Source organism: Callithrix jacchus, chromosome 1, assembly GCF_049354715.1.
Source record: "Callithrix jacchus isolate 240 chromosome 1, calJac240_pri, whole genome shotgun sequence".
NCBI classification, from domain to species: Eukaryota; Metazoa; Chordata; class Mammalia; order Primates; family Cebidae; genus Callithrix; species Callithrix jacchus.
In genome coordinates, this window is record NC_133502.1 from 26297959 (window position 1) to 26370047 (window position 72089).

At 42.8% G+C, this 72089-nt stretch overlaps 1 long non-coding RNA gene across 2 annotated transcripts; it reads left to right on the forward strand.

Annotated features, from left to right (window-relative positions):
• The first annotated feature begins 2350 nt into the window (after positions 1-2350).
• On the forward strand, positions 2351-36635 carry LOC128930533 (uncharacterized). 2 transcript variants are annotated; one of them, XR_013520013.1, is made up of 3 exons: positions 2351-14197; positions 18747-20460; positions 28885-36635. It is a non-coding gene; the product is annotated as an uncharacterized LOC128930533 (long non-coding RNA). The 2 variants fall into 2 exon arrangements; XR_013520029.1 differs by having other exon boundaries at positions 18747-18864.
• Positions 36636-72089: the final 35454 nt, after the last annotated feature.

The following is a 72089-nucleotide window of genomic DNA, read 5'->3' on the forward strand; positions in this document are numbered from 1 at the left end:
GACCTGAGATTTGGGCAGAGACACAGGTCTAAACCATATCACTCCCATTAACTGTTTCATATTAACTTGGAGAACACCTATACATTTGGAATATGTACCTTCTCATGCGAGATATGAGGATTTTCATTTATTCATGCTGTTCATGATCACCTTCAGTTATATTTTACAGTTTTCTTCACGTTTCTTTCTGGTGTGTTGTGTTTTGGCTGCTACCACACATGGATCAATTTTTCCATGACTTTGTTCTATTGGTTCCTATTTACATGTAATAACAAGTTAATGTTTGTATGTTGTTCAGATCTAGCCACCTTGCTGATATTTCTCATTTGTTCTAGAGGTTTGTCGTGGACTCTCATAGACTTTCTAGGAAGACGACTGTCACTACAAAATGGCCAGTGTGCCATGCCCATGACTGATAGTGGGCAGTCCTGCTTCCTTTCCTTTCCTCCTTTAATTTCCTCTTACTGAATGAGCTGGGACTTCAATGAAAGGTTAAATACAATTCGCAATAGCAGGCATCAGAGTCTTGTTCTGATTCAAATGGAAATGCTTTGAATATGTCACCATTATTCGGATCTGCCAGGTATTTCCAATAAATATTGTTTTGTCAGGTACAGGCAAGTTTCTGCCATGAGTTTTGGTATTTTTAGAGTATTACCAGAAGTTAATGCTGAATTCTGTCAAATACTTTTTTGGGGTTGGGGCTAGGGAGAGCTATGTGAGCTATGTGTGGATCTTCTCCATTTATTTAGTTATTTTACAGACAGGGTTTCATTGTGTCACCCAGGCTAGAGTGCAGTGCTGCACTCAAAGCCCATGGCAGCCTTGAACTCCTGGACTTAAGTAATCCTCCTGCCTCAGCCTCCTGAGTAGCTGGGACTACAAACGTGAGACAGCATCTTGGCTTTTTTTTTTTTCCAACTCAATAAATTTTGATCCCATTCTAGCAGGTGTAGCTTAAAAAATAAATAAAAGTAATAAATGAATTTTGAAAAACCTTGGCATTATTGGAATGGACTCAAAATAGCTGTGATAGATTATTCTTTTAGTCACTACTGTATTTGACTTGTTAATTTTTTTTTTTTTTTTTTTGAGACAGAGTCTTGCTCTGTCACCCAGGCTGGAGGGCAGTGGCATGATCTTGGCTCACTGCAACCTCCACCTCTCGGGTTCAAGAGATTCTCCTGCCTCAGCCTCCCAAGTAGCTGGGATTATAGGCCCCACCACCGTGCCCAGTTAATTTTTATATTTTTAGTAGAGACAGCATTTCATCATCTTGGCTAGTCTTGAACTCCTGACCTCAAGTGATCTGCCCACCTTAGCCTCCCAAAGTGCTGGTATTACAGGTGTGAGCTATTGTGCCTAGCATGATTTGATAATATTTTATTAGTAAGTTTGTGTTTCTGAGACAGGGCTTTTAAAAAAGCTATTCTCATAGGTTTGTTTGGGGGAGGTGTCAGGACTATATTAACCTTATGAATTTAGGAGGTTTACCTCTTTTTTCATATGCCCTGGAAGCATTTGTTTGGTTTTGAAGGGCAAACTCCTCTTCAAGGGATTATTTCTTCCTTGACTATTTGTTAGAAATCACAGGCAAACAATAATTTTAGCAGTAAGTCTTTGACTACCTTTTCAATTTCTTTTATTCAGGGTCTCTCTCTGAGACAGAGTCTTGCTCTGTCACTCAGGCTGGAGTGCAGTGGCACAATCTCAGCATTCACCTGCCGGGTTCAAATGATTCTCCTGCCTCAGCCTCCTCTGTAGCTGGGATTACAGGTGTGTGCCACTGCACCCAGCTAATGTTTGTATTTTTAGTAGAGACAAGGTTTCACCATGTTGACCAGGCTGGTCTCCAACTCCTGGCCTCAGGTGATCCACCTGCCTCAGCCTCCCAACGTGCTGGGATTACAGGCAGGAGCCACTGGGCCCAGCTCATTTTTTTATTTTTAGTAGAGACGGGGTTTCACCATGTTGACCAGGATGGTCTCGATCTCTTGACCTCGTGATCCACCTGCCTCGGCCTCCCAAAGTGCTGGGATTACAGGCAGGAGCCACTGTGCCCAGCCTCTATCTTTTCTTGACTCAGTCCTGTCACTTTCTGTTTTCTTTATTCCATATTATATTTTCCATGAAAATGCTGTATTTCATCTAGATCTTAAAATGCATTGGCATACCCTTGAAGACATCACTTACTTTTTAATAGCCTTGATGACTCTGGTTGTATTAACTTTCTCATTTCTATTATTATTCATCATAGCTTCTATTTCTTTTTTTAATATATATTTTATTGCATTTTAGGTTTTGGGGTACATGTGCAGAACATGCAGGATTGTTGCATAGGTATGTACATGGCAATGTAGTTTGCTGTCTCCATTCCCATCACCTATATCTGGCATTTCTCCCAATGTTACCCCTCTCCAACTCCCTACCCCCCACTGTCCCTTCCCTAGTCCCCCACAACAGACCCCAGTGTGTGATGCTCCCCTCCCTGTGTCCATGTGTTCTCATACTTCAACACCTGCCTATGAGTGAGAACATGTGGTGTTTGATGTTCTGTTCTTGTGTCAGTTTTCTGAGAATGATGGTTTCCAGGCTCATCCATGTCCCTACAAAGGACACAAACTCATCATTTTTTATGACTGCGTAGTATTCCATGGTGTATACGTGCCACATTTTTCCTGTCCAGTCTATCATCGATGGTCATTTGGGTTGGTTTCAAGTCTTTGCTATTGTAAACAGTGCTGCAATGAACATACATGAGCATGTGTCCTTATAGTAGAACAATTTATAATCCTTTGCACATTGATTTTGTATCCTGAGACTTTGCTTTTCAGTTTAAGGAGATTTTGGGCTGAGACGAAGGGGTCCTCTAGATATACAATCATGCCGTCTGCAAATAGACAATTCGACTTCCTCCTTTCCTATTTGAATACCCTTTATTTCTTTTTCTTGCCTGATTGCTCTGGCTAGAACTTCCAGTACTATATTGAATAGGAGTGGTGAGAGAGGGCATTCTTGTCTAGTGCCAGATTTCAATGGGAGTGCTTCCAGTTTTTGCCCATTCAGTATGATATTGGCTGTGGGTTTCTCGTAAATAGCTTTTATTATTTTGAGATATGTTCTGTTGATACCTAGTTTATTGAGAGTTTTTAGCATAAAGCACTGTTGAATTTTGTCAATTGCCTTCTCTGCATCTATTGAGATAATCATGTGGTTTTTGTCTTTGGTTCTGGTTATGTGGTGAATTACATTTATAGACTTGCGTATGTTGAACCAGCCTTGCATCCCCAGGATGAATCCTGCTTGATCATGATGGATAAGCTTTTTGATGTGCTGTTGCAATTGGTTTGCCAGTATTTTATTGAAGATTATTGTATCTATGTTCATCATTGATATTGGACTGAAATTTTCTTTCCTTGTTGAGTCTCTGCTGGGTTTTGGTATCAGGATGATGTTGGTTTCATAAAAAGATTTGGGAAAGAGTCCCTCTTTTTGGATTGTTAGGAATAGTTTCAGAAGGAATGGTACCAGCTTCTCTTTGTATGTCTGGTAGAATTTGGCTGTGAACCCATCTGGACCTGGACTTTTTTTGGTTGGTAGGCTATTAATTGCTGCCTCAACTTCAGCCCATGTTATTGGTCTATTCAGGGTTTCAGCTTCTTCCTGGTTTAGGCTTGGGAGTGTGCAAGTGTCCAGGAATTTATCAATTTCTTCCAGGTTTACTGGTTTATGTGAATAGAGTTGTTTGTAGTAATAATCTCTGATGGTGCTTTTATTTCTGTGGAATCTGTGGTGATATCCCCTTTATCATTTTTTATTGAATCTACTTGATTATTCTCTCTTTTCTTTTTTATTAATCTGGCTAGCAGTCTGTCTATTTTGTTGATCTTTAAAAAAAACAGCTCCTAGATTTATTGATTTTTTGAAGTGTTTTTTGTGTCTCTATCTCCTTCAGTTCTGCTCTGATCTTAATTATTTCTTGTCTTGTGCTGGGTTTTGAGTTTTTTTTTAATCTTTCTCCTCTAGCTCTTTCAATTTTGATGATAGGGTGTCAATTTTGGATCTCTCCACTCTTCTCATGTGGGCACTTATTGCTATATATTTTCCTCTAGAGACTGCTTTAAATGTGTCCCAGAGATTCTGGTACGTTGTGTCTTCATTCTTGTTGGTTTCGAAGAACATCTTTATTTCTGCCTTCATTTCATTGTTTATCCAGTCAACATTCAAGAGCCAGTTGTTCAGTTTTCATGAAGCTGTGCAGTTCTGAGTTAGTTTCTGAATTCTGAGTTCTAATTTGATTACACTGTGGTCTGAGAGACTGTTTGTTATGACTTCAGTTGTTTTGCATTTGCTGAGTAGTGATTTACTTCCAATTATGTGGTCAATTTTAGAGTAGGTGTGATGTGGTGCTAAGAAGAACGTATATTCTGTGGATTTGGGGTGGAGAGTTCTGTAAATGTCTATTAGGTTTGCTTGGTCCAGTTATGAGTTCAAGTCCTGGATATCCTTGTTAATTTTCTGTCTCATTGATCTGTCTAATATTGACAGTGGAGTGTTAAAGTCTCCCACTATTATTATGTGGGAATCTAAATCTCTTTGTAGGTCATTAAGAACTTGCCTTATGTATCTGGGTGCTCCTATATTGGGCATGTATATATTTAGGATCATTAGCTCTTCTTGATGCATTGATCATTTTACCATTATGTAATACCCTTCTTTGTCTCTTTTGATCTTTGTTGGTTTAAAGTCCATTTTATCAGAGACTAGGATTGCAACTCCTGCTTTTTGTTGCTCTCCATTTGCTTGGTAGATCTTTCTCCACCCCTTTATTTTGAGCCTATGTGTATCCTTGCATGTGAGATTGGTTTCCTGGATACAGCACACCGATGGATTTTGACTTTTTATCCAATTTGCTAGTCTGTGTCTTTTGATTGGAGCATTTAACCCATTTATATTTAAGGTTAATTTTGTCATGTGTGAATTTGATCCTGCTATTTTGATGCTGCTGGTTGTTTTGCCCATTAGTTGACACAGTTTCTTCATTATCTTGATGCTCTTTACCATTTGGTATGTTTTTGGAGTGGCTGGTACTGGTTGTTCCTTTCTATGTTTAGTGCTTCTTTCAGGAGCTCATGTAAGGCAGGCCTGGTGGTGATGAAATCTCTGCACAATTGCTTGTTCATAAAGGATTTTATTTCTCCTTTGCTTATGAAGCTTAGTTTGGCTGGATATGAAGTTCTAGGTTGAAAGTTCTTTTCTTTAAGGATGTTGAAAATTGGTCCCCACTCTCTTCTAGCTTGTAGGGTTTCTGCTGAGAGATCCACTGTGAGTCTGATGGGCTTCTCTTTATGGGTAACCCAATCTTTCTCTCTGGCTGTACTTAGCATTTTTTCCTTCATTTCAACCTTGGTGAATCTGATGATTATGTGCCTTGGGGTTGCTCTTCTTGAGGAATATCTTTGTGGTGTTCTCTGTATTTCCTGGGCTTAAATGTTGGCCTGCCTTGCTAGGTTGGGGAAGTTCTCCTGGTTAATATCCTGAAGAGTGTTTTCCAGCTTGGATTCATTGTCTTTATCACATTCAGGTGCACCTATCAAATGTAGATTAGGTCTTTTCACATAAGCTCATATTTCTTGGAGGCTTTGTTCATTTCTTTTTACTCCTTTTTCTCTAATCTTGCCTTCTCGTTTTATTTCATTGAGTTGATCTTCAATCTCTGATATCCTTTCTTCTGCTTAGTCGATTCAGGTACTGAAACATGTATATGCTTTGTGAAGTTCTTGTGTTGTGTTTTTCAGCTCCATCAATTCATTTATATTCCTCTCTAAGCTGTTTATTCTTGTTAGCATTTCATCAAACCTTTTTTCAAGGTTCTTAGTTATTTTACATTGGGTTAGAACATGATCTTTTAGCTCAGAGAAGTTTGTTATTATCCACCTTCTGAAGCCTGTTTCTGTCAATTCATCAGACTCATTCTCCGTCCAGCCTTGTTCCCTTGCTGGTGAGGAGTTGTGATCCCTTGGAGGAGGAGAGGCGTTCTGGTTTTGGGTATTTTCATCCTTTTTGCCCTGGTTTCTTCCCATCTTTGTGGCTTTATCTACTTGTGGTCTTTGTGGTTGGTGACTTTCAGATGGGGTCTCTGAGTGGACATCCTTTTTGTTGATCATGAAGTTATTTCTTTCGGTTTCTTAGTTTTCCTTCTAACAGTCAGGCCCCCCACTGCTTGTAAGACTGCTGGAGGTCCACTCCAGATGCTGCTTGCTTGGGGATCACCTGCAGCAGCTGCAGAAAAGTAAGGGTTGCTGCCAGTTTCTTCTTCTGTTATCTTTGTCCCAGAAGGACACCTGCCAGATGTCAGCCTTAGCTCTCCTTTATGAGGTGTCTCTTTGGTTATATGTGGGTCAGGGAGCTGTTTGGGGAGACAGTCTGTCCCTTCTAGGAACTCAAGTGCTGAGCTGTGAGCTCTGTTGCTTGTTCAGAGCTGCACAGCAGGTACATTTAAGTTGGAACTCATAACTGCTTTTTTTTTCTGGTCCAGTTAAGGTGGGGCTTTATTTATAAGTTCCTGTCATTCTGCTGCCTTTTTTCAGAGATACCCTGTCCATTGAGGAGGTAGCCTAGTGTGGGGAACCCAACTGTGTGAATATTTGCAAAGAGAATTCCACAATACAGATGGTTTTGAGCCCAGACACAGGGACACCTGAAAGAGGGAAGTTGAGATAACATTGAATCAGGGACAGACAAAGGAGAATCTCTTTAAAAGATAATCAGATGGTTGAAACCAGAAACACCTGCAGTCATGAGGAACAATGTCTGGATAAGTTTTGTGATCACAAGGGATTTCCATTACCTTTTATGACCATTGATTATGTACCTGTCATCTTTATTGTGTAGGGCATGTGATGTATAGATCTGCTTTTCCCCTTGCAATACGTAAACCAGAGCCTGGAAAAATGTATATAATTGAAGACTTTGAGAAATAAAGCTGTTGTTGGAGCACTAACTCCTCAACCCTCCTGACCCCACTTCACTGTCTCCTTTTCTTCCTGTGCACCCTCCACTCTGGTTGGAATCCTCTTGCTGGACAAGAATTCCCTCCAGAGCTTAGTCACAGTCTGCCAGCAGAGGCATTGCTGAGCTGCCATGGGCTCTGCCCAGCTACTGTGAACTTCCTTGCAGTTTTGTTTATCAGGGTATGGTTAGAACTGCCTCAGTAATGGCAGTCTGCCTCAGTAATGGTGGACTCTCTCTGCAATGGCAGACTGCCTCGGTAATGGTGAACTACCTCGGTAATGGTGAACTACCTCGGTAATGGTGGACTGCCTCAATAATGGCAGACTGCCTCAGTAGTGGTGGATTGCCTCTGTAATGGTGGACCCCCATTCTCCCACAGAGCTGAACTGTCCTGTATCCAGCTGTGCTTGCTGTGAAACTCTCAATCCAGAGTATGTCAGATTGCTGGTCTTTGTGGGGGTGAGACCAGCTGAACTAGATCACCTGGCTCCCGGTTTTAGCCCCCTTTTTTTCAGTTGAACGGGCAACTCTGTCTCCCAGGCATTCTAGTCGCCAGTCGAAATGGTGCCCAGATTTGTGTGAGTTTTTGTGCAGAGACTCGCTGCACCAGCTGAAACAGCCATGCTGGAGACTTGTGGTGCTTTTCTGCCCAGGAATCTCCTGGTCTCTGGGCAGTAAAAATTTGTTTGGAAATGCGGTGATCATTTACCCTCTGCATTTTCACTGGGAACTGCAATCCAGAGCTATTCCTATTTGGCCATCTTGGATCCTCTTATTTCTTAAATTGACTTGTCACATACTAGTTCATTTAATTGATCTTTACAATAAACCAGTATCTGGTTTTATTGATTAAATCTATTATTTTTCTTTTCTTTTCTTTTTTTCTTTTGAGGCAGCGTTTCACTCTGTTGCCCAGGCTAGAGTGCAATGGCAAGATCTTGGTTCACTGCAGCCTGAACCTCCCAGGCTCAAGCAATTCTCCTGCCTCAGCCTCCCAAGTAGCTGGGATTACAGGTGCATGCTACCACACCTGGCTAATTTTTGTATTTTTAGTAGAGATGGGGTTTCACCATGTTGGCCAGGCTGGTCTTAAACGCCTAAACTCAAATGATCCACCTGTCTTGGCCTCCAAAGTGCTGGGGTTACAGGCATGAGCCACCATGCCCGGCCTGTTTTTATTTTTCTTTTATTGATTTCCTGTTATTACTAGCCTGATTTTTATCTTTGAGGTTTTTTTTTCCATAGCTTCTTGAGTTAAAAGCCTCTTGTATTTTCAGTCTTTCTGGTTTTCCAATAAATGAATTTAACATCATAAAATTTCATCCAAATTCTCCTTTGTTTGCATCCCACATATTTATAATGTCATCCATTTCTAATAGCCTGTATTTTTAATTTTATGTTTTCTGTCATTGAATAGTTACTTAGAAGCATGTTTTAAATTTTTCATAGGTATAATACCCTCCTCCCACTATCCTGTTAATTTTTTCACTGATTTTATGATGCTGTGGCCAGACATTCTCTGGTCCACATGATTTCTGCTTTTCAGGAATCCTTTTGTTCCTCTGAAATTCTTGCACATGGTTAATCTACTTTTATTTAGATGTTGTGTAGTCACACTTATTTAATCTCTCAATTTCTGAGAAAAGTGTATTCATGTAATTACTAAGGTTGTGGATTTGTTTCTTTTCTTTTTTTTTTTTTTTTGAGATGGAGTCTTGCTCTGTTGCCTAGGCTGGAGTGCAGTGGTGTGATCTCTGCTCACTGCAACCTCCACCTCCTGGGTTCAAGTGATTCTCCTACCTCAGCCTCCCTAGTAGCTGGGATTACAGGTGTGTGCCACCACACCTGGTTAATTTTGTATTTTTAGTAGAGACAGGGTTTTGCCATGTTGGCCAGGCTGGCCAACTCCTGACCTCCAGTGATCTACCCACCTCGGCCTCCCAAAGTGCTGGGATTAGAGGTGTGAGCCACCATGCCCAGCTCCTGTTAGTTTCTTTTATTTCTACAAGTTTTCACTTATTGCATGTGTCATATGTATATACCTATATGTACATATATATTACTCTGTATATATGTACTATATGTATACACACACATATGTATATATTCATATATATCCACATTTTATACATATATATATATGTATATGGTATATATGTATATATGGTGGATGTAGTTTGCCTCTGTGTCCCCACCCAAATCTCATTTCCAATTGTAATGCCCACGTGTTTGGGAATGGGCCTGGTGAGAGGTGATTGAATCATGCGGGCAGATTTCCCCTTGCCCTTCTCATGATAGTGAGTGAGTTCTCACAGGCTGTTTGAAAATGTGTGGCACTTCCCCCATTGCTCAAGCTCTCTCCTGCTCCATGGTAAGACATGCTTGCTTTCCTTTCACCTTCTACCACGATTGTAAGTTTCCTGACACCTCCTTAGCCATGCTGAACTGTGAGTCAATTAAACCTCTTTTCTTCACGAATTACCCACTCTCAGGTAGTTCTTTATAACCCTGTGAAAACAGACTAATACGAATTATGGTACCCAGAGTGGAGTACTGCTATAAAGATATTTGAAATTGTGGAGGTAACTTTGGAACTGGGTAATGGGCAAAGGTTGCAATAATTTGGAGGGCTCAGAAAAAGATAAAAAGATATAGGAAAGTTTGGTATTTCCTAGAGGCTCATTGAATGGTTTTGACCAAAATGCTGACAGTGATATGGATAATGAAGTTCAGGCTGAGGTGGTGTCAGATGGTGATAAGGAACTTATTCAGAACTGGAGATCAGGTTACTTTTGTTATGCTTTAGTAAAGAGCCTGGTGGCATTATGCCTCTGCCCTAGAGATCTGTAGAACTTTGAACTTGAGAGAGATGATTTAGGGTATCTGGCAGAAGAAAATTCCTAGACAGCAAAGCATTCAAGAAGTAACCTGGCTGCTCCTAATAGCATACAGTCATATAGGTTCACAAAGAGATGGTTTGAAATTGGAACTTTTGTTTAAAAGGGAAGCAAAGCATAATACATTTGGAAAATTTGCAGCCTATGCAATGTGGTAGAAAAGAAAAATCCATTTTCTGGGGGGAAATTTGAGTCAGCTGTAGAAATTTGCATAAGAGAAGCCAAATGTTAATAGCCAGGACAATGGGGAAAATGTCTCCAGGGCATTTCAGAGAGCTTCATGGCAGCCCCTCCTGTCATGGGTCCAGAGGCCTAGAAGGAAAAAATGATTTCATGGCCTGGGCCCAGGATCCCAATGCTCTGTGTAGCCTTGGGGCATGGCACCCTGTATCCCAGCTGTTCCAGCTCCATCTGTGGCTAAAAGAGGCCAAGGTGCAGCTTGGGCTCTAGCTTCAGGGGGTATAGGCCCCAAGCCTTGGTGGTTTCTTTCTTTCCCTCCTTCCTTATTTCTTTCTTATTGAGATGGAGTCTTGCTCTGTCACCCAGGTTGGAGTGCAGTGATGTGATCTTTGCTCACTGCAACCTCTGCCTCCTGGGTTCAAATGATTCACCTGCCTCAGCCTCCCAAGTAGCTGGGATTACATGTGCCTGCCACCATGGATGGCTAACTTTTGTATTTTTAGTAGAGACTGGGTTTCACCATCATGGCCAGGCTGGTCTTGAACTCCTGACCTTGTGATCCACCCACCTCGGCCTCCCAAAGTCCTGGGATTACAGGTGTGAGCCACTGTGCCTGGCCAGCATTGATGGTTTCTATGTGATGTTGGGCCTGCAGGTGAGCAGAAGGTAAGGATTGAGGCTTGGAAATCTCTGTGTAGATTTTAGAGGATGTATGGAAATGTCTGGATGCCCAGGAAGAAGTCTGCTGCAGGGACAGAGCCCTCATAGATAACCTTGAGGGGAAATGTGGGACTGGAACCCCTACACAAAGTTCCCACTGGGGCAATGTCTGGTGGAGCTGTGAGAAGAATGACACTGTCCTCCAGACCACAGAATGGTAGATCCACCAAACAGCTTGTACCATGTGCCTAGAAAAGCCACAGGCACTCAATACCAGCCTGCGAAGGCAGCCAAGGGGGCTGTACCCTGCAGAGCCACAAGGGTGGAGCTGCATAGTGTCTTGGGAGTCCACCCCTTGCATCAGCATGTCCTGGATGTGATACATGGAGTCAAAGGAGATGAATTTGGAGCTTTAAGATTTAATGACTACCCTGCTGGATTTCAGACTTATATGGGGCACATAGCCTGTTTGTTTTGGTCAATTTCTCCCTTTTGGAATAGGTGCATTTAGCCAATGCCTGCACCCAAGTCTATCTTGGAAGTAACTAACTTGCTTTTGATTTACAGGCTCATAGGCAGAGGGGACTTGCCTTGTCTCAGATGAGACTTTGTACTTGAACTTTTAAATTAATGTTGGAATGAGACTTTTTAGAGGACTGATGGGAAGGCATAATTCATTTTGAATGTGACAAGGACATGAGATTTGGGAGGGGCAAGGGGCAGAATGATATGGTTTGGCTCTGTGTCACCACCCAAATCTCATCTTGATTGTAATCTCCATGTGTCAGGGGAGGGGCCTTGTAGGAGGAGATTGCGTCATGGGGGTGAATTTCCTCCTTGCTGTTCTCACGATAGTGACTGAGTTCTCACAAGATTTAATCATTTGAAAGTGTGTGGCACTTCCCCCTTTGTTCTCTCTCTCTCTCTCTCTCTCTCTCTCTCGTTCTGCCATGGTAAGATGTGCCTGCTTCCCATTTGTCTTCTGCCATGATTGCAAGTTGCCTGAGGGCTCCTTGCCATGCTTTCTGTTAAGCCTGGGGAACTGTGACTCAATTAAACCTCTTTTATTCAGTCTCAGGTAGTTCTTTATAGCAGTATGAAAATGGACTAACACAGTGGTATATATATGTATATGATATAAACACATATATGTATAAAATGTAAAAATTTATATGTGTGTGTGTGTGTGTGTGTGTGTGTGTGTGTGTGTATGCTAGGTGCTTAACTGCTCATTATTGTTTTATCTTTTTGGGAGATTGTAACTTTTTCTCCATAGGTAAATATCCATTAAGAATTATTTAGACTTCATTCTAAATGGCTGTTCTGTTTTGGGTTCTGCTGAAGTTAAATAAAACGTGTAGTGACAAATCTCTAAATTTAATGTTTTACTTGGGATACAAGCATTGCAACTTGGGGCATACACACAGGTGGGTGTCTGCCCATTCAGCATGTCTGAGGAATAAAAAGGAGGTTGCAGTTTTTATAAAAAGGAGAAATATTGTGTGTTGCTCTTTGAGAAAGCTCATCGGCACTAGCAAAGTTAGGGGCAGCTGGAAAGCTCTGATTGGTGAGTGACAGTGGCAGTCATTAGTCTTAGAGTTGTAGCAGGTTGTGTCAGTAGCAGTTAGATAGAACTATCTCAGGCTATAGCAGGCAACCTCAGCAGCCAAGCATTCAGAAAAGTATGTTCTTGGAGCAATGTCATGTGCCCTGAGTGCATTTTCCTCTGGCTTATCGATTTATTTTAATTGGTTATGACAAGAGTGACCTAATTCATATGACCAACTTTCACAACTCCCCCTTTTGATCAAGATCTTTCTCTGAAGCAGCACTGATCAACCCTTTTGAAGTTAGGCTTAATGTTCCTTCAGTGCCAGGGTGGATCTGTCACAGTTGTCTCTGTCCCATGTCAGTGTTAAGATAGGGATGCTATATAAAGGTCCGAGACCACATTTGAGTAACAAAAAGGCCAGAAGGAAAAATCTTCTCAGGACAGGTTTGTTTGGAATCCAACATCAAGTTCCATATGGTCAGTTCCAAAGGCATCAGCAATCATCTTGAAGCCCTGGGCCAATATCCTACTAAGAAAGTTGGCTTTACAAGGGTTAGACAGGCTATAAGAACAAAGCTTTAAAACTATGCTACAAAAATAATCAGCAACTATATGATGAATCCACTTTGTATAACAGTTCAAAGTCATGAGTCTAATTTTGAAGGTAACCAACTGAAAAGATAAAAATTCCAGACATATCTGGTGAGACTTGCTGTAGCTACTGAGTAGCATTTTATGGCTGGGTTGAATCAATGTGGAGAATGCCAATATTACCAAAGAGACCACCAAAACAATTAGAACAAAAAGTTATGTTAGGGATATTTTCAAAGTTTCCCACTATATGAACGAAAATAATTTTTTTTTTTGAGACAGTGTCTTAGTCTTGCTCAGTCACACAGACTGGGGTGCAATGGTGCAAGCTCGGCTCACTGCAACCTCCACCTCCTGGGTTCAAGCAATTCTTGTGCCTCAGCTTCCCAAGTAGCTGGGATTACAGGTGTGTACCACCACACCCAGCTAACTTTTGTGTTTTAGTGGAGAAGGGGCCTCGAACTCCTGGCCTCAAGTGATCTGCCTGCCTTGGCCTCCTAAACTGCTGGGATTATAGAAATGAGCCACTGCATCCAGCATAATAATTTTTTAGGTCAGATTTTGTCAAGTTACCAGCAGAAGCTACTGATTGTGAAATTTTAATTATACCATTATCCTGTCAAGTGAAAAAGATAGTATGAAGGTGGATAAAAGTCTCATTATTATACAGAGTCTTGTTCTGAAGTCTTAGGAAAAAGTGTTTACAGTGTGGAAAATGTCAACTTTTCACTCTGATTTGCAGTTTGAATGTCTCTTGTTACGTGGCATTGGCAGTGTGGTGAACTTTCTCTGTGGCTCATACATCAAGCATGACACTCGTTCCCTAAAATTCATCTAGTTTTAGCTGATAGGAGATGTTCCCATTTTACTGCCTTTATGGAAGAAAGTGAGAACAGAGGAATGTAGCAGAATTTCGAAATGTACAGAGCTGCAATCTAATAACAGTTGTATTAGAGCTCTCCTTTAGAGACATGATTTCCCCCCACCCACATTGACCTTATCGGAATCTCAGATTTAAAAACCTCTTGAAATTAGGAAGCCAAACTGAGGCAAAGTTTAGATTTTACTTACTGTATTAGGGTTCCTGGGCCTGCCAGGAAGTGAGTGATAGTTTTTATTTACCTACTATAAGACTGAGAACCATTGAAGTCAGACAATGTATGCATATTTTGTTTTTATTTATTTTTTTAGAGACAGAGGCTCACTCTGTCAGCTAGGATGGAGTACAGTGGCACAATTATAGCTCACTGAAGCCTTGAATTCCTGTGATCAAGTGATCCTCCCACCTCAGAATCTGAAGTAGGTAAGAGTATAGGTGTGCACCACCATGACTGGCTACTTGTTATGACAATCGTTTTATAGAGACAGCGTCTAGTTATGTTGCTCAGGCTGGTCTTGAACTCCTGGCCTCCTCCCACCTCAGTCTCCCAAAGTGCTGGGATTACAGGTATGAGCCTCTAATGTCATACTACAGGTATATGACAGTTATATGGCATTTCAATTGAAAAAGATGAATATGACATATTACAGGTACATAACATTTTGGTTGAAGGTTGGCAATATAACAAATATTTTTATTGTTTTATGCTATAAAGAGAGAGCAGATTTTTCTTGGACTTAGGTAAATAATCATATTGTCATAAAATACCCAGAAATAGTTTTTGAATTCTGGGGAATTAAGTAAGAAGCAAACAAAAACAAATGCTTTTATCAGTGTTTACAAGAGTACATGTATATTAGTTCATTCTCACCCTGCTAATAAAGACATATCTGATACTGGATAATTCATAAAGGAAAGGTTTTATTGACTCACATTTCCACATGACTGGGGAGGCCTTAGGAAACTTACAATCATGGCAGAAGGGAAAGCAAACGTGTTCTTCACATAATGGCAGGATGGAGAAGTGCAGAGTGAAGGTGGGGGAAAGCCCCTGATAAAACCACCAGAGCTCATGAGAACTCACTTTCACAAGAACAGCCTGAGGGTAACAGCTCTCTTGATTCAGTTGCCTCCCACTACACACAGGGATTATGGGAACTACAAGATGGGATTTAGGTTGGGACATAGCCAAACTATATCATTCTGCCGCTCACCCCTCCCAAATCTCACATCCTCACATTTCAAACCACAGTCATGTCTTCCCAACAGTCCCCCAAAGCGCTAGCTCATTCCAGCCTTAACCCAAAAGTCCAAGTCCAAAGTTTCGTCTGAGACAAGGCTTGTCCCTTCTGCCTATGAGCTTGTAAAATCAAAAACAGGTTTGTTACTTCCTAGACACAATGTGGGTATAGGCATTAGGTATAGACAGCCATTCCAAAGGGAGAGACTGGCCAAAACAAAGGGGCTACAGGCCCCATGCAAGTCTGAAATCCAGTGGGGCAGTCATTAAACTTTAAAGTTCCAAAACGATCTCCTTTGATTCCATGTCTCACATCTGAAACCCGCTGATGCAGAAGGTAGGCTCCCGTGGCCTTGGGCGGCTCTGCCTCAGTGACTTTATAAGGTACAGCCCCCCTCAGCTGCTTTCATGAGCTGCTGTTGAGTGTCTGTAGCTTTTCCAAGTGCACTTTGCAAGCTGTTGGTGGATCTACCATTCTGGGCGTTTGGAGGACAGTGACCCTCTTCTCACAGCTCAGCTAGGCTTAGGTTTTCTAAGCCCCTTAGGAAACCATCAGATCTTGTGATAACTCATTATCACGAGAACAGCAAAAGGATAACTGCCCCCATGATCCAATTACCTTCCACCAGGTTCCTCTCACAACATGTGGGGATTATGGGAACTACAATTTAAGGTGAGATTTGGGTGGGGATACAGCCAAATCATATAAATACTTCACCAAATTGCTATAAATTATAGACAGTTTAAGAGAGAACATTTTCTTAAATTTATAAAAGAAAACATTTAAGTAGAGAACAATGTTTCAAACAACAACAGTCTTAAAAGCGTTATCTTCATTAGTTATTCAGTCTCATGTAGTCAACTTTCGTTCTGCTTGATCACCATGAGTAGTTTCATGAGATCTTCAGTCACCTTATTAGAGTTCTGGAGATCTTTATTTATCTTAGATGTGTCAGAAACCTCTATTTAACAGTACTTGCCAGAGTCTTTTACATGAGTCTAATTATAAATGTTTTTTGAGAAGAATTTTATAGAATAACTGTGGATGACAAAAACTCAGCATAACCATGGTTAAAAATCTGATAAACATTTATAATCAATGAGGAAATTTAGTTATTTCTAATGCATATAGTATTTTAAGATAACCAGAATTATGACTTATAGCATATTAGATTTCTATGACTATATAATTTTAGAAACATATAAACAGCATACCCATAAATGTAACTAGAAGATCTAGTACAATTTATCATTTGACAATGTTTATCACACAATTTACCATATAAGCCTAATCATTTAATATCTCTACAAGATGAGAAATATATCTTTTGAAGCTTTCCATAGGTCTGACTGGAAAACTTCAGAGTTAATTCAAGATCCAAAAACTTAACTTAGGATTTGATATTAGAGACATTTGTCAAAGATGTCAAGAGGTGCAACAGGCCATGTGTAGTGGCTTATGCCTGTAATCTCAGCATTTTGGGGGGCCACGGCAGGCAGGTCACTTGAGCCTGGGAGTTTGAGAACGGCTTGGGTAACACAATGAAACCCAGTCTCTACAAATAACTAAAAAATTAGCCCTGTGTGGTGGTACATGGCTGTGGTCCAGCTGCTAGGGAGGCCAAGGTGGGAGGATCACTTGAGCCTGGGAATCTGAGGCTACATTGAATGATGATTGTGCCACCACACTCCAACCTGGGCAACAAAGTGAGACCCTGTCTCAAAAAGAAAGAAAAAAAAGGCTCAGAACACTTGATCAAAACAGAGTCAGAGGTCACTATAAAATAATAGTCATTAATTTAACCAAAGTGACAATTGAAAGACTTCAAAAGCAATATGGAAAGTAACATGAATGTAAAAATATGAACTTTTCCAAAGCTCAGTTTTCCTAAGTAACAAAAACTTACTAAAGGCAACATGGGAAATTATCTGGTAAAGCATAAACTCTTTGTTTCTTAGGTCAGCTACCAAAAAGGCAAAGAACCTTGTGCAGTGTGATGACTTCTCCTTATGGGAAGCTCATTTAGCTAACCTAAATGGAAATCAAACCTGATAAAAAGAGTATTTGAATTTAATTAGAGGAAAAATGTGTCCAAGATTATGAGTGTACACTGTATCATAAAGGAATGTAAACAAGAAAACCAGTAGCTTGAGCAGAGGAATATATGACTTTTAGCAAAAGCATGGGAAGTTTCTTGGTTACATGGAACAATTCAGACATATCAAGAAAAGCCAGGAGTACAGAATCAAGTTACGCTAAACAAAACATTGCTTTTCTAAGTCTTCACGATAAACGCTTCGGTGTCAGGCCATGGTAGCAGAGTTAGAACCAGAGAGGGAAGAAGTTACAGGAGTTGGCAAGAAAACTGAAGGAAAGAGTTACAATCCTGGAACTTTTCAAGGGGAGAGTAAGTGGGAGCCACTGAGGTATGACCGCAAATGATGTGCAGCAGATGCAGCAGAAGGTAGACTTCCGAGACACAGATCTGAAAAGTCTCAAAAACAGAACTCTAGCTCAAGAAAAGATGAAGTTAAATGAAGAGGATAGCATTTTAAATCGGAAACTAGGGAACTTAATCTCAAAAAGCAGACGGCTGTTAAACAGATGTTTAAAATTAAAAATCAAAACCTCTTGCAATTTAATTAAGAGCAGATCAATACTTTAAGAAAACTTCTATTTTAAATAGTGAGGTGTAGACTCTGGTCCTGTATCACTGTACCACTGACACCAATGTTTAATTTTTAGAAAAATACATAATTTATTTCCAATCCCAGACAACCTAATTACACATGTAACATACTTCATTAGGCCCATCTTTTGTAAATCTTCCGTGACTCGTTTAGATAGATCTCTTATCATTTTCTTACAACTTCTAGTCTTAATCCTATAGTTTTATTTTTAAACAATAAATTATTTTGTTATAGGACAAAAATCTACCACATAAAATTCTTTCTCATGCAAAATTATTTTTTCTTAAATTCGTGTTTTAATTAATAGATCTAAATATATTTACTTTTTATAAAATTTAAGAAGCCAAAAATGACCTCATGTTTATTTAGCAATTTGTTTCAGTTTTTAAAGATCTTATTTAGATACAATCCAGATATTTAATGAGTTTTATTTAATTTTACATGACAAAATTTTAAAATTTATATGAAAAGTTTACTTATTTTATGATTATCTAATTTATTTATTTTTTTAACAATTACACATAGATTGCCTGTTAATGTCAGGTGTTTACTAGATAAAAACCTTAAGATTAAAAACAAGGGTATCCTATTGAAAACTCAGAAGATGTAGCCATTTTAATCATATCAATAATATTAAGTTAATCTTTCTTATTAAATAATTAGATAAACAAAGACCATTTATTTTAGATTGAGTTTATATCTTTATGCCCTTAAAACATCTAGTGGTAGCAAATGTAAAACTGATCAGTAAACCCAAGCAAAAAAAAAATGTATGTTGACAATTTTGAAGACATTTCCAATCTTATTTTACTAACAGTTTAAAAATCAATGAATCTATCAAATATTTGAATCAATGAATCTTTCAAATATTAAGGCACATGAATGAAAAACAGGAAACCATTTGGCTTAGTTACTATGTGTTTTACGTGAGTGCTTATTTACTTAAACTAATCAGCATAAAATTTCCTGAGACATTTCTGACAACACCAGAGTTTTATTATTAAATTAATTATTAAGACAAGGTCTCTCTCGCTTGCCCAGGCTTGAGTACAGTGACTTGATCATAGCTCACTGCAACCTTGAACTCCTGTGCTCAAGTGATCCTTCTGCCTCAGCCTCCCAAGTCGCTGGAACTACAGGCAAACATCATCATGTCCAGGTATTTAAAAACAATTTTTGTAGAGATCTTGTCCAGGCTGCTCTTGAACTCCTGGGCTCAAGCAGTCTTCGTGTCTTGGCCTCCCAAAGCGTTGGGATTACAGGCATGAGCTACTGCATCTCATCCATGTTTTATTACATAAGACACAACATGCAACATAATACATATACATATGAATAAACAACATATGAATAAAAACCTAAAGATTTTATAGTTTTTATTTTAGAATTTTAATCATCAGATAGGAAAACATATAAACTCACCAGTTTACAAAAGATATATCCAAATTATTTTTCTAACAAAATGCGATAAGGCTCAATGTTAAGATTTTTATTTTTATTTTTTATTTTTTTTGTAGAGATGGGGACTTGCTATATTGCCCAGGCTGGTCTGAAACTCGTTGTCTCAAGTGATTGTCACTTTAAGACTTTTAAAAATAGGCAATCTTATAAAGGCTGTGACCAAATTTAGGGCAAACGGTTTGAGCCAGTTACCAATATACTGAATTGGAGAAAGAATAGTTAACCGAGGAAATGTGACTGAATTATGTAAGGAGGCCTACAAGAGAAGAAGGATTCTAACAGTTTGTACAGCGTTTTCTTGGACTACATTTCCTGTCCTTGAAGATAAGAATGTTGCCAGTCATGTTAGTGCAGGGAAGGTGTCTTTTAGATGGGAATTTCATGTTTTGCTATTAAGAAACAGAATGAAGGTCAAAGTGATTTTCTTTCGCATCTGCAGGGTTTTAAGTGTTTTTACTTAAATAGTCAATATGCTAGAATAGCTGAGGAATTTTGAAAAAAAAAAAAAAGAGTTTAGCTTAGAGAAGGTAAATTCTCTAAGAGGAGGAGTTGTAAGAAGAGAGAAAGACAGCTCTGGAAAGAGTCTCAGCTCGCTCCAACATTATTTCGTAACGGGAATCTTCGAGTCCTGAATAATTTTTTTTAGCCTCAAGATATCAATAAAATATGCATATTTTATTTGGAGCGTGTGATCCTATAGCCATAGGCTTTTAGGTTAGTTTTAAGAACAGCAGACTGTTTGAATGATCCCTACAATATTTGAACATGTTACCAGCTGGAACCTCGGAAAATATCTTGGCATGCCTTTGCAGTTTGAGAGCTCATTTCATGGGTTCTCTAGTTTAATGCCAAATACACAAAGCCAATTAAATTCAAGCACCGAATGTGCAGAGGCCAAATAAATGCAAGAGCCGATGGAAAATAAAGTATGGACTTCGCGGGGAGGACGCCAGGTCTTCTCCAGATGAAGGAGAAAAATCCCCTCATCCAAACCTTGGAGCCGATGGAAAATAAAGTATGGACTTCGCGGGGAGGACGCCAGGTCTTCTCCAGATGAAGGAGAAAAATCCCCTCATCCAAACCTTGGAGCTGAGATCAACAGGAGAAAAATAACTTTCCCCTACAGGAGATCTTTCAAAACAGGAGTGGGAGAAACCCTACCCAACCAAATCACAAACAAAACGGAACTCAAACAAAATCAAGGGGGAAAAGAGGCCACCTGCAGGGTTCAAAAGGCGCCACTGTGGGTACCCCGCACGCACGGCAGTTCCAAGAACCAGTAATTCCTCCCGGGGTGAGTCAGCTTTGGGTTTTACTAACGGCACAGTGTATGACAAAGTCAAAAAAAAAAAAAAATCATGCAGAGAAAAATCTCTAATTTAACATTTTATTTGGGATACAAGAATTGCAGTTTGGGGCATACACACAGACCAGGTGGTCTTTGGTATGTCTGAGGAATAGAGTTGAGGTTGGAGATTTTACGAAAAGGAGATGCGCTGTGTATTACTTTGATCACTGGCACTGGTTAAGTTTCGGAGAGCTGGCAAGTGCTGACTGCTGAGTGGCAGCAGTGGGTAAAACTAGTCTTCCAGGTGCAACCTGTTGTTTCAGAAGGTATTGGGTAAAACTGGTTTCAGATGACAGCGGGAAATCCAGCAGCCAGGCATGCGAAGTTATATTCTTGGAGCAACGTTCTGTGTCCTTAGAGCCTCCCCCGGGCTTGACTCTGGGTTAGCTGGGCATGACAGGGATGACCCCATTCATACGATCGGCTTTCCCAGTTCCATCTATTAATTCCGAATGGGTGCCTCCTGGCTGGTTCCATTTCTCGCGTGTCTGGAATTACTTATTCTCCTCCATTAAAAAAAATTATTCCTTCTGGAATTGCTATTCCCATTTCTTATTTAATTCCTGTTTTCCTTTCAGGCCTTGCTGTGTTACCCTGTTATTTACTGTTCCGTAGACATTTTATGTTTTTTTCTTCTTCCACGTTGGTCCCGTAATTCTTTAGGGCTCTATCAAGGCTTCAAGTGGATTTTTTTTTTTTTCTTTGAGACAGTCTCACTCTTGTCGCCCAGGCTGGAGTGCAACGAACGGCAGGATCTTGACTCACTGCAATTCTGCCTGCTGGGTTCAAGCGGTTCTCCTGCCTCGGCCTCCAGAGTAGCTAGGATTACAGGCATGCACCACCTCACCCAGCTAATTTTTTGTACTTTTAGTTGAGACTGTGTTTCTTCATGTTGGTCAGGCTGGTCCTGACCTCAGGTGATCCACCGGCCTCGGCCTTCCAAAGTGCTGAGATTACAGGTGTGGGACACGCACCTGGCCAATAGATGTTTTATGTTTCACCCAGCTTGGGAGTTGGATAATTAATCTGCATTGCCTAATCCACTGTTATCAGAAGCTAATAACAACAACGACAATAATAATTCTTTTCTGTTTAACCTATCTTTTATATCTTCTCTTATTTCTGCTCCATATTCTGGAAGATTTCTCCAATTATATTTTCTGTATCCCCTGCTTATTCTTTACCATTACCCACTGTAATACTGTAACTTGAAATTAAAAAAAATAAATAAATAGAGACAGGGTCTCACTCTTTTGCCCAGGCTGGAGTGCAATGCTATGATCATAGCTCACTGCAGCCTTCAACTCCTGCTTAAGCAACGCTTCCACCTCAGTCTCTCAAGCACCATGGACTAGAGGTATACACCATCATGCTCGGCCAAATTTTTATTTTTAAATTTTTTGTAGAGACAGGGTTTCACTATGTTGTCCAGGCTGATCTAAAACTCTTGGCCTCAAGTGATCTTTCCACCTTGACCTCCCAAAATGTTACAGGCATGAGCCCCTGCACCTGGCCAGCTTTTGCTTTTACTTTTTTTTTTTTTCCTTAATGGAGTCTTGCTCTGTTACACAAGCTAGAGTGCAGTGGCTGCTCTCGGCTCACTGCAACCTTTGTCCCCTGGGTTCAAGTGATTTTCCTCCCTCAGCCTCCCGAGTAGCTGGGACTAGAGGCATGAGCCACCATGCCCACTAATTTTTGTATTTTTAGTAGACAGAGTTTCACCATGTTGATCAGGCTGGTCTTGAACCCCTGACCTCAAGTGATCTGCCAGTCTCAGCCTCCCGAAGTGCTGGGATTACAGGCATGAGCCACCATGCCTAGCAGCTTTTACATTTTTAATGATGTAAAGGTAAAGGAGGATTTATGATTATATATTACATTACAAATGTAGTGAGAGATTTATTTGAGGAGTTTTGGGTAGAAATCTGATGATGTTCCCTTGTAGGTGTTGGAAGTTAACATGCTATATTTATTCTCTGTTAAGATCCTGCACCCACACTGTGCGTCTCCGCACACAGGTGGCTGACTTTTTCTGTGAGTTAATCGAAGCATATTAGAGGTAGAGGAAGTAATGTATTAAACAGCATATGTCTTCCACCTAACTCAGACATGTAAGTTTACACATTTAATGTGGTCAAATTTATTTATAGTTTGTTCTCTTTTGTCTTACCTGCAAAATATTTTTTCCCAGGTTCAAAAAAAAATCTTGATATTTAGATATTTTATTGTCTTTTCTTCCTTTCCTTTCCTTCATTTCTTTCTTTCCTTTCTTTTTCTCTTTTATTTTCTTTCTTTCAGGGCTTACTACGTTGCCCAGTTTTTTACTGTTTCATATACATTTTTGAATCTCTGATCATAGTCTATGAGAAACCCTGTTGAGATTTTAACTACAACTGCTTTCGATGTGCACATACATCGAGCAAACATTCTAACATATAATGTTGGTTAATTTACTTTGGTCTTTATTAATTTTCCAGTTCCCCACCCCCCACCAAAAAACTGGTGCATATTTTGTTAGCTTTATTCCTAGAGTCTTATGTTTTGTCTTTTCAAAATTAATAAATTTGGCCAGGAGTGGTTACTCATGCCTATAATCCCAGCTCTTTGGGAGGCTGAGACAGGTGGATTGCATGAACTCAGGAGTTCAAGACCAGCGTGGGCAACATGGCACAACCCCATCTCTCACACACACACACACACACACACACACACACAGAGGCACGCAATACAAAAATTAGCCAGGTATGGTGGCACACACCTGTAGTCGCAGCTACTTGTGAGGCTGAGCTGAGAGGATGGCTTGAGCTGGGAGGCAGAGGCTGCGGTGAGCTGTGATGGCACCACTGCACTCCAGCCTGGGTGAGAGCGAGGCTCTATCTGCAAAAACAACATCAACATTAACAACAAAATTAATAAAGTTCATCTTGAGGAACATTTTTTGATTTACAGAAAAAATTAGTATAGAGTTTCCATGTATGCCCCTATAAATAATTTTCCCTATTATTAACATTATACTAATATATATGGTACATTGGTTAAAATTAATACACCAATATTGATACATTATCATCAGCTAAAATCCATAGTTTATTCGGATTTCCACAGTTTTTACCTAACGCATTTTTTGTGTTTCAGGGTTCCATCAGGATTCATTTTGTCCTCATGTCTCCTTAGGATCTTTCTGGCTGTGATAATTTCTCCAATTTTTGTTTTTGATGACCTGGAGAGTTTTGAGGAGTACTATGAGGTATATTGTAGGATGCCCTCTATTGAAACTTTTTTTGATATTTTACTCATGATTAGCAGGGAATTATGGATATCACAGGGGTACAGTGTCATTTCTATGACATCGTATCAATGAGACACTAACAGTGTGATTTATCACTGTCGATGTTGACCCTGGTCACCTGGCTAAGATAGTGTACGTCAGTTTTCTCCACCGTAAAGTTACTGTTTCTCAACTTTCTATACTGTATTCTTTAAGGGAAATCCCTATGTACACCTAACACTTACGGAGTGAGAGGTTATCATCCCCTTCTTGAGGGCAGAGTGTCCACATAAATTATTTGAAATTCTCCTGCATGGGACATTTGTTTCTTCTCTACCATTTGTTTATTTATTCAATCATTTGTTTTCACCAGAATGGACTCATGAACACTTATTTTAGATTTTTTTGCAGTACTACTTTTTAAATTATGTTGCTCAAATTGTTTCAGCTTTGGGTATTGAGATGTTTTAAAATTATCTCCTGTGCCCTTCTGACATACTCCAGACAATGTATGTGTATTTTCAGTACTTTACTTTCTGGCACTAAAAGATGTGCCAGGCTCATCCCCTATATTTTCTGCCCTAATCCTAGAATCAGCTTTCTTCAAGAAGTTCTGGTTCCTCGTATTGGAGAGTGGTGTTAGAAACCAAGATCTAGGTGCGAGGTATGCTCATGGCTAGTAAGAAGTCATTTCTTTTAGGGCCTGTCTGCTGACAGAGCAAAGATAGACGTGTTTGTATACTAACACATCTATCCATGGATATAAGATCTTATGTTTTCTCTTAGTACCATAAATAGTATTTTTAAAATAAAAACTTTAAAGTGGAACAAATATACAGAAAATGACATGACACAAAAACGTATAGTTCAATGAAACATTTCAAAGCAATTCCCTGTGCACCACCATCAGGTCCAGAGATAACAGTATTAATAGATAGCATGAATAACCTATTTTATCTGGTATTAACATAGATCACAGATATATATTTGTTATTTTTATTTTCTTAGTCATTATTTCATATGCTCTTTTCCCTCTATACTTTTTCCTGCATTTCCAAACTTCCATTTGGATAATATTTTCTTTTATTGCAGGACTGCTGGTGATAAATTATGTTGTCCTGTTTGTCTGGAAATGTCTTATCTAACTTTCATTTTTATGGTTATTTTTGCTGGGTAGAAAAAATTCTGAGTTGAAAATTATTTCACTGTTTTGAAGATATCATTCCACTGTTTTCTGGATGCTATTGTTTCTTTTGAGAAGTCAGCTATTATTCTAATTGTTTTTTCTTCAAAACTAATTGTCTTTCTTCCTCTAGCTTTTTGAAGATTTTTCTTTTTTTGTGTTTGTTTTCAGGACTTTCACTATAATGTGCAGAAGTGTTATTTTCCTTTTATTTATCTCCTTCTATTTCTGCTGTGCCTGTTCTACCTATGATAGATTTTCTTACTGCAGTTATGTCTTTATGACATAAGGACATTTCATTCTAGACATTTTCATTCTAAACCTTTTATTATTTTTTATTATTTATATATTTAGACATTTTATTAGACACTTTCTTCTGATTTGTCTTCTGGGTCAATAATTCTCCCTTTGGTTGTGTCTAATTTTCTGTTAAACCACAGTTCCTAAGTCCTTAATTTTGACTGAGTTTGTCTATTTCAGATATCCATTGATTTGTTTGTGATTTTTAGTTCTCCGTGAAGGTTTGTAATCTTATTTTTCATTTCCTTGAACATATTAAGACTAGTCATTTTAAAGCTGAGTCTTAATAATACTGTTTGGAGCCACTGCAGGTTTTTTTCTGTTGTCTGTTATCTCTTCTCGATTTTTGGTATTAATGTCTTGTTTCTTCAGATGTTTGGTTATTTTTACTTCACATTGAACATTGTGTCTTAAAATCTGTAGACTTCATTTGAGGCCTATGATGATGTTTTATTATTTGGGAAATATTTTGTTTTTGGAAGATGACATGGAACACTTAGCAATCTCAACTTCCATCAATACATGTATACTAGCTTCTTAGCCTCACAGTCGCTTATTCTGGAATATGCTAATGCCCTAGGAAAAGTAGCCCCAAATACTATGCTTACCTCTCTAGGTTATTTTCCTCTTCCAGCTTGGTCCCATAACTCTTTAGGCCTCTCTCATGCCTTTGAGTGGATGTTGTTTGATTTTGCATACAGCTTTGGAGTTGCAGATTTGGTCGGCATTACCTAATCCACTATTATCAGAAGCCAATTATTTCTTTTTAAAAAAAATTTCTTTCTTGCTAGTAAACAGGAATGCAATTGATTTTTGTATATTAACGTATAAACCATTAACTGTTCTCAAAGTGTTTGTTAGCTTAATAATTTCTCTAGATTTGCTGGAATTAACCAGGTAGACAATTATATTAGTTATAAAAAGATAGTGGTTTTGTTTATTCCTTTCCAATTCTACTGTCTTTTATTTCTTAATATTGTCTTTTTGTTGTTGTTGTTTTTGACAGAGTCTCACTCTGTTGCCCAGGCTGCAGTGCAGTCTCACTCACTGCAACCTCAACCTCCTGAGCTCAGGCAATCTTCCCACCTCAGCCTCTATGGTAGCTAGAACCACAGACATGCACTACAAGACCTGACTAATTTTTAAATTTTTTGTAGAGACAGGCTCTTATTATGTTGCCGAGGCTGGTCTCAAACTCCTGGGGTCAAGTGATCTTCCCACCTTAGCCTCCCAAATTGGTTGGATTACAGGCACGAGGCACCAAGCCTGCCAGCCTATGAATCCTTAGATGAGCATTAATAAAAGGAAGGAGAATGGGTAGCCACATTGTATTCCTACTTCTTGGTGGTTCTGCTCATGGTAGTCCTCTATGTCATCGTTTGCACCCCACATGTTGTGTATATTTTTCATTATTGTTCATGTTTAAATATTTTCTAATTTAGAGAAGGAAATAATGTTACAAAAGCCTGGTACAAACTGGAACTGTGGGATAGTATTGTAGTGTGTTGGGCTGCTATAACAAAAGATGAGGTGATTTATAAACAATAGAAATGTATTGCTCACCCTTCTGCTGGCTATGAAGTCTAAAATCCAGGCACCAGCAGATTCAGTGTCCAGTGAGGGCATGTTCCTCAAAGATGGTGCCTTCTGTGTATCCTCAAATGGTGGAAGAAACAAACAAGCTGCCCCAGGATCTTTATAAGGACACTAATTCCACCCATGAGGGCAGAGCCTCCATGATCTAAATCCTCCCAAAGGCCTCACCTCTCAATACCATCACCACAGGGGTTAGGTTTTAATATCTTTATCTGCAGTCCAACACTCTACCTCTGAGCCATATATAAAACCCTCCTAGGTTTTAATGCCTGAATGTTGCAGGGCCATACAACATTCAGTCTATAGCAGAAACTATCGTTTTTTAAACTTTTTTATTTATGTTTTTGAGACAAGGTCTTACTCTCTTACCCAGGATGGAGTGCAGTGGCACAACCATGCATGGCTCACTTGAGTCTTGACCTCCTAGGCTCCAGTGATCCCCCCACATCAGCCCCCCAAGTAGGTGGGACTACAGGCATGCACTACCATGCTAGGCTAGTTTTAAAGTTTTTTGTAGAGACTATATCTTGCTGTGTTATCCAGGCTGATCTTGAATTCCTGGGCTCAAGTGATCCTCTTGCCTTGGCTTCCCAAAATGCTGGGATTCCATGCATGAGCCACTGCGTCTGTACAGGAGCCATATTTATAGAAAGACATTGCATTGCCAGAATTGTGTTGCTGAAGCAGGAAGGAAATGAAGGATGTATTCTGACCTTTCTATTTCTCCATTCTCTAACTATCTGCTAGTGACTCCCCTTGGTTGATTTCAATTTGGAAGCTGAGCTTAATGAAGTCTGAGACATGCTGTCTGTGGAGTTAGCACCCCCAGGACACAGTGCATAGAAGGAAAGGCAGACAACAAATCTGAGATTGAAGAACAGAGAAGAATAAGCAACTGTGCAACTTACTCATATAGCCATTGGACTAAATTTGTTATTTAAACTGCTCAATTATTTTATATCATTACTAATTTTTGAGGGAGCTTATAATTTACTGAGAGATGTAAAAATTCCTCACTATGTTTATGGATTTGTTTATTTCTATTTTTTTTAATTTATGCTTTTTGCTTTTGAGACTATGTTATTGGATGTATGCACATATAGAGTTGTTATATTTTCCACTTCCAATGGAAATTTTTATCATTAGGTGTCAACTCTATTCATCTCTGTACTTTTATTGTCTCTAATATTAAGTAGCTGACTTTATTTCAATTTCTGTTTTTCTATTATATGATTTACCATCCTATGCTTATTAATATTTCTCTGTTTTAGTTTTTGAGATTTATTTATTTTTTGAGATAGAGTCTTGCTTTATCTCTCAGGCTGGAGTGCAGTGGCACAATCATGGCTCATTGCAGCCTTGACCTCTGGAGCTCTCAGGTGATCCTCCCACCTCAGCTTCCTGAGTAGCTGAGACTCTAGGTATGCATCACCATGCCTGGTTAATTTTATAAATGTGTTTTTTGTAGAGACAGGCTATGTTGCCCAGGCTGGTCTCAAACTCCTGGGATCCAGTGATTCTCCCACCTTGGCCTCCCAAAGTGCTGAGATTACAGGTGTGAGTCACCACCCCCAGCCTTTTATTGGTTTAGATATGTCTGTGCTTAACAGCATATAGCTATATGTTATTTCTTTATTTTTTAAAAATCCAGTGTAGCATTTTCTTTTAACTTGAGAATTTACTCCATTTATATTTGTTGTGATTTCTGATTTGTATTTATGTATGCCATCTGCTTATGTACTATTTATCCTGCCCTTCCTGTTTTTTTTTCTTTCTTACTATATCATTTAAGTGTCCAGTCAGGAAAACAGGGAATACCATATGTATTTCACATAAAGGGAAATTATTATAAAAATATTAGAAGTACTAGAGGAGCAGAAAGGTGAGCATGAGGTTACCAAAAAATTAGTAACTAAAAGTGATTATTGTTACTCCTAGGGCTAAAGAGGCCAAAGAGAAAATGAAGTTGAAACCATGCTGTCTGCTACCTTTGACAGTTGCCACTCTTTTTTTTTTTTTTTAGATGAAGTCTTGCTCTGTTGCCCAGGCTGCAGTGCAGTGGCGCGATATTGGCTCACAGCAAACTCCTTCTCCTGGGTTCAAGTGATTCTCCTGCTTCAGCCTCCCACCTCAGCCTCCAGAGTAGCTGTGACTACAGGCATGCACCACCATACATGGCTAGTTTTTGTGTTTTCAGTAGCGATGGGGTTTCACCATGATGTCCAGGCTGGTCTCAAAAACCTGCCCTCAAGTGATCCACCTACCTTGGCCTCCAAAAGTGCTGGAATTACAGTTGTGAGCCACCAGCTGACAGCTGCCACTCTTGTTGCCACCAAATGCTAGGGGGGAAAGTGAATTCTCCTTCCTACTCTTCAGTCCGCACAAGGGCTTTCCACTGGCGTAATTCAGCAGAAAGCCAAGTAAGGAGCCTGGTTTCCCACTTCTATACTCAGGAGTGCAGAAGAAAAAGGCTTGTTAAATAAATATTACCCACCACTCCTACTGTCTTTCAAAACATTAAAAATATCTTATTATTCAATTTTTATTATTTAGAAGTTATGCATACTGTTTTTCTGATAGTTACTGTAGGCATTGAACTTGCAAGACCTGAAGTTAATTAAATCCTTACCCTCCCCCAGTAATAGAAAGAGCAATTTGTATGCATCGTTATCCAGTATTTTGATATTTTTTCTCATAGACATTGTTTACAGAGTAATTGTTTGTTTGACTTTTATTCAAACTTAATATAATAATATCTTTGCTTACCGTGCCTTCTTGCATCTTGGAAGTGCTTTTATTTTTGTCTTAAGTACTGACTTTAGGATTTTCTTTAAAGAAAATCTATCAGTTTACCCTTTAAGATTCAGTCTAAAATATATGTATTTTACTTTCATTTTTGTAAGGCCATTGCTTGGGGCAAAGATTTCCAGAGGGACATACTCTCTTTCTTTCAACTTTGAGAGACTCTTCCACTGCCTTTTGGCTTCTATTGCCACTGCACAGAAATCAGCAGTTCAGTCAATTGCCCTTCCTTTATGCTGATCTGATTTTTCTTTCTGCCAGCTTTTGAGAACTGTTTGCCTTTTGAATTCTGTAATTTTACTTTGATTGATCTATTTTGTTTCTAAATGTTTCTAAGGATCCACTGAGCTTCATTGCTCTGAAGATTGGAAGCTGTTAACAGCATTAGAAGATACCCACCCACTCACTGTGGCCTCCCAACGTGCTACAGGCGCCAGTCACCGTGCCTGGCCGATTTTAAATTTCCAGTTATTTTTTTTATTTCTAAAGCTTACTTGGTTATTTTTAAGATTTCCTATTTCTTTGATTATATTGTTGAGTTTCTAATATTTTAAAATCCTACTAAACATAGTTATTCTGTAATCCTTGCTGTAATTTCTGAAGTCTGAGGATTTTGCGTTGCTGTCTGTGTGGTTCTCAGTTTAGTACCTTGTTCCCGTGTATGCTTCGCAATTTTTAAAATGTATTTACTTGTTTCTTTTTATTGTGAGAAGCTAATATCTTTGGAATTTCACCTTTAGGGATTCTTAATGCCTCAGGTGAAGGTGAATTTCTATACTGGGGACTTGCTTTTATTCTTCCAAGTGCTTAAGGTCCCTAATAACCTGGCAACCAAGTTAAAATCTCAGCTTGGAGTTTTTCAGTAAGTGGTGTAAATGCAGACTGCAAACACACATAAAAGCTGGCCATGTCTTAAAAATTCCCACATCACATGGTATGCTGTGATGTGGTTGAGAAAGACAAAGTTTCCTTATTGTCCTTTTCTGCTTGGCAAATTTATTTCTCATTTTTCTTATATTGAAGTAAGGTTCTAGGTTTATGAGCATGGGCTACCATAGACTTCCCAACGGGGGCAGGATCTGGGCCAGAACCCTGCAAGTGGTATTCCTCAGCCTTTGTGAGCCACGAGAAAGGGTGGGGCTCCACCTCTTCTCCATTCCCTTTGGCACCTGGGGCCCCACATAGCCACCCGAGAAAGAGCCCAGGAGCTCCAGCTTTGGCCTAAGATGAAAGATACTTTTGGTACTAACAAGGATTTCTGTTTCCATTAAAATTTCAGCCTCTATGGATTTTTTAACCTCCTGCTGTCTCAGCAATGCATTAAAAAACATATTTTAGCATATTAAGCACTTCAGTGTGAGGGTTGTTCAGGATATCCAGAATATCCAGCCTGCTATATTGCTGGATATTGAAGTCTTTTATCAACTCCCTCCTGTCCATTAAACATTGAGTTCCTAGAGACCAGGGACTGTGATTGATTCGTCTTTATACCCTAGGACCTGACACACATTAGTGTATACATAGGAATTATTATTTGAATAAATGCTAAAACCAATCATTTCAAGTTGAAAAACTTGGTTACTGATTCTTTTTCGTCGTTGCTGTTGTTTTCCTCAGACAGAGCTTTGCTCTTGGTGCCCGGGTTGGACTGCAGTGTTGTGATCTCCGCTCACTGCAATCTCTGCTTCTCAGGTTCAGGCGATTCTCTTGCCTCAGGCTCCTGAGTAGCTAGAATTACAGCTGTGTGCCACCACGTCCAGCTAATTTTTGCATTTTTAGTAGAGATGAGGTTTCAGCATGTTGGTCAGGCTGGTCTCAAACTCGTGACCTCAATGCTGGCATTACAGGCATGAGCCACCACGCCCAGCCATTGGTTTGAAATTCTAAACACAATAAAAGCAATTTCCTTTCTGAAAGCTCTCAAGGCTTTAACGCCATAATGTAGACTAGAGAATCCTCAGGAAGCTGGTTATCCTCATGAACTATGTTTTAGTTAAATTAACTGGGAAGATGCCCGATTTGTACTTTAATTTTCATTATATGGACTCACTCCAATAGGACAGTAGAAAAGTTTATGTTGTAGCTAAATTGCCCAATTACATGAATCAGATTGCAAAGGTTAGGAAAGTGTTCTTCACACACACACAAGCGCGTGCGCACACACGCACACACACGCACACGTGCACACACATGCACATGCACACGCACACACACGCACACACACACTTACATATATTTTACTTCTACTTTCAGTGATATTTTACATTCCATCTTTGGTATTGACATTTGCCACGATCATTGGGTTATCCCACTGGTCCATTCCTTCATCATTCGGTGTTCATTTCTTCAATCAACTTTTGTGGAGTGTGCCTCACATGCACGGTGCTTAACACTGGGCCTACAAAGGTCATGCATATTCACTGCCCTCAGTGTTCTCCCAGTCAGTGACTCACATTAATAATCGCAATACCATTAAAAAACAACAGTAAAAGTACATATCGGGCACAGCAGTGGCAGAAACGAGAGAGTGGGCTACTGTGTTTAGGAGCAGCTGGGAAGGCTTCGCTGGAGAAGAGAGTCCTTTGTTGAAGGTGGAATGAAGAGTGGTGTCTCTCAGCCAAGTGACGTGAAACCAGGGAGGCAGAGAGCAGTGTGTGGCCTGGTCTCCCCATTAGGGGTCCCAGGTTGCCTTCCTGTGAAGGACAAGGCTGCTCAACGCTCATGCGTGACCAGATGTTATTTTTTAAAATTTACTTGAGATGGCAGCCTCACTGTGTCACCGAGGCTGGAGCGTAGGGGTGTCATCTCAGCTCACTGCACCCTCCGCCTCCTGGGCTCAAGCGATCCCCCCATCTCAGCCTCCCAAGTAGCTGGGACCACAGGTGCATGCCACCACGCTCAGCTAATCTTTGTATTTTTATATAAAGAGCCGGGGTTTTACCATGTTGCCCAGGCTGGTCTTAAACTCCTGAACTTAAGTGATCAGCCTGCCTCGGCTTCGCAAAGTGCCAGGATTACTGGCATGGGTCATCGTGCCCGGCCAGTGCTCCGATGTTCTTGACCACTCAAGAACTCCTAATTTTTCTTGACCATCTCCTAGGACTATGTTCCCTGGCACTTCTAAGGTGACAGTTGCTTAACAGATGTCCCGCCTGCTGCCTTCACTCTTCCTGGACCGTGTGCATTTTCACAGGCCTCCGGCCTCAGTGTCCTTTCTTCTTGTACTTCTTCTTCCTCCTTCCCTTTCTCTCTTAATATCATAGAGAATTTTAATGTATTCGTTGCTATCACTCTCTTCCTATGAGCACTAAGTTGAAATTTAATGTTTTAAATAAATGTAAATTCAAACTGCTGTCTCAATTTAGAAACATAAGTGGTACAATTTAATACAAACCAAGAGAAAACACAATAAAAATGTCCAGTCTACATGTGTCCAACTAAACGTTCCTGGTCTCTCAAGACCACGCTTCCTGTTTTCACTTATCCATCCTCTCTTCAACTCGCATTTCTTATATTCTGAATTAAAATTCAGGGTGCACATATTTTTCCCATTAATTTCTATAGCATTTTAGTAGACTCTCCAAAGTTATACATTGGTGTGCAGGAAGAAATATTAGAACTAATATTTATAATGTATTTTTTAATCTTATGCTTTTAGAAGGGCTATTGTGCATGCTTTATAATATATGTTAGCATATTTCATGGGCATAATTTATAAGTGAATATGCTTACGCTAGGGTGCATGCTCAGACATTACTTGCTGTGGGGCGGACTGGTTTGTTTAATCCTTTTCTCAAGCAAAATGCCTATGGTTTTAGAAACTGTTCTACCAGGCAGCTCCCCTGTTTCCCAACTGTCTCAGCAGCTCTGCCAAACAAGATTTAAAAGGGTGGAAAATCTGAATCATAAACATACCCTTATCTTTCTAATGTTTTGTTCAGTGGTAAGAGTTTTTCTATCTTTCTGAATTTGTTTTCTAACACTAAGAATTTCTGAGCTGCTTAGTAAGGATGCAGGTTCCTGGGAGGTGCTGGGGGAGATACTTTGAGAAAAGCACACATTGGCAGTTCCTCCCACAAAGCATGTCATCTGAGCATTTACTGACGTGGACTCCTCGTGGCCTTGGAGCTGAAGGGTCTCTCCTGACCACCAGACCTCAGGGGCGAAGCCTTTTTCTGCCCTGATAATTGGTTCTATCTACTGAAGTGCCCCCTTTAAAAACCTCACAAATGCCCACATTTCATGGGCTTAGAAGTTTTAAAACCCCACCTCTACTTAAAAAAAAAAGTTTGAACAATTTTAAAGCTTAGTTTGCTTTTCTTTGCCAATTCAGTGGGAAATGAACATTTTACAAATTTAATGTCAAATTTAATTTTTTTATTACATGTGTCTGATTCAGAATTCAGAATGAGTTTTGTGGCTCCGTATACATTCCAGCATGGGTGACGGAGGCTCGCCTCCTCTGAAGAGTCACAGATCTCCTGCGTTTCTTGTGAAGCTCTCTTCTTCGCATTTTAAGATGGGCTCAACGCTGAAACGTCTGCTGAAGCCCTTTGCACTTCTGTTCCGAGGAAAAGACATCTTGGAATCTTGGCCCTTTGATAATTTATGGTTTGAAATCTGTATCAGATAAAGAAAAGTTAGTTAGGTTCAGGTGCCTTTCTAACACAAATTTTTCCTAAATAAGGATTTTGGTCTTTCAAATGTAGCTTGAACGTTTCCAAGGTTTATATTTTACAGGTAAGAAAATGTGGCAAAGACATGGCACACTCTGTGGGCCCGTGACTGCCTGGTTTCTCCACCCCATGCCCCTTTGTCTTCCTGCCTTATCGCCAACCCCTTGCTAACACTGCGGGTACCAGCGCGCCTCGGGAAGCAGTTCCCAGGCTTTCATTGCCCGTGAGTCTCTCCGCTCTCATTTCACCACTGCTAGATCCTTCAATGAAGCCAGAGCAGTTTTCCAGCCAACCCATGGTGTCTATTTATGGCTCCGCCATGAGGCCTGACCTTTGGGAATGAGTGACTGGTCCCGACAGTGGGGTGCAGGAGCCTGGAAACACTGGCCGCCAGTCACTGTGACGAGTCATGCTGCGAGTCTCCATTAGATCCACTCAGAATGGGTTTCTGAGGCAGTCGTCCTTCTGTGAAGAATTGCAGTGTGAAGTCTGAAACCAACTGACGGGGTTGAGTCTCTGCCACTTCCCAGAGGGGCTTTTTACCAAAGACTTCGTGTTTTAACCTGTCAATGGGCTAGTTAAATAATGCCTAAGAAGGCCGGGCGCGGTGGCTCACGCCTGTAATCCCAGCACTTTGGGAGGCCGAGGCAGATGGATCACGAGGTCAAGAGATCGAGACCATCCTGGTCAACATGGTGAAACCCCATCTCTACTCAAAATACAAAAAATTATCTGGGCACGGTGGCGCGTGCCTGTAATCCCAGCTACTCAGGAGGTTGAGGCAGGAGAATTGCCTGAACCCAGGAGGCGGAGGTTGCGGTGAGCCGAGATCGTGCCATTGCACTCCAGCCTGGGTAACAAGAGCGAAACTCTGTCTCAAAAAAAAAGAAAAAAAAAAATGACTAAGAACACCCACCCTGATTAATCTAGTGGGTTATTATGAAAAGTGAACGACAAAGATGTAACAGCATACTTTGTAAGTTATAAAGTTTATAATCTCAAGTTGCTATTTATTATACTCCAAGTTAGATGCCTTTTCCCAGCTAAGTCTTTGTTAAATTCTAATCCTTGGCCCAAAATTCAGCATCATGCAAATACATTCATGTAACGAATGTACACATGTATCTAAAACAAAGTAGATTTAAATCTAAAACAGAATCGAAAATAAAGTAGATCAAATACTATAATTAACTAATTTGACCTAATTTGACATACATAGAAAGCTGTACTCAACAACGACAAATTCACATTCTTTTTTTTAAGATAGGGTCTTTCTCCATCACCGAGGCTGGAGTGCAGTGGCACGATCCCAGCTCGCTGCAGCCTCGACCTCCTGGGCTCAAATGATCCTCCCACCTCAGCCCCCTGAGTAGCTGGGACCACAGCCACATGCTGCAATGTTGGGCTGATATTTTCTTTTTTTTGTAGAGACAAAGGTCTTGCTATGTTTCCCAGGCTGGTCTAGAACTGCTGGTTTCAAGCAATCTTTCCACCTTGGCCTGCCAAGGTACTCAGATTACAGGCAGGAGTCGTCGTGCCCGGCTTTGAATTCAAGTACCTATGGAGTGTTTATGCAGATTGACTGTGTGCTGGATCACCATGCCAGTGCAAATAAATTCTAAAACCTTGAGCTCCTTAAAGGAAATTCTAATGCTCAGTTGCTTGGGTGGCACCTAACCTTAGGCGGTTTCATGAAGCTGAGCAACCTCAGAGCTCTCACTTCCTCACTGTCTCCCAGTTCTCCCAGGGAATGTCCTCAGCAGGGAATTCCAAGTTCCTGGGTCGCTGTGGTGGTGTTCACCCAAACCTGCCCTCTCCAGGCAGCAAGGTCCACTCCAGAGACCCTCTTCCTCCTCCCAACGAGCACCTCCCCATCGGGAGAAACTTGTCATTCTCGATATCTTTCCCTTCTAGTCTTATTTTCAGATCTTTCACCCAAAGCATAACCTAAATGCAACAGATTTCTGGATCAGGAAAGAGCGATGAGTGTGGGGGAGAGGGTGTGACCTTTCATTGCCCTTTCAGTGGCTCTACATCAGCTTCTTTAGACCTTGGGCTCCAAGAAGCCTCTCTGGATCACCAGGACCCACTATTAGCCAAATCTTTTGCTAGAATCCTATTTTAACAAGCTTAGAGAAATTTCTAAGTTCCACTTTCTGCTCTGATGGGGAAGGGTGGGCTGTAAATGGATGTAATCAATGGAGAAGGTGATTTGCCATTGTGTTTCAGAACCTTCGGATGTACTTCCTATTTGTCCCTACAATATCACTTCCAAAAGTTTTTCATAAGAAAATAATCAGAAATGTCTGGAAAGATTTCCATATAAAGTTATACATTGTAATTTTATTTATAATTTATATTACTATTGATAATTATTTTTTTAAAATTAGAAGCTAAATAATAATAGGAAAGCAATGTAAAAATATATGCTTAATGGGGTAACGGGAACAGTATGCCTGTGAAAATATACACAATTTAGAGTTTTTTTAAATGGCAAAAGGTTATGTAAACATTTTAGTTCTGAGATGGAATTTTTGGTTTGCATATCTCTTTCTTTTCTCCGGAAGACCAATTTAAATGAACAAAGGAAAATCTGTAGCCTTCATATGTGAAAGTGACCCGACATGAAAGAGTGCTGGCTGTGTGAGATGAGCCATCAGGCGGACATTCAGGGGACAAGCAAGCAGAGGCCACAGCCTTGCCAGGAATTAATCCAGCAGAGAATCTGTACAAGCTCAAATTAGTATTTTCAGGGACACAGAAAAGTATTGTTTAAGTGCTGATTTTTGAAACAGAGTGTGACTCTGTTGTGCAGGCTGGAGTGCAGTGGTGCAGTCTTGGCTCACTGCAACCTCTGACTCCCAGGCTCAAGCGATCCTCCAACCTCAGCCTCCTGGGTAGCTGGGATTATAGGCACACACCACCATGCCCGGCTAATTTTTGTACGTTTGGTAGAGACGAGGTTTTGCCGTGGCACACAGGCTGGTCTTAAACTCCTGGGCTCAAGTGATCCTCCGGCCTCAGCCTCCCAAAGTGCTGGAATCACAGGTGTGAACCACCGTGCCCAGGCTTTTTATGCTAAATTTAACAAGAGAAGGTAGTTTTTTTAAAAAAAATCACCATCACAGTCTCAAATGAAATATGATCCAGCAATCTTTCTAGGAATTTATCATATAGATACACACATTCATTATTTGCAATGGCAAAATATTTAATGCAATATAAATATCCATACATTGGACTAATATGCAGCCATATTAACAAAAGAATGCAGGGAATCTCTGTTTACTGATATGGAAAGATCTCGAAGATATATTGCAAAAGTGCCGAACATTGTGTGTTATTCCAAATGTACAAAAACCAAAATGTGGTGTGTGTATGTTTGGGTTTGTGTATCATGGAAGTGCATGTGTGCAGAGAAAAGACTGGAAGTATGGAGATGTCAACATGTAAATATTGTATACTCCTGGCTGCAATCCAATGCCATGCTGTTTATTTTACTGCTCAAATGGCTCCCGTGTTGACCATCCATTGCTCCTTGGGGCTGGCGCCAGCGCTCCTCTCACGTTCTCATTTCTGGTGTCCAGAGCACGGGAAGCCTCACTTTCTGGGCCTGCTTCCTTCCACTGGAGAGTGATGCTTAGAAACCAAGACCTGGGAGCCGGGTGTACCAGTGGCAATCACCGTTCCCTCTTAGCAAACAAAGCCAGGAAATGGCGGTGTGTAGACTAACCCATGAGTCAGCATACACAACCCACAGTTATTTCTGTATCTGTAGCATGTATGTAGATTAAACTGAGTGAGTCCATCAGATATAAAGGAATGACCAAATTCATAAATAAAGGGGCAGGGGGAGAGGAGACAAATCTTGACAGAGGAATCCGATGATGTATGTAAATGCCTGTCTAGGAGGCGTTAGCTCGGTCATCACCTACTCCACCTTGGGAGTTGGCAGGAACTAGCATGTGCTTCCAAAGAACGGAGGATGGAAAGGGAGCAACGGCAGCTCTGAGGCAGGCAGCCCTGTTACCACCACCGCTGACAAGTCATGCTGAAGTCATGCATCCCTGAAATGACGAAGCGAGAAAGCGCCCCACCTCTCAGGTTCTTCCAAGAAACCCATAACCCTTCAGCCTAAACGCAAGGAAGCATCAGAGCAGCCCATGTTGAGAGGCATTCTACAGAATATCTGACCAACCCTTTTCCAAACTGTCCGGGTCATGAAAGACAAGGAAATGCTGAAGGATTGCCAGAGAACAGAGGATGCAAAGGAAATTGAACGACAAAATGCAATGTGGGCTCCTATGCTGGATCTTGGAAGAGAAAAAGGACATCATAGAAGACCTGGCAAAATCAAAGGAAAATCTGGAGTTTAGTTCATAGAAATGTACCAACGTTAATCTCTTAATGTTGACAAATGTACCATAGCTATGTAAGACATTTGCGTGAGTGGGAAGGATATAGGGATCTTTTTTGTCTTTGCAACTTTTCTGTAAATTTAAAATTATGCAAAATAAAAAATAACAAAAACGTAAACTTTAATTTCAAACCACACTGAAGTCAGAATAAAAAAGCTAAACAAGGCAAACAACAGAACTTCATAATTCAATGGGAACAATATCCTATAAGGACATAATAGTCATCATGTTTTTTTTGAGACGAAGTCTCGCTCTGTCACCCAGACTGGAGTGCAATGGCGTGATCTCGGCTCACTGCACCCTCCACCTCCCAGGTTTAAGCAATTCTCCTGCCTCAGCCTCTCGAGTAGCTGGGATTGCAGGTACCTGCCACCATGCATGTCTAATTTTTGTATTTTTGTAGAGATGGGGTTTCACCATGTTGGCCAGGCTGGTTTTGAACTCCTGACCTCAGATGATACACAAGCCTCAGCCTCCCAAAATGCTGGGATTACAGGCCTGAGCCACTACACCTGGCCCAATATTCATAGATGAAAAACTCATCCAGCCTGGGCTCATTCTCCTGTCTCAGCCTCCTGAGTAGCTGGGATTACAGGCATGCACCAGTACACCCGGATAATTTTGTATTTTTAGTAGAGACGGGGTTTCTACATGTTGATTAGGCTGGTCTTGAACTCCCGATCTTAGGTGATCTGCTCCCCTCGGCCTCCCAAAGGGCTGGGATTACAGGCATGCTCTACCATGCCTGGCCACAACAGGAGTCTTAAATTCACCTTTTATCCTTGTGAGAGCAAATGGTCAAAAAAAAAAAAAGTGGTAATCCAGGCTAGCATAATGAATAAAGCAGAGCTATTAATAATCATCATGTGTCCCGCTGTGTCCTGAAACAGAACACACCTTCTTTCCTAGCATGCACTGAGAAGTCACAGCCTTGATTATATTATTTGATAGTCCACAAAGAAAACTTCAGTAGAATGAATCTAGTTGAAACTGTTTATTTCCGTGAGCAGGTGCAGGTGTGAACGCACAGCCTTCGAGATCCGTTCTACCAGCCAGTTTGGGAAACTTGTTTCTGGGCTACAGACATTTTTTTGCCTCTGAAATAATGAAACATATTTGTCTCTGAAATGATGCAGAGATGGGGAGTCACATGTTTATCCAAAAGTCATTTTATTTCAAGCTGCTCTCCAGATTTTTGTTATAAAGCCTCAGATTGTTCTCGGAGAAAATGTCACATTAAGTACCATGCCACTGTGCTGGCAAATCTAACTGTCATTGGTTTTCATTTGCATTTGTGTGTTAAGGTTTCTGTTGTAGCTGCTTTTATGAGTTTTTAAAAGGTGTATTTGCGGTTCCTTCTGCTTTAAAAGTTTAAAATATAGTATTGACAATTTTTCTATCAAAAGTAAAAGTATTCCTTGTCATTTCTGCATGTACATTGCCTATAAAATAAATGTATGGTACTTTTTTTTTTTTTTTGAGACGGAGTTTCACTGCTGTTACCCAGGCTGCAGTGCAATGGCACGATCTCGGCTCACCACAACCTCCGCCTTCTGGGTTCAAGCAATTCTCCTGCACCACCATGTCCAGTTAATTTTTGTATTTTTGTTGACCAGGATGGTCTCGATCTCTTGACCTCGTGATCCACCAGCCTTGGCCTCCCAAAGTGCTGGGATTATGTTATTTTTATAATCAGAGAGAAACAATGTTATATTTTTAAATTATTTTAACCTTTTGTAAATCAATCAGTTTTACAAGGTAATTTGCAGAACACCTCAGGGACAGTGAGATGAAATGATTTGAACAAAATCAGTTTTGTAAGCAAGATTTTCCTCATAAGTAGTAGAAGTGGGAGTGATCTTCCTGAGCCTCGTTGCTCCTCCGTGCTCATCGCTGCTTCCCATTGCTTAAAACGTCCTTGCAGGCTTCTCCACAGGCAGAAACTCCTCCTTAGGATGGGGTGTGACAGTAGCAGGGACAGCCTCGTGACCGTGAAACACCTTGGATCAAATCAGTGCTCTATCAATATTTCAGAATGGGTTAAGAACCAATTTAAAGTTACTCTAATGGGAAAAGGCTAATAGAACTTTTAATGAAAAATTGGACTTTGACAGGATTGGAATTTAGTGGCTTTGAATTTTGACACAAGGCTTTGCCCTTAACACCATAGAGTCTTGGGTTAGTAGCAGTCCAAATTCAGAGATGGGAATGCCGCCGCAGGAGGCTCTCTGTGGTCCCTGGGTACCATCCAACATGCTGAGCACGACAGAGGAGAAATGAATGGCCACATACCCCTGAAAACCTGAGGCAGACTGTCCGTGCATAGCCACAGCCTAAGGTCAGCTCAGCAGGAGGGGTCGTGACTGCTGGCCTTGGCCCGGTAACCCAGTCCCCTCTGATGCTTCTGTATGGGGCATCTTTCCTCAGGAAACACGGAGCCCCTGAGGTGGCCTAATCTCCCCACAGAGCCCTGCTCCTGCACCAGGCAGCAAGGGAAAGCGCCCCTCTGGGGTGGTCCAAGCTTGTTTCTGCCTTTGGCTGACAGTGGCCTTGTTGGAATGCACATGTACCCACTGAGCCCTGACACTCAGGGAACTTGGCTGATCTCACCACCAGCTCACTGGTCTCCCATGGCCTGGAGGAAAAAGCAACTGCCACATTTCAGTCCCTTTTTTTCATAACTCCAGTGTCAATATTCTCCTACCCATCCTAAATCGCCTCTTCCCAGGGTACATGTGGAGCTAGGAGGGCTCTCTCATCCGTGCCCCGAGCCCCTCCCTCAGCAGCCAGCCCCCTGCACCCTGCTTTCTGGCACTCCTGGGCCACGCTTTCTTGTGACGCCCTGCTGCTGTCATTGCCCAGGCCTCAGAGGACAGGCAAAAGCGGGAGGAAGGTGTCAGCTCTTTTCTTCCTAGACCTATGATTCCACCTGGCCCACCACAGTGGAAGGCAGGCCCGAGGGTGGACCTCTCGGAGGGCAGAGTCCTTGTGTGGAATTAAACAAAGCCTATGAGCTGGACAGAAAGTTGTGGAGGAGAAAGTGGGGGTTACCAGGCATAAACGCGCCCCTGCCTTCTACACCTGATCCCGAGGATGTGGAGTAGGGGACTTGGCAGACTTCAAGAGAAGCGAATCATGTTGAGCTTCAGGTTCAATCAATCAGGGCCAGCCTGGAGATTTGGTGATTTGGGATAGTTTAGAAGCCATGTGGGGCACTTAGGAGCAAGTCTGGCCGGAATACACCCAGGGGGATGGGGAGTGTGTCCAGCGACAGGAGATGAGAGGTGGCAATGCCCACCAATACGAAGCAAGGGGGTTTTGTCTCCTTTTTGTTTCTCGGTTTTTGTTTTTGCTTTTTGAGATGGAGTTTCACCCTTGTTTTCCTGGCTGGAGTGGAATGGCACCATCTTGGCTCACTACAACTTCTGCCTCTCGGGTTCAAGAGATTCTCCTGCCTCAGCCTCCCATGTAGCTGGGATTACAGGCATCTGCCACTACACCTAGCTAATTTTTCTATTTTTAGTAGAAATGGGGTTTCACCAAGTTGGCCAGGTTGGTCTCAAACTCCTAACCTCAGGTGATCCATCTGCCTCAGCCTCCCAAAGTGCTGAGATTACAGGCATGAGCCATCGTGCCTGGTCTATCTCCTCTTTGCATGGTGGGGCTGCCTGGGAGACAGGACGTTGAGGATGGCACAGGGCAACGTCATCTTAGGTTGCTGGTGTCAAGGGAAGGTGGGTTAGAGGCGGAAGGACTGGAAGGGAGGTGTAGGATTAAGTACGGAGTGTTGGAGGGCCTTGTCTCAGTGGCCCGGGTGAAGCTGACCACTTCACGTCATCCAAGTCTTCTGCTGGTTTTGGAGGTAAGTTGACTTCATGTTATTCTGTGTCTGGGGGCTCTTGCAAGAACCTCAGTTTAAGGTTTTTGGCTGGGGGCAGATTTCCACTTGGAATGAGACTTGCATTTTTAAAATTGTGAAACATGAACCCAAGGTTGTGCTTGTAACTTTTCTGTGTCCTTGGTGACTCAGTAGGCTGAGTAATGCCCCCTGCCAATGACAGGGAAGAGCTCCTCCCATTCTGAAAATGTGCAGACTAGGATTGAAATATATTTGTTCCCAGGAGACCTTGGGAGTTCTAATCCCTTTAACTGTGGATGTTTCCCTCATGGTTGCCAGGGACTTTGCAGACATGATTAAATTAAGGATGTTGAGATGGGGAGACTGTCCTGAATGATCCGGATGGGCCCTCGTCATCAGGGTCCTCATGGGAGGGACACGAGGAGGTCAGGGGAGGAAGCAGCGGGCAGGAGAAGTGATGGCTGGAGAGATGGAAGCAACTCCTCTCCCAGAACCTCCGGGAGGAACCAGCACCTTGACATTCCCCCAACAAAACGGACTCAGACTTCTGCCCTCCAGAAGTGTCCAAAGATAAACTTGAGTTGTTTTAAGCCAGAGCCTCTGGGGCAGTGTGAGAGCACCAACAGGAAGCCAGTACAGGAGGACAGCTCTGGGTCCCTTCCATCTGGGTTCAAGGTTCATCTTTCGGTGGTGTCTTCCAGAAGAGCATATGAAGGCTGTGGTGAGTCGTCTGGGGAGAGGCAGCCTTGACGGTCGGGGGACAAGCACGAGTGTGTTGTGTGAGAACTTGGCAGTACTGAGGCTGCGACTGGCTCAGATTCGGGTCTCCTACGGTCCAGGAGGAGTCAGACCTGCACTGGCAGGTGGTGATTATTTCATAAGGAGAGCGTCAGTGTTGACTGCGGGGAGGACTGGAGGATCTTCAGGACTAGAGGCAGGACCGAGGGCTAAGGCAGGCTGAGGTCCTGGGAGTTTGGCTCATTCTATACTTCCAGAGGACTGAGAGGGTGAGGACAGTCTGCTCTTGTGAGTGGCAGCACTCAAATGACCGAATTGGAGAAGCGAGACTCTCTGCTGCTAGAGCAACAGAGAGTTCCCCGGTGGGGACAATTCTTTCCAGCTGCAGCTCGGCTTCAGTGATGGCAGTAGCTCGCGTATGGGGAAAAGCTCCTCTCACCCGAATACATGCAGGCTGGGACTGGAATGTGCTCATTCCCAGAGGACTTTGCTGGGTAAACAAATTCATTTGCCAGTGGAGAGGGACCAGAGAGCCGGCCATTGCCCCCCTTGCCCTTGTTCCATCGCTGCTGTGACCAGGACCGTTTCTGGCAGTTGGGGCAAGTTGAGGCTACCGGGACCACTGGTGTTTGTGGGTTTCCCTTGCTGGGATGTGTAACCTTATGGAGGCCATGGGCTGCTGATACAGTCTGGCCCCTGCGCCCACCCAGTGCTGTCATCCCCAGTGCTGGAGGCTGGGCCTGGTGGGAGGTGTCCGGGTGCTGGAGGTGAATCCCTCATGGCTTGTGCTGTCTCCACCGAAAGATGAGCCTTCAACCCAGATGGTGAGTTCTTGTGAGATCTCGTCATTAAGTGTGTGGGACTTCCTGCACCTCCCAACCCTGTTTGTTTGCTCCTGTTCTGGCCATGTGACAAGCCTGCTCCCCCTTAAACTTCTGCCATGATTGTAGTGGGGCTTCCTCAGAAGTTTAGCAGATGCTTCCTGTAAAGCCTGTGGAACCATGAGTCAATGATACCTCTTTTCTTTTTATTTATTTATTTGAGACAGAGTCTACTCTGTCACCTAGGCTGGAGTGCAGTGGCATGATCTTGGTTCAGTGCAGCCTTTGCCTCCTGGGTTCGAGTGATTCTTGTACCTCAGCCTCCCGAGTAGCTGGAACTACAGGCCTGTGCCACCATATTTGGCTGATTTTTGTATTTTTAGTAGAGACAGGGTTTCACCATGTTGACCAGGCTGGTTTCAAACTCCTGACCTCAAGCGATCCACCTGCCTTGGCCTCCCAAAGTGCTGAGATTACAGGCATAAGCCACCATACCTGGCCTAAACTGCTTTTCTTTATAAATTACACAGTCCCAGGTATTTATTTCTAGCAATGCAAGAATGGCCTGACACAACTGTTTTTCAAGGGAGGGGCAAGCAGTCGTGTGGGTATCTCCAAGCCCTAGCTGAGTGGATAAAATACCCAATCGGGATCCCAGGAGCCCTTTCAGCCTCAGTGCCAGCAACCACTATGCCTTGAGTCCCCTGAGTCAAGTTTCCGTCCCTAGAGGAGACTGGGCAGTGGAGGCGTGAGGTGGCTGAGGAAGAGTTGTAGGTATTGGCTATGTTAGCATGTCTGTCAGCCAAGGACTGTTTTTGTGCTTCAGGCTGTTAGTGTGAACTTTCATCTGAGATAGCTGATTTCCTGAGTAACAGTAAAGCCGCTTGTAAATTAGCTTCTTGGATTCTATTTTTTTTTTAATGGAGTCTCGCTCTGTTGCCCAGGCTGGAGTGCAGCAGTGTGATCTTGGCTCATGCAACCTCCCTCTTCCGGGTTCAAGCAATTCTCCTGCCCCGGCCTCCCAAATAGCTGGGACTACAGGCACACACCACCATGCCCGGGTTATTTTTTCTATTTTAGTAGAGATGGGGTTTCACCATGTTCCCTAGGCTGGTCTTGAACTCCTGAGCTCTGGCAATCTGCCTGCCTTGGCCTCCCGAAGTGGTAGGATCACAGGCGTGAGCCGCCGTGCCTGGCCAGGTTCTATTTTTAAAATTATTTTTTATTGTGGTAAAATATATATAACACAAAGGTAATTATTATTATTTTTTATTTTTGTAAGTTATTTTATTTCTTCCATGAATAATATCTGGTCGTTTTCTAACCAGTTGAGTGACTTGTTGTACAATAAACGACCTCACATCTTTCAGCAAGAAACACATTAAATTTGGATAGTAAAGACATTACATAATAGGACACAATTAAAATTTGCTTTAAACATTTCTTTTAAATAATTTGCACTTCTGCTCAATAAAGGGAGACATTTTTATAGTCCAGAGGTCTTATTTTGTTAACACCTATTACTCCGTGAGCTCACAGGGAAGAGGTTCCAGCAGCTCAGGCTCCTTTCCATTGGCTCCCACACAGTGCGCTGCTCTGGGTGGTGCAGGATGGTGCCTCAGTTGAACCCAGGTACCTTTCTCTTTGGCTTCTTTCTTTTTCTGATCATTTTCCTTCATGCGTTTCAGGAAGCCATCTAGCTCTTAGAGTGCTTGATGTGCTCAGTACACACATGAATTCTCTTGGCAAGAATCTTGCCCTTAACTTGTTTGTTTGCCACAATGCCAACGGCACGCCGGGGAGCACTGTAGATTCTCCCAGTTTGCCATGGTGACACTTGTGGGGCTTCCTTTTTGAACAGTCCCCATTTTCTTGCTATCTACAATATCGCCTTTCTTATAGATTCACATGTATGTGGCCACGGGAAGGACTCTGCTTTCTAGAAGGCATAGAGAACACACTTTGGGTGCCTCTCCTCTTTCCCTCTGTGTTTGTCATTTTGGCAAAGTACTGGAAGCTGGTCGTTCTAGCCAAAAAGGCCAAAATGTATTATCTTAACCATTTTTCAGTGTATAGTTGAGTGGCATTAGTGCATTTGCATTGGCGTGCCACCAAAAGGCAGCATTCATCTCTACAAGTTTTTCATCTTTCCAAAGTGAAATTCTGTGCCCGTTAAACACTCACTTCCTGTCCCCCTTCCCACCCGTTAAACACTTACTTCCTGTCCCCCTCCCCACCCGTTAAACACTCACTTCCTGTTCCCCTCCCCTGACCCCAGCCCCTGGAGCTCCATTCTACTTTGTCTCTCTGCAAGTTTGACTACATAAGGGATGTAAGTAGGATTACACAGTGTCTGTTCTTTTGTGACTGGCTTATTTCACATTAGCGTAATGCCCTCACACTTCACCCAGGTAGTAGCAGGTCCTAGAATTTTCCTCCTTCTAAAGGGTGATATTGCACGGACATACACAGCAGGTTTCGTTGATCCATTCATCTGTTTATGAACACTGGTTGCTTCCACCTCTTGGCTCTTGAGAACAACGCTGCTATGGACGTAGGGGTGCAGGCGTCTGCTTGGGTCCTGCTCCAGTTCCTTTCGGGTTCACGTTGAGAGCTGTCCCCAGCACTGTCCTGAACTCTCTGTTTCCATGGCATACCCAAACACGTTGGATCTCCGGCATCTGCCTGCCCTCTGAGTAACTGTTGGCCCTCTCGCCTTGTGCCTGGGTGTGAGCTTGCATCTGTGCGGCCACTCGGGCTGATGTAGCCTCAGGAACTGGCCCCCCACGGGTGTGGGAAGCTGTGGGGTGTGTCTTGTTTGAAACTTGCCTGAGGTGAGAGTCTTCTGCTAAGAAGGCCACTTGTGGTGTTTGAGAGTTTGGCAAGGCTGGGGTGAGGATGAGTAGAATACAGATGGTGAGGTGTGGGGAGGTCGTCTCTTGGCGGGGCAGGAAGGGGCTGCACCAAGGCTGGGAAGATGGTGAACAGCAGCATGAGGGGGTACACTGGGATTTCACAGCAGATCAGTCTGGAAGCAGAAAAGCGTTGGGCGTTCCCAGGTCTGAACCACATGGGGAACGTTGAGGTCAAGCGGATGGCTCAGCACTTGGTCAGCGTGGGTTGGACTGACTCGGGGCAGTGGTGACTGTGCACAGCCAAGACGCTGATGCCAGAGCCACAGAGTCCAAGGCTGAAGCGACTGATTAATCAGCCTTTGGCTGCCACTGCACTCTTCGGGGAGGATCACTGAGGCAGGTCCTGCCCTTTCATGTGTAGAAAGGGAGACTGGCCATGAGTCACGGGGAGTCTAAGTGTGGCAAGAAAGCCTAGACAGGGACATGGTTTGTCTCTGTATCCCTCCAAAGCTCATTCAGTCGTATTCCCCAGTGTTGGAGGTGCCGGGATCCCAGGGGTGGGTTTCTCATGAGTGGTTTAGCGCTATCCTCTTGGTTCTGTTCTTGTGATAGTGAGTGAGTTCCTGTGAGACCTGGTCGTGCAAAGGTGACTCCTCTCTGCCGTCTTTCTTTTGCTCGTGCTCTGGCCATGTCACGTGCTTGCTCCTCCTTCATCTTCTGCCATGACTGTGTTTCCTGAGGCCTCCCTAGGAGCTGAGTGGATGCCAGAATCATGCTTCCTATACAGCCTGTGAAACCCTGAGCCAATTAAACCTCTTTTCTTTATAAATTATCTAGTCTCAAGTATTTCTTTATAGCAATGCAAGAATGGACTAATACAGGGAGGATTTGAGATTTGAAATGCAGACGTGGAAGGAGAGTCCCAGGTACAGGATTCAGTGACAGTCTCCTTAGCCATGGCTTCTGAGGAAGATGATGCAGGGGAAAGGTGGGGAACCCTGTCTGGCAGTAGTCGATTCTAGAGCCCCCCATGTCACTGTTTGGTCTCAGGGAGAGGGGAGTGAGTGGTGGTGTTGATTTCTTTAGGGAGTAAACTTTCCCCTGAAGGGAAGGTGTTGTCTCTGCTCATGCACTGGAGTCTGCACAACTGCATTTTGTCTTAAATACCTTGTGGTCCTTTTCGGTGACAGCTTGGAGTAAATGCTGGGTGTCAGCTGCAAGCTGCCCACATCGGGAAAGCAGAGAAGATGGTCATCTGCAGATACAGTTTGGATGTTTGTCCTTCCAAAGCTCATGTTAAAATGTGATCTCCAATGTTGGAGGGAGTGCCTGAGGGGAGGTGTTTGGGTCGTGAAGGTGGATGCCTCGTGAGTGACCAGGTTGCATTCTCCCAGTAGTGAGTGAGTGCTCCCTCTTAGTTCACATGACATCTGGCTATGGAAAAGAGCCTGGCCCTTTCTCCCCCTCTTCTTGCTCCCTTCCCCTTGTCATGTGATGCTTGCCCCCTTTTCCTTCCACCTTGAGTGGAGGCTTCCTGAGGCCTCCCCAGAAGCAGACGCTGATACTGTGCTTCTTGTGCTGTCTTCAGGACTGTGAGCCAAATAAACCCCTTTTCTTTATCGATTACCCAGGCTCAGGTATTTCTTCACAGCAATGCAAAACAGACTGAGACGTCTGCACCCTGGTTGAGGACAGGGCTTCAGAGAAAGGTTAAATCCCTCAGGTTTGCATTTAGGGTTCAAGAGAAATAAGTAGGGCTCAGTATGCCCTGAGACGTGAAAACCCATCTGCATTCTTGATTATTCCACGTGAAGGCAAAACGTTTTGTAAGCTGAGGTGAAGAAGCGTACTGGTAAGTCAGAAGAGAATCCCTGAAGTGAGTGGCCGGGCGAGCTGGAGGCCAGGATGGTGCTGAAGTCAGGAGCTGGAGGAGTCCTGGGTTTGACTATTTTGTTTATTGTTTCTGTCTGGGACAAGGTATTTTCCTTCACCAATAGGCTGCTTTATGGGGAGGATGATGTTATTACAGAAGCTGGGCCTGGGGACCAAGAGACCCTGGTTAAGGCAACCTTGTTGGGAGGGCATGGAAGGGTCCATTTCAGCCTCCCAAATTTGGCCTATATCAGGTGAGTAAGCAGCCCGAATGGAGTCAAGTGTCTTAGTGAACAGTCTGTATTGAGAGTTTAAAGAGGGTTCAGGGGCTCTGAGCAGGAGCAGGAAGATGTAGGTGGTCGGTGAGAGCACACAAAGACAATGGCACACAGGCACGGGGTCGGGGACTTCAGGGCGGGCCCTTGGCAGTGCCAAGAATGCTGGAATTCAGGCTGGAGAGGAGCTGTCCTCCCAGAAGGTTGCTTGGGCTGATGGAGCTGAGCAGGAAGCTGTGCTGGGCACTGAGAGGTCCTAGTGAGAGAGGAAGAGGTTTAGGTGAAGGCGATTCATGTGGGAGATAACAGAGTATAGTCTGTGTGCCCTAAGGGCAGTCAGAAAGTAAGAGGCGCTCATGGCACCTTAAGTGCATGAAGAAGGCGGTGTGTGTGGCCATTGATGGGCTGATGAATTCCCTTCGTGCCTCTGATTACTGTGGACACACAGGGGAGGGTCCCACGGAGAAAACGAACTGGGGAGATGGACACTTATTCCTTGGGCAATCCCGAGTCTTTCTTTGCAATAGCTACACTTCTTTATAGTATCTTGGAGAATCCCTGTCTGTGGGGGTTTGGAGGGAACAGATTGCCCTGGCTTATTTTCTCTGAAGGGTTTAAGTTGTGAAACCACGAGTTTGTACTGCGTTTACTTTGCTTTTTCTGCAATGGAGTCCTCATGCTGTTGACCTAGTGCATGCGTTTCAGAGAAGAACGTTTTGCTAATTTACATAGTGTTTTAGGCTAACATCCTAATTACCAGTGTAAGCCATTTATGAGCCTACTGACTAACGGAGGAGCCATCTGGATGTCCAGAACAGACCAGAGCAGTCCCTCCAGCTATTGTCTAGTTTGCGTCTATAGTGAGAGACAGATTCATCTCTGTTGCCTGCCTCTCTTTGACTAATTAGTTTTTGAGGGATGACAATGGGAATGGATTCTAAGTCTCTCCACTACGTTTTAGTCTGTAAGCCTCAGGGATGTTCTGATTTCTTGAAGGTTCCTGTGAAGAGACCCATCTGGCTTTTTCAAACCAAAAAGCGGCATCTCCAGGGCCCACTGACAGATGAGCACATTGCTATAAACCAGGGACTGGAGAATATGCCCTGGGGACCGTTCTGCATTGATGTCTAAATTCTTCCCTATGAGTGTGGGGTCCAGAAACAGCAGCATGTAAATGTGAGTGACAGCAAGGCACGGAGTCCTGCTCACATGACCGCTCAGATTACTGGCTTTCCTTCACAAATGGAGGAGGACATGGCCCAGACTGGGAGGAAGAGCTGGGGCAGGGCCAGCTGATGGAGGCTGGGAGGGTGGGGAGGGTGAGGTCTGGGGGCTTGCAGGGGCCAAAGGAAGAGATGAAAGCAGGAATCCAAAAGCTTCCCAAGGAAAGCTCAGATGGCTCACCCTTTACTTTACCAATATTCAGAGAGAACAAATATGAATTCTTCACACATTTCCAGAAGTAGAAGGGAGGCACGCCTTGCCGCTCATTTTCCGAGGCCAGCATTACCCTGACACCAAACCCACAAAAATTTTTACAAAAAGAAAGAATTCCAAACCAATATCTCTTATGAATAAGGACATAAAAACCCTCAACAAAGTGCTAGCCTGTGGTGAGCGCCTCTTGTGCCTCCTGGACACCGGTTGTTTTCACTCAATCCTTGCGTGTTTTGATTTTGCTCTTCAGGTTAAGTCTCTTTCCCCAGCTTATTTCCGTAATGCCATACGGGACACTATGCTAAAATACTTTATAGGTGATTTATTTCTCTTCACTTTACATGCCAACATTTCTTCATCTATTACATATAATTCTTTTTTAAATGCTTAGACAAAGGGGCACATTTTCTCTTTATATAAATTTCATAACATACTTCCGTTTTATCTTAACTTTCTCCTTTTAATTTAACTTGATATCTTTCTCTCCTCTAAGATACTTTTTTCTCTGTTTAAAATGGCCAATTCAGCTTTCTATTTCTTTTTAATTTTGTTTTTAAACTTTTTTTGTTTTTACTGACAAGGATGTGGAGCCACAAAAACTCTCATTTATTGCTGGTGAAAATGCAAAATGATACCACCACTCCAGAAGACACTTCTGCAGTTTTTTACAAACTAAACATTTCTTGCCAGGATCCAGTAGTCATGCTGTTTGGTATTTTCTCAAAGGAATTGACAGCATATGTCCACACAAAAACCTACACAGCATTTATGGAGCTTTATATCTAATTGACAAAACCTGGAAGCAACCAAGATGTCCTTCAGCAGGTGAGTGAACCAACTGTGGCACATCTAGGCAATGGAATGCTATTCTTTTTTTAAAAATAGAAACAGGGTCTAGCTCTTTCACCCAGGCTGGAGTGCAGTGGTGTGACCATAGCTCACTGCAGCCTTGAACTCTTGCTCGAGCCTCCCAAACCACTGGGATTAAAGGCTTGAGCCGCTGTACCTGGCCTACCAAATCACTTGTTTTCTTCTGATCTTGCTTCTTTAATGTTTGCCTTGCTCTGTAGTCGACCTCTATCTTTTACACCTGTCTTTGCAAACTTCCTAAGCGTCTATATCCCTAGGGAAAAGAAAATCTCATTTGGGGGGTACCATTTGCTCACCTTTCACAGTTAAAGGGGTGCCACTCCCACTCAAGAGTTACGAGAGCAGGTTAGGGAAACTGCTCACGAGATAAGGGTTGGAGTAGACAAACTTCAGGGTAAGGGTGGGGTTAGGGGAGCTGGTCCGGGGTAAGGGGTGGTTATGGCAGTTGCTCAGGGGTAAGGGGTTGTTAGGGGAGCTGGTCATGGGTAAGGGGTTGGGTTAGGGGAGCTGGTTGGGGGTAAGGGGTGGGTCGGGAGCTGGTCAGGCATAAGGGGTGGTTGGGGGAGCTGGTCAGGGGTAAGGGGTGGTTAGGGAGCTGGTCAGGGGTAAGGGGTGGTTGGGGAGCTGGTCAGGGGTAAGGGGTTGTTAGGGGAGCTGGTCAGGGGTAAGGGGTTTTTAGGGGAGCTGGTCATGGGTAAGGGGTTGGGTTAGGGGAGCTGGTTGGGGGTAAGGGGTGGTTGGGGGAGCTGGTCAGGGGTAAGGGGTGGTTGGGGAGCTGGTCAGGGGTAAGGGGTGGTTGGGGAGCTGGTCAGGCATAAGGGGTGGTTAGGGGAGCTGGTCAGGGATAAGAGGTGGTTAGGTGAGATGGTTAGGGGTAAGGGGTGGTTAGGGGAGCTGGTATGAGTAAGGGGGTGGTTAGTGGAGCTGGTTGGGGCAAGGGATGGTTTGAGGAGCTGCTCAGGTGTTGAGAGGTTTGTGTTTCTCTTATCAGGGATACGAAGAGCAGCTAGAAAATCGGAGAGAACCTATCGGCCTATGTGAAGGAATTCAGATGGCTTTCAGTGTTTTTAGTTGGCAGTACCAGTGTAGAGTAGAATGTACTGAAAATTACATTGGGCAGGTGTGTGTGTGTGAGTTTGATGGGGACAGGCTGGGCAGGTAAGGCGAGAGTCTTTCTGGCATTCTTGTTTGGGGTGCGTGGAGGCTGGAGGAGGGGAGAGGAGCTGTCAGGGCCCCGCTCATCCCAACCATCATTGCAGGACTGTGGACGTGGTTCACGAGGTGTCTGCTGCCCTCTCTAGTTCTTTTCGTTTAATCAGAAACAATATTCTCTTTTTAAAAGTTTTTTTAAAAATATATATTTTTTATTGTACTTTAGGTTCCGGGGTGCATGTGCAGATGATGCAGGGTTGTTGCATAGGTACACACATAACCGGAAGATTTGCTGCCTCCATTACCCCTTCATCTAGATTTTCTCGTAGATTTTTGTCTCCAAACAATTCATTAATCGAGTTGCCACTAAATGGTTTCTGGCTGTTTTTTTTTTTTGTTTTTTGACAGTCCCTCACTCTGTCACCCAGGTTGGAGTGTAGTGGAGACATTTCGGCTCATTGAGGCCCCAAACTGCTGGTCCCAAGCCATCTCCTGCCTCAGCCTACTGAGCGGCTGGGACCACAGGCATGTGCTACCTCACCTGGCTAATTTTTGTATTTTTGGTAGAGATGGGGTTTTGCCATGTTGCCCAGGCTGGTCTTGAGCTCCTGGCCTTAGGTGATTCACCCATCTCGGCCTCCCAAAGTGCTGGGATTACAGCCATGAGCCCCTGTGCCTGGCCATTGGGCTGCTTGCTTTTCATTTATAACCTTGTGCATACAGGGGAGTTTCCTGCTGCGCCTGACGTCTCAGGGAGTGTACTGTGGCAAGGAAGGGTGTGCTGATCTGTGGGAAAAGGGACTTCCGGTGAAGTGGCCCAAGGCACCCGTCTGTTAATACAGGGCTGGGAAATTGAAAATCTGGTACCGAATGTCATTCTTTAGTCACGGGGAATGTTCTCCATTTTAAAAAGATGTTTTTCTTTACTAACATTTTAAAGTATGTTTTGGGGTTTCCATACAGATGGTTAAAGCTCAATGAGCCATTCCACTTGTAGAAAATAATCGGAAGAATTTCAAAAGGAAATAAGCAGTGATTTCACCTCCTTTGTTTGAGGACAACACTGCTTGCTCCAGAGGTTCCCAAGGTTCCTTAATGCAGGGCACCCTTTTACTGCATGGTGGCTTTTTTTTGGTGGCAGTCCTTGAACAAAAGAAATCCTGGCCAGGCACAGTGGCTCACGCTTATAATCCCAGCACTTTGGGAGGCCGAGGCAGGTGGATCATGATGTCAAGAGATTGAGACCATCCTGGTCAACATGGTGAAACCCCATCTCTACTAAAAAATTAGCTGGACGTGGTGGTGCGCACCTGTAGTCCCAGCTACTTCATAGGCTGAGGCAGGAGAATTGCCTGAACCCAGGAGGCAGAGGTTGCAGTGAGCCAAGATCGCGCCATTGCACTCCAGCCTGGGAGTGAAACTCTGTCTCAAAAAAAAAAAAAAAAAAAAAAAAAAGAAAGAAATCCTAAGAGTTTTGTTTACTAAATAGTAATGCTCAGACAACTTAATAAATATCCATGTCCTCACAAGTCGGTTCGATTTACAAAAATAACACACATAAATCAACATAAAAGAAATGCAGCTGCCTTCTGGGGGAATGTACAGGTGTCACATCAGCCACAGAAGGCTCCTCACCCACTGCTGTGTGACTATAAAAGATTTGTCAATCTGTAAACAGCACTTAATGAAAGGTGTTTCATAGCAACAGAAATCAAGGAAAATCCTTCACCTCTGCACCCCTGGAAGGGCACATGATGTGAATTAATTTGTCAGATCTTCCTTCTTGGGTGAAAAAGTCCAAGTAACAGTGGTAAGAAGATTCTGAACCTCTTGGCTGTGCTTTGCCCTGTCCAGCCCCAAACTGAAAATTGAGCTCGGTTTCCTCATTCTGAAGTGAGCTGGGGATGGCGCCTTTGCCCAGTGTGCTCATGTGCGGTGGCGTGCGGTATCTGTTGGATTTCATCATTAAACTCCCACGGGACTGCTGGACAAGACAGGAGGATTGGGACTCAAGGTCTGGGATGGAGCACAGGAAGCCATGCTCGTGCTGATGACTGGTCAGACTTCAGCATGGCCTGGTCGGCTATGGCCGTTTCTGAACCTGATTGATCCCACTGGAAATGACCACGCATTAAAGGAAACTGGATTCAGTATAAAGCCTGAATCCAGTTTTGGTGACAGGAAGGGACTTCCCCAGTGGGCCCCCGTGGAATTACAATATTGGGAGCTGCAATTATTTGAGCATCTGTGGATGAGATTTCACACAGAACAAACAAGCAGACCAGAAATGTTTCCCTGGGTTTTATATAAAAGTCGATTCAGATGGGTGGGACTGTTTATTATATGTTTGCTTTGGGAAATGATTATAATTATTTATATGGCTTAAACCTTCAGTTTGCTATAGATTTCTTTTCAGTCCTTGCCCTTAATTCTACTTTTTTCTTACTAATCAGAATTCTTAGACCTTTTTCATTTGGAAACTCTTTCTCTAATCACCACATGCTCCACTGGTTTTACCATGAATGTTTCTGCTCCTTCCTTCCTTCCTTCCTTCCTTCCTTCCTTCCTTCCTTCCTTCCTTCCTTCCATCCTTCCTTCCTTCCCTCCTTCCTTTCCTTCTCTCCCCTTCCCTCCCCTCCCCTCCTTCCTTCCTCTTTCTTTCTTTCTTTCTTTCTTTCTTTCTTTCTTTCTTTCTTTCTTTCTTTCTTTCTTTCTTCTTTCTTTCTTTCTTTTCTTCCTTCCTTCCTTCCTTGCTTCCTTTCTTTCTTTCTTTCATTTCTCTCTCTCTTTCTTTCTTTCTTGTTATGAAGATTTACCAGGGTGAGAGAAACAAATGGCATCACGATGTAAGCCTGTAGGAAATCTCTTCTATAGATTCATAGTTTTAGGATAGATCCCAAATGTGAGATGAGGAATACATTAACATGAAATCCAATTGAATAGATAACCCACAACATTGGTGGAGGTAAGAGAGAGGAAAGAAAATATCTCCTTAATTTAGACCTAAAGAGAACAGCCAATTATACATAGGTGGATGCTCACTAACCTGTTTTTAAAAATAAATTGTTAAGTTTTGAATGAATTTAGATTACAAGGAGGAGGCGAAGATAGTACAGAGAGCTCCTGCAGAGAGTCCACGTCCCATTTTCCCTGTTGGCAACATTTTATGTTATCAGCGTGCATCGAGAAGCCAGTGACGGGACCCTGCTGTGGACTCTGTGCTCTAATGCTACGTGGGTTTTATCAGCTTCTCACCAATGTCCTTCATCTGTGTCAGTCTCATTTGGAAACCTCATGTATAGTCGCCATGTCTCCCTGGCCTCCTCTGGTCTGTGACAGTTTCCTAGATATTCTTTGCTTTTGAGTGACCTTGACAGTTTTGGGGAGAACAGGTCAGTATTTTGTAGGATTCCCCTCAATTTGGATTTGTGTTTTCTCACAATTGCAATGGGGTTCTGGATTCTTGGAAATAACACAGTAGAGGTGAAGTGCCCTTCTTTGGTGCACATATTCATGAATCTTGGCTGTGCCCGTGCCTAGCAGGGGAATTGCTTTGAAAGTGGGTGTGTGTATCTTTAACTTCTGTAGATAGAGTTAAATAGTTTCCAAGGTGATAGTCCATTTGCAGCCCACCAGCAGTGTCTGAGAGCTTGTTTTCCTACAGCCTCCCCATAGGTGTGTCATAGTTCATTCAAGCTGCTATAACAGCATATCTTGGACTGGGTAATACATAAACAATGGAAACATTGCTCACTGCTCTAGAGGTTGGGAAGTCTGAGATCCAGGCACCAGCGGGCCATTTGGTGAGGGCTGCTTTCTGCCCCATTGATGGTGCCTTGCTGCTGTGTCCTCACATGGCATGAAGAATAAAGGGCCAAACAGGTGCCCTCAAGCTCCATTCCTTTTATTTCTTGAGACAGGGTCTTGCTCTGTTGCCCAGGCTGGAGTGCAGCGGCATGATCTTGGCTCACTGCAACTTCCATCACCTGGGTTCAAGTGATCCTTTTGCCTCAGCCTCCTGAGTAGCAGGAATTATAGGCGCATGCCACCATACCTGGATGATTTTTGTATTTTTAGTGGAGATGGGGTTTCACCATGTTGCCCAGGCTGGCCTTGAACTTCTGAGCTCAGGCAGTCCGCCTGCCTCAGCCTCCCAAAGTGCTAGGATTGCAGGCATGAGCCACTGTGCCCAGCCCTCAAGCCCTTTTATAAGGACACTAATCTCATTCACGAGGGCTCCACCCTCGTGACCTAGCCACCTTCCAAAGGCTCTACATCCAGATGCCATCAAATTGGTGGTTAGGATTTCAACATGAATTTGGTGGGAAACACACATTCAGACCACAGCAGTGTATCGCTGTCACTCTTTTTAATGCTGTCCATTCTGTGTGTTGTGGTATCTCGAAGTAATCATTTTCATCTTAATGAGGGTGGGAACGTTTCTATGTGCTGTTGGCAGATCTGACACTCTCTTTGGCAAACACCTGTTAAGGCCTTTGCTGTTTTCCGTGGGGCGTCTGTTACTCTCTTCTCTGTAAGAGTTCTTCGTATCATCGAAATACAATCTCCTTGTCAGTTAAAATGCTCTCCCACTCTAGGGCTTGGGTTTTTGCTCAATTAAGGCTTCTTATAATGGACAGAGATCGTCATTAAAATGTCATCCAAAACATGCACTTTTAAATTTATGGTAGAGTTTTTTTGTTTCTGCTTAAAGTATTTTTCCCTGCTTTGAGATTGTGAAGGTATTTTGCTGTGTTTCCTTACCAAAGCATTATTGTTTCACTTTTCACATTTTGGTACAGCTGGTATTGATTTTTGTGTATGGTGATAAGTGGAGATTAAATCTTTCTTTCTCCCTTCCTCTTCCTTTCCTTCTTCCTCCCTTCCTTCCCTTCCCTCCTTCCCTCTCTCTCTCCCTCCCTCCTTCACTCCTTCCCTCCTTCCTTCCTCTTTCTTTCTTTTTCTCTTTCTCTCTTTCTTTCCTTCCTTATTTTCTTTCTCTCTCTTTTCTTCTCTCCCTCTCTTTCTCCTTTCTTTCACCTCATATACATACTTAATTGTCCCATCACATGTGTTAGAAATCCCACCTTTCCTGCACTCTGCAGGGCCACCTTTGTCACAACCCAGGGGGCCATCCATGCAGTGTGTTTCTGGAGTCTTTTCTGTTCCAGGGTTTATTTGTTTGCACTATGGTCTGAACGTCTGTGTCCTCCCAAATTTCATATGTTGAAATCAAATCCCCAATGTTAGTATTAGGAGATCAGGCCTTTGGGAGGGAGGAGCTCATGGGGGCAGATCCCTCAGGAATGGAATTAGTGCCCTTGTAAATGAGACCCCAGAGAGCTCCCACATCCCTTTTGCCATGTGAGGTAACAGCAAAGAGATGGCTTCTATGAACCAGGAAGCAGCCTTCTACCAACACCAAATCTGCTAGCACCTTGATCTTCCACTTCCCAGTACCCAGAACTGTGAGAAATACATTTCTCTGTTGGAAGCCACCCAGTTTGTGGTGGTGTGCTCTAACAGCTGGAGCATGCTGAGACAGCTTGCCACCTCCACCACAGCGTCTCTGACCCTCAGCTCTGAGCAGTGTGACTGCCCAGCACAGCAAGCTCCTGCCTGGATCTTTACAAGAAGACTCTTCCAGGCCTTTGCATTTTTGTATCACTTGCTTTTAAAAAGTTTTTGGTAATTTTTTACTTTGAAACAATTTCAATCTTACAGAAAATTTGCAAGTATAGTACAAATAATTTCTGTAGCTGGTTCACCTAGACTCACCAATTGGTGATATTTGCTTTATGGTCTCTCTCCCTCCATATGTATGCAATATACATATTATTTTTCTGACAATTTCAGAATAAGTCACAGTCACGATGCTCCTTTATCCCTAAAGATTTCAGTAAGTATGCACTACAAATAAAGACATCCTCCTAGTAACCGCATGCATAATTATCACAATCAGGAAAATAATACATGTGCAATACTGTTTTCTATTCCACAGACTTTATTTATTGTTTTGCCAATCAATTGTTCCAATGACATCTTTTTATGCAAAAATATTCTGCTCCGGGATCCAGTCCAGGATCACGTGTTGTACTTACTTCTCACATCTCCTCAGTGTTCTTTAATCCAGGGCATTCTTTAGCCTGTCTTTCTCTTTTGAGACCTTGACATTTTGACCACGATTTTGTAGCATGTCCTCAGTTACGGGTTGTCTCATGTTTCTTCCTGATTAAAGTGAGGCTGTGAATTTCTAGCAGGAGAACCACAGATGTGAGATGATGCCTTTTTTGGAGTAATGTCAGGAACACATGCTTCCCAGTGCCACACAGTTAAGGAGGTGTCTGACAGTCCTCTTTTCTGTAAAGGATTAAAGCCTGGGCTTCATAGTGAGAGAATTTTTAAGCCATCTGAAACCTTAAGTCATAAAGAACTTGAAAACTATCTGTAACTATCACAATTGTAGATGCACCCTTAACTCAGTCATTCTAGGATTCTATCCTGCTGAAACCATTGCACCACTGCCTGAGAATGTGTGTTCAAATCACAGAGGCATCATCTATAGCAGTAAGCAATTTAAAAACAGTCTATCTATGACTCAAGGACTGTTGACAAAATGTACGGCACATTCACACTATGGCATACAGCTCAGCTGTCAAAAAGAGTGAAGAGAATCTACTGCCCTGACATAAACAGTTGTGAAACAAGAAGAAGCTGCAGATGAATATGTGTGCAGCCACTGTGGAAGCAGGCTGGCAGCTCTCTGACAGCTACACACACAGTGTATATGGCCCAGCATTTCCAATCTAGGTGCATACCCACAAATATCAAAAACATATGTCCCCACAAAAGCCTGCACATGAGTGCTTATAGCACCTTATTCATAACAGCAGAATATAACCCAATTAATAACGGTGGAAACAACCCAAATGCCTGTTAACTGGTGTATTAGCCCATTCTCACACTGCTATACTTCCTGTACTCAGTACTTCCTGAGACTGAGTAATTCATAAAGGAAATTACCTTTTATAAAGGAAAGAGGTTTCATTCACTCACAGTTCTCCATGGCTGGGGAGGCCTCAGGAAACTTATAATTATGGTGGAAGGAGAAGCAGGCACATCTTACATGGTGGCAGGTGAGAAAGTGAGTGGGTGTCAGTGCAGGAATAACTGCTGTTTATAAAACCATCACATCTTGTGAGAATTCACTCATTATCATGAGAACAGCATGGGGGGAACCACCCCCATGATCCTATGACCTCCCTCCCTTGACATACGGGGATTACAATTCAAGATGAGATTTGGGTGGGGACACGGAGCCAAACTATATCAACTGGTGAGTGGACAATTGAAGTGTGGTCTGCCATCTGGTGAACATTACCTGCTGTAAAGAGGGATGGAGCACTGACCCATGCCAGGGAGGAGCCTGGAAAACATTGTGTTCAGGGAGGGGTCCCAGTGGCAAGAGCCCACGTGTTGTATGACTCCACTTGTATGAAATGTCCAGAATGAGCAAATCCATAGACACAGAAAGCAGATTAGGGGCTGATAGGACTTGGGATGGGGGTGAGGGAAGTGGGCATACCTGCTACAGGGTAAGGGGATTCTTTGTGGGGTGAAAATGTGCTGAAGTTAGATAGTGGGATACTGTGCAACTTTCTGAATATAGTAAAAACTACTGAATTTCAAACTTTAAAATGAATCTTATGGTATGTGAATAATACTGCAATAAAGCTATTACTAAATAATAGAGAAGACAGTCAATTTTTATCAAAGATGTGTATGTAAGTTTAGAGAGAGGATGGGAAGCCTTTCCCCACGCTGGTCATTGTGGTTGTAAGGTGGGGGCATGAGGCAGACGCCCTCTATCCTCACACGTTGTATTATTTATCAATATATCATGTCTTGTGTTGATTGCACTTTCCATGAGTATGTATTACTTTTGAAACTAGAAAAAAATTGTTGAGGGGAGGAAGAAAAAAATTTCTGTTTTAAAATAAGATTTGATAGCAGGAGCTGTGAAATATTGATAAGTCAGCTTCAAAAAAAAATCAAAAAGATCTTCATGGAAAAATATCATCAACTTATGGGAAAATGTAATAAGAAACAAAATGTGCTGCCAACCCAGAAGATTGTGCCACAAAAGTAGAAGAGAAGAAAAATCGTGTTTTTAATGTAATAAGCATGAAACCAGAATATGATGTGCATCACAGGCGTCCGCCGAGAGATGGCGGAGATGGAGGGAAATCCAGCTTTGGTTTTCTTTCCAAACGGTATAACCTGCACGTTCATGTTCTCAGGAGAAACAAGGCAGGAGGACGTGACGGCACCACTTGTCACACTCAGCTCACACTCAGCTCACCCGGTAACTGGGTGGCCATCTGTGTTTGCTAATTGCATTTATCCAAGGGAAAAAGAAAACTGCTTCTATCTTCACAACAGGAGAGAGGCTTGCATCTGGGAGCCAGGCACCCACCAATCAGCTTCTGCTCTTCCATGGAGACTGGGAGAGGGGCTGCTGTCTTCCTTGATGCCTTTCAAAGAGATGGCTTCTAGGTTCCTGGGAAAGACGCTCCTGGGTTGTAATGCTGGCAAGCAGCTTATTTAGATTTGATACTGTTTGGATGTTTGTCCCCTCCAAATCTCATGTTGAAATATGATCTCCCATGTTGGAGGTGGGGTCTAATGCGAGGTGTTTGGATCTTAGGGGCAGATGAATGGTTTGGTGCCCTCCCCATGGTAATGAATGAGTTATCCCTCTGACAGCTCACATGAGAGTTGGTTGTTTAAAATAACCTGGCATCTTTCTCTTGCCCTCGCTCTCACCAGGTGATGAGTCTGCTTCCCTTTTGCCTACCGCCATGATTGCAAGCTGCCTGAGGTCTCCCCAGAAGCAGATGCTAGAGCCATGCTTCCTGTACAGCCTGAAGAACGGCGAGCCAAAGAAGCCTCTTCATAATTTACCAGCGTCAGGTATTCCTTCACAGCAATGCAAAATGACTAGCACGGGTTTAAAAAATAGTTACAAACTTCTGAAAGAGACAGAGACGTAATTTAAAATAACAACCTAAAGTCAATGCTTTAAGAAAAGGGAGAGAGGAATCTCTTATCCCTTTTTGTACCAGAAAAAAATAATTTTTAAATTTTTTTGTTTTGCATTTACCCTTACACAACAAAGGCAGCATCACAGACAAACGCTTAATGTCCCTAATATATGAAGATTTCCTGCACACCCTGCCATCCTCACCCATGTTCCTGCCTTGTGGGAATATGTGTTCGTATATTCCTGTGGAGGGCAATTTGACAAAATCTATAAACGTGGAAATTAATATGGCCTGTCATTTTCACTTTCAGCAATTTATCTTACAGATTTAATCACACAAATGGCAAAAGATGTGTGAACACAAGAATGTTCACTGAAACATTAAAACCTGTTTACTATGGAAAATGTTAAGCTTCTACCAAAGTAGAAAAATCATAATGTGTTTGTGAGTGTCTGTATCCCAACTTCGGCAGTTACCGACTTGTAGGCAATCTCGGTTTGTCTGTTTCCTTACCACTTGTACTCCACCATAGTATTTTGAAACAAATCACAGACTTCATATCTTTTATCCATATACATTTTTGTATATATTTCAAAAAGTAAGAATTCCTAAAAACAACAATGTAACCATCAAACTTAAAGTAACAGTTATTCCATAGTATCAACAAATATCTAGTCAGATTCTGAATTTGCATCATACACGTTATAACTTGTTTTAACAGTTTTTTGTTGGTGTAAAGATCCTAATCAATTCCAGATATTTTGATTGATTGTTTGTCTTTCAATCCACAAATCTTTACTTTCTTCAGGAAATTAAGTTATTTGCCTTTTGGAGTTTCCCACAGTTTGGATTTTGCTTGTTGCATTTTCATTTTCTGTTTGATGATTCTATTGTCCCTGGGATTTGCTGTAAATTGATAGTTGGATTCAGATGCAGATTTTTGTGTTTTGACAAGGCTACCTAAGAGTAGCCTTTCTTCCATCCAGAGGCACAAAAATACTTCTGATGGCAACAACTAGGGAACAACGTGTCCATCAACAGGGAACTGACTGAACCATCATGGTGCTTCCATACAATAGGACCTGACGCTGCTCTAGCCACACTTACTTGGAAATATTTCCAAGATATATTTTTAAATGTTAAAAAGTGCTAAAGAGCATATATTGTAGGAACCATTTCTTTTTCTTTGTTTTCTTGTTTTGGAAAAAAACATTTAAACAGCAGATGTGGGTTGACTCCCAGCTCCGGAAGCCGGGAATCTGAAGTCAAGGCGTTGCAGGGCTGTGCTCCCTCTGGAGGATCTAGGGAGGCCCCGTCCTTATCTCTTTTACCTTCTGTGGCTGTGGCCCCTCAGCACTCCTTAGCCTCAAGTGCACCACTCCCATCCCTGCCTCCGCTGTTACTTGGCTTCCTCCCTTGCCTCTTTCCATCACCCTCCCTCTGTGCTGCTGTCTCCATCATTCTTCTCATAAGGGCACTGGTCATATTTGGTCGGGCACAGCCCTACTCCAGTGTGACCTTATTTTTACTTAACTAATTTTATCTGCAATGACCTGTTTCCAAATAAGGACATATTCTGAGGTACTAAGAGTTAGAACCTTGCATGTGTTTTTTAAAGCCCTAGGGCAACCACTAAAAAACTTTTTCTGAAGGTTTATAAATAATAAGTCAGCAGTAAAGATACATCAAAATTATAACTCATAATGTAGTTTCCTGGAAAAAATTAATTGTAAGATTTGAAGATTTATATATTGAAAAACTAAGAACCATTCAGAATATCTGGAATTAAGATTGCAATATGAGCAAACAACAAGTTATAACATTTATGATGCAATGGAAATTCAAACACTGATTAGATATGTGATGAGACTAGGGAATAATTGTAACTTTAAGGTTGATGACCGTATTTTTATTTTAAGAAGTTCTTACTTTTTTGAAATATGCACTAAAATGTGTATGAATAAAAAATATGAACACAACTTAGCCTATAATAAATATAATAAATATTCTTGGGCTCGCTAACCTGAATATTAAAAAACTAACAATTAATAATATTTACTTTAGATTAAACATAAACTACACAAAACATTACTGGTAATGATATAGTTGAAATCTCCTTAGTGACTTTTCCCAAGCTCGTTCTCCTTCTCACCACAGAGGGAATCACTATCACGAGCCTCATGTGTATCTCCATCCAGTCAACGCTATAATTTTACTGCATAAATACACACAGGCCCATATAGCATTACACACAATATATCTTCTTTTTGTGTTCATGAAAATTTACAACACGTGTATCTCACTCTGCCAATAGCTTTCTCTCCTCAACATTACATTCGTATATTGAAATGGGCCTTGTAAGCAGCATATAGTTGTGGCTTGCTTCTTAGCCAGCCTGGCAGCCTCTGTCTTTTCATTGGTGTGCTTAGACCATGCATGTTGAATGTCATTATTGATACATTTGAATTAAAATCTGCCATCTCGTTAGCTATTTTCTACTCATTCCACCTGTCTTTGCTTCTTTTCCCTCTTTGTCTTGAGTTAACTCTTTTATAGTTTCAATATATCTTCAATGTTGACTTATTATTTATAAACTTTCAAGAAAAATCTTTAGAGGTTGGTTGCCCTAGGGCTTACAATACACATCCCTGGTTACTCAGAGTGTGGCTTCATGTAGTATTTCACAGCTTTCCACGCAGGTTCAGAAGCCCGTTTTTTGCATGAATCCGCTTCTGAGCTCATTCAGGTGGCTGGCCAAATGTAGTTCTTGTGGTTGTAGGGCTGATGTTCCAGGTCCTGGCAGGCTGTCAGGCAGGGGCTGGACCTTGTTTCTGGAGGCTGCCTGCCTTCTGTCTCCTGCTTGCCAAGAGCTCTCCATCCAGCAATGAAAGGTCAAGCTCCTCCCACGCTTCGAATTTCTGACTTCCCTTTTTGCCATATCTCTTTGCCCTCAGCTAAAGAGAGTTCTCTGGGTTATTTTTTTCTTTCAAAACAGGGTCTTGCTCTGTTACCCCCCCAGGTTGGAGTGCAATGGCACGATCTCAGCTCAGTGCAACCTCCACCTCCTGGGCTCAAGCAATTCGCCCATCTCAGCCCTCCCAGTAGTTGGGACTACAGGCATGCACCACCATGTCTGGCTGACTTTTTGTATTTTTAAAGAGACAGAGTTTCACCATGTTGCCAAGGCTGATTTGGAACTCCTGGACTCAAGTGATCAGGCCACTTCAACCTCCCAAAGTGCTGGGATTACAGGTGTGAGCCACTGTGCTTGGTCAAGTTCTCTGTTTTTAAAGATCTTTGCAATTAGATTTGGGTCATCTTGATAATGCAGTGTAATCTTCCTATTTTAAAATTCATAATCTTAACCATATCTGCAAGCTCCCTTTTGCCATGTAACATATAACATACCCTATTCACAGATTCAGGAATTAAGACCTGGACATCTTGGGTGGTGGGGGGACATTCTGTCAATCACAGATATCATAGTCCTTCTGTTTCAAGAATTTCCTTTAACATTTCTTGTAGTGTATGTCATTGTCAATGAATTATCTCAGTTTTTATTTCTTCTGCATTTTGAAAGATATTTTTGCTGGGTATAGAATTCCAGGTTTACAGTTGTCTTTCTTTTAGCACTTAAAAATATCACCCATTGTCTTCTGATTTACATGGTTGTTGATGAGAAGTCTGCCGTAGTTTTTGCTTGTTCTTATGTATGTTAGATCTCTTTTTTCTCTGACTGCTTTTGCAAATTTCTCTTTGCCTTTTATTTTCAGCAGTTTGGAGAGCATATCCCTAGTTATTGTTGTTTTAAAACTTTTTTGGTGATCTCTGAGTGGGCTCTTGGAACTATGCTTTGCTGTCAGTCAGTAATTTTAGAATATTCAGCATAATTTGTTTGAAATTTCCTTCTGTTCCATTTTCTTTTTCTCTTCTCCCTCTGCTATTTCAATAATACATTTGTTAAACATTTTCCTACAGCCCTTAGATTGTCTATTTCATTTTTTCTTTTACTCATTTTTCTCTTGTGTTTCAGTTTATATAATTCTACCTGTCTTTAAGCTCACTGATTCTTTCCTTGGCTGTGTCAGTTCTACTACTGAGCTCCTCAAAGACATTCTTCATCTCTACTGTGACAATTTTTATATCTAGCATTTTCAATTGGCCCTTTCTTATAGTGTCTACAACTTCATGTGTAGTGTAAGAATCTTATAATTGTTTGTTCCTAATTTCTCTTTCCCATCATTGGTGCTATTATATTTTATAAATAAGCACACCATACACTACTAGCATTTTTGGTTTAGATAACCAGTTATCTTTTACAGCATTCAAAAACAAGAAAAAATGCATTTTATTTTATCTTCATTTATTCAATTTTCAACACTCTTTATTTCTGCTAAAATTACCTGTCTTAGTCATCTCAGGGTGCCATAACAAAATATCTTAGACTAGATAGCCTGAGCAGCAAAAATTTATTTCTCACAGTTCAGGAGGCTAGGAAGTCAAGGATTAAGATGCCAGCTGATTCTGTTCATGGTGAGGGCTCTCTTCCTGGCTTGCCTATGACTGTCTGCTCACTGCATTCCTCACATGGCCTTCCTTGGTGCATGCACCTGGAAAGAGAGGGAGGAAATGAGGGAGGGATCTTGTTCTCTTCATATAAGCACAGTAATCCCTCACAAGGGCCCCACCCTCATCACCTAATCTAGCCCTAATTATCTGCCAAAGGATTCTCTTCAAATGTCATCACATTGAGGGTTAGGGCTTCAACATTTGAATTTGGGAGAAGTGAAAATACCCAGCCCATAACGTTATCCCTCTGAACGTGCATCATCTTCCTATTTCACTGGGGCTTTAACACGTTAACCATAGTTATTTTCAATTCCTCATCATTTAGTTCCAACATCTGTGTCATCTGTATCAAATCTGAATTATTTGGTTTTGCTCACTGCTTTGTCTTTTAGGTGTATATTGTTTTTCTTGCCTTTTTGTATGCCTCATAATTGTATGTTGAATGCTAGATGTCTTGAATGGGAAGGCAGAAACTAAGAAAAGTACTTTAAATTAGAAAATGACAATGTCTTTACTTTGGTTAGGTATTTAGGGTGACAGTTTGGGTTAGGCTAGTCAGTAGCTGGGCTGGGGTTGAGGTTTGTCGTTGCTATGGCTATCCATGGTGTACTGTGTGCTTCAAATTGGTTTAGTATTAGTAATGGCAGTGCGGCCCATTTGAAGTGGCTCCTGCAAACATGCCACCTGTAGCAGGGGAGGCACGGCCAGGGCTGCATGCTATGTGAGGCTGATGGGAGCTGGGAACAGGTGGGAGCCCTGCCCCCTACCAAGTTGGCAGAGTGTGAAGCCTACATTCCTGGGTGCAGCTGCACCTGCCCAGCCATGGCTCCAGACCTGGGCTTCCCTGCACTCTCAGGGGCCCAGAAAACCCCTTTCCTCTACAGGCTCCAAAGTGCTTGCTCCTACCACCTGGCCTCTCCCTGCTCCCAACACCCACTTGGGGCTGAGGCATAGTTGTGGTTGAACCCGGGTGCTGTCACAACCTGGCTGGGTGTGAGCACACTCAGGACTGTGCTGACATGCCAGCCCCCTAACATCTTGGCCTCCAGCAAACTTTGGGAGCTAACGAGCATGGGAGAGAAGCTGAGGGGGTGCTGAGGGCAGCTTCGTACGGGCCTGTGGGCATCCCTTTGGTACAAACAGCCTGGGCATGTGGACAACACGCTGATGGTGGTGCAGGAGGCACACAGGCTCCTTGGCAGAAAGAGGTGGGTCCCTGGTGAAGCTCTACCTTCAAGCCAGGGATGGGCTGAAGCATGGGGGCTGGCTGTCAGTTCTAAGTGGAGTCCACAGCCCAGAGTGAGAACTTATGCTGCTTTTTATGGCCTGCCCATGGCCACCCATAGACCAATCAGTATGCACTTCCTCGCTTCTGAGGCCCATAAAACCCCTGAACTCAGCTAGACTCAGAGACATTGGACTACTGGCTATGGGAAGGATCCACCCACTTCAGGTTTCCTTGATGAGCCAGGATAACTGGCCTGTGGGAAGGAGTTACCCTCTGTGCATCTCCTCTCTGCTGAGGGCTGCACACTCCTTGCGGTGACCCACCTGCAGGAAGGAGCTGTCCGCTCCAGGTCTCCTCTCCACTGAGAGCTGAACACTTAATCAAGATGAGCTGCCTGCAGATAGGAGCCACCCACTCCAGGTCTCCTAAGAGCTGTCCTGTCACTCAGTGAAGCTCCTCTCCCACTTGTTCTCCCTCCCTCTAGTTATTGTCATACCTCATTCTTCCTGAATGTAAGAAAAGAACTCAACACCAACCAAATGGCAGGACCGAATGAGCTGTAACACAAGCAGGACTGAAACATGCCCCACACTTGCCATGTTGTGGGAAATTAGAAGGCAAGAAGAGCTGTGGCACTTCTGGGAGCCCAGACCTTGGGGCTCCCCAACCCAGGGCTATAGGAGATTGTGAGCATGGTGGAAAAAATTATAAGATGCAAACCTTCTTGGAAGGCTGGAAGGTTTTGCAAAAGCCTTGGGGGAGAATTATGGCTGAAGGCAGCCTAATTCTCTTACCTTGAGCTAATAGCAAAGAGCAGATAACAAGGAAATGTAGAGGAGTTTATCTAAATAGTTTGTTTACCTGTCTCCCCAGAAACCAACCTTTGATCATTGGGGCACATGACTGCCCTTTACTCGGGGGTTGGTGATGTTAATTACCCACAAATGGTGTTTACTCAAGACCATTGTCATTAAATCTGTTATAAAATAAACACAAGCCTCTTCAGCATATGGGGGCTTCAAGGCCGTACCCCAGTCTCTTCAGGGCCTGTGAGTTGTGGGAGTCCCCGGGCTGCTCTCACACAGGCAAAACATCTGTGTCTGCACACTTCTGTCATCCGTTGCTCAGAGTCTGCTGGTCAGACCCGACAGTTGGTGCCCTGTGTGAGGACCCTGCAGTGGATCATGGGTCACGATGGAACCTTCAAAAATGACAGTGAAGAGACTGTGCATTCAGTAAGTCAGTAAGTCACTGGTGCCTGCTCAGGATTTCCAAGTTCGAGGGAATTTTCTGCTAGGGTTTCATCATGGGACAACCGTTCTCAGCACAGGACTGTGCTTCCTGGAATGGGTTTTTTGCTCACATACTGGGACTAAAACACTATCTCCCTATATCCAGCTATTTAGTAAAGTCATCTATATGGGCCACAGATGATATAATCAGTTGCTAGGTTATGACCCTGATATCATAAGAATTCCTTTGAGTAAAAAGCAACTCGAAGCAGTATTGCCCCATGTCTAAATCTTCAGATAGCGCTCTCTGATTATGCAGGCCATATAGAATAAGCACTTTGCTAAAATCTCTCAAGACATGAAGCCCACAGTTTTACGGAAGGATGTAGATAGTAATGTATGGTTTGGTCCAAATGACTTGCTAACATGGGGAAGAGGATATGCTTGTGTTCACACCCTCTCAGGTCCTCTCTGGATTTCAGCACCACACATCAAACCATACCAGAGCGTGGCTAGGGCCCAACCTAATACCAGAGATAGAGAAAATGACCCTGCAGGACCTGCTGCCCGGGACAAGGCAGCTTCCTCAGGTGACACTGGCCCTGGACATTGTGCTAAAGAAAACAACTCAGGAGGCTGAGCGAATTCTGCTCCAAACACAAACACTATTCACTCCAGATAATTTGTTCATTTTTTATTCTCTCATTTTGCCTGATACTTGTACCTGCTACACTCTATTTAGCCCGTCTTCTGAAACCGCTTTTTTCCCATTAGGCAGACACTCCCTTCCCAGCCTCTAATGATGCAATTTCTCAGCTAGAAAGAATGAACCTACCCCTGGTGGGGTCCCTCATGAATGGCACATATTGCACTGAGGTGCAAAGTAACACTTCGTGTCACTCCTTGATTCAAAAAGAATGTTACTAATTTTACTCACATTTGTCTCATGTTATTTTCTAATTTCAGGATGCAAAGCCGGAATATGACTTAGAACTGCTGTGCCTGACAAAACTGCTGGTGCACATCTGTACTCTGCAGCCAGCAAAACCCGACGCAAAAAACAGAAAGGGGGAGATGTAGGTGCACACATCTGTACTCTGCAGCCAGCAAAACCCGACGCAAAAAACAGAAAGGGGGAGATGTAGGTGCACACATCTGTACTCTGCAGCCAGCAAAACCCGACGCAAAAAACAGAAAGGGGGAGATGTAGGTGCACACATCTGTACTCTGCAGCCAGCAAAACCCGACGCGAAAAACAGAAAGGAGGAGATGTAGGTGCACACATCTGTACTCTGCAGCCAGCAAAACCCGGTGCAAAAAACAGAAAGGGGGAGATGTAGGTGCACACATCTGTACTCTGCAACCAACAAAACCTGATGCAAAAAACAGAAAGGGGGAGATGTAGGTGCAGACATCCGTACTCTGCAGCCAACAAAACCCGGTGCAAAAAACAGAAAGGGGGAGATGTAGGTGCACACATCTGTACTCTGCAACCAACAAAACCTGATGCAAAAAACAGAAAGGGGGAGATATAAGATATTGGTCAAGTGGTGGGAAAAATTATAAGGAAGATGCAAACCTCCTTGGAAGGTTGGAAGGTTTTGCAAAAGCCTCAGGGGAGAATTATGGCTGAAGGCAGCCTAATCTTCTTACTTTGAGCTAATAGCAAAGAGCAGATAGCAAGGGAATGTAGAGGAGTTTATCTAAACAGCTTGTTTACCTATCTCCCTATAAACCAACCTTTGATCATCTGGGCACATGACTGCTCTTTACTTGGGGGGCGCTGGCAATGTTAATTACCCACAAATGGTATTTACTTGAGACCTTTGTCATTAAATCTGTTCTAAAATAAATATGAGCCTCTCCAGCATATGGGGGCTCCATGGTCAGACTCCAGTCTCTTTGGGGTCTGTGAGCTGGGGCATCCCCTAGCTGCATTCACACAGGCAAAATATCTGTGCCTGCACAATTCTGTCATCCGTCACGCAGACAGAGTCTACCTGTCAGACTTGGCAGTTGGTGCCCAGGGTGCAACAAACTGGCACAGGGCTGTGACATGCTGTAACACCCTCTTTGGGGCCCTGCAGTTCCTGGTGTCCCTGCTCAGGTGCCATCACATTCCCCTTGTCTAGATGTTGGTGCCCACAATGGAAGCTGCTTGGGGTACATTCAGTCTGGCTTTGGCCTCTCACAGAGCTGGCACCTGTGCCAGCACCTGGGACTGCCTGCCCTGCCACAGCAGCCAGTGTGCCTGGCTGTGTACAGTGGATGGACCCCACACTTGCTCACCCACACACCTCTCGCTATTCTATACCTCGCTCACCCTTGGCAGGTGTGGAATCTGGGCTGGTAGCATGATTCCACCTGCCTGGGCTGAGTGGGGGCAACAAACCCAGCTGGTGTAGGCAAAACCCAAGCAGAGGTGCCACTGGCCACAGAGGTTTCTAGCTGGCAAAGTAACACCCTAAAGATCTCATGACATTAGCTTGTCTTTAGGGTGGGGCTGGTTTTCCAGAGGGTGTTTCTCTGTGTCTGTTCAACCCTCAATTGACAGTCTTCTTGGCTGTGGGTCTCAGTGAGAATCTGTCTTTGCAGCTCTCTTGGATGCATCCCACTGTGACTTTGATTTGATGCCTGATTGCTGGTGAAAGGGAAAAGAATGTGCCTCACAGTGTTCTCATCATGCCCCAGTCTTAGGCTGGGCCAAATCTAGACCCTGCATCCCTGGGTCTCATGGGTGTGGCTTTCAGATATGTTGCTTCCCTTCTGCAGGTGTAGTTCTGGACCTAGAATGCATACTTGTTCTCCCAAATACAGATTTTTTTCTCTTCCCTCCCTCCAACCCCAGGTGCAGTGGGTTTTGACAAATGCTTTAAAATATAACTATTTTGGTGCTCCCCTCCCCAGATTAAGGCTTTTGTTCCAAAGGAGAGAGGAAGGGTCTGGGTGGAATTCTGCGTTCCTCCTGCAGAGGCTGCTCCCCTGCTGCCCAGCGGTACTCCAGTGCTGCCTTTGCTTAGCACTTTTTAGCCTGTGTTCACTGGCTAAGAGCGTGTGTTCACTGACGTTTTGATTCTGCTGCAGGGCTGGTTTTCCAGGCTTATGCCATGAGGGAAGCTTGCTCAAGACTGTCCCTGCTCTCCCTGAGTGCCCAATTGGTCTGACGTAGGAAAACTACAAAATGGTAGGAACAGCCCACATCTGTGGCCCCCAAGGGCTTCCTGCTCTCCCACCTGCTTGTCCTCATGGTGTCTGGCTGCATCTGCCCCAGGTAAGCAGGTGCCTGCATCTTGTCTCTTGTCTCTGCCTTGGGCCCCTGTTTCTCCTCCAGTTCCTAGTGAAGCCATGTCCTTTGACTTCAGTGTTCTTATGGGTTCGAG